This window comes from Achroia grisella, unplaced genomic scaffold (genome assembly GCF_030625045.1).
Source record: "Achroia grisella isolate CSIRO2021 unplaced genomic scaffold, CSIRO_AGI_Agris_v1 utg1062, whole genome shotgun sequence".
In the NCBI taxonomy this organism is placed as follows: domain Eukaryota; kingdom Metazoa; phylum Arthropoda; class Insecta; order Lepidoptera; family Pyralidae; genus Achroia; species Achroia grisella.
This window is the reverse complement of record NW_026712566.1, coordinates 3,648,411-3,720,499: the sequence shown is the minus strand read 5'-3', so window position 1 is coordinate 3,720,499 and position 72,089 is coordinate 3,648,411. Positions and strand designations below refer to the sequence as shown.

The 72,089-nt window shown below is 32.7% G+C and overlaps 2 protein-coding genes across 2 annotated transcripts; both read left to right on the top strand.

The window, feature by feature from the left end:
- Nucleotides 1-38,769: 38,769 nt before the first annotated feature.
- Nucleotides 38,770-40,071, top strand: LOC131854698 (lipase member K-like). Its single transcript, XM_059205837.1, has one exon. The coding sequence runs from the start codon at nt 38,770-38,772 to the stop codon at nt 40,069-40,071; it is 1,302 nt and encodes a 433-aa protein (XP_059061820.1).
- Nucleotides 40,072-41,524: 1,453 nt separating this feature from the next.
- On the top strand, nt 41,525-42,823 carry LOC131854690 (lipase member J-like). Its single transcript, XM_059205826.1, has one exon. It carries the CDS (start codon nt 41,525-41,527, stop codon nt 42,821-42,823), a length of 1,299 nt encoding a protein of 432 aa, XP_059061809.1.
- Nucleotides 42,824-72,089: the final 29,266 nt, after the last annotated feature.

Genomic DNA, 72,089 nt, shown 5'->3' with positions numbered 1-72,089 from the left:
ATACGCATACAGCCAAACAATTACATTGATGTAAGTTGACCTAACCTCCAGGTTCGTAAAACTACCTAGTACATTTATAATCACAGTACATATATGAAAATATTATGTATACAAGGAAAAATTTAGATAGTTTCAAGAAACTTAAAGACTGTACAAGTAGAAACTTACGCAATAAAAATAAGCTAATTTTACCTAAATGCCGTCTATACAAAGTTAGTAATTCATTTTATGGTAATTGCCTAAGATTCTATAATAAACTGCCAGAGTCTAGGCTAAATCTTACAGAGTGGCAATTCAAATTTTATATTAAACAAATGTTATGTAAAAAAGCCTATTATAAGATAGATGAATTTATAGATGATAGCAATATATAGCAAGAATAAGTTTATTTGCGGAAAAAGTTATAATTTATTTTTCATACTGCTTTCTTGATATATTATAGCGTAGCGGCTTTTGTATTGATTGCCGCATGCATCCTCATGTAAAGTGCGAATACTGTAACTACCATATAGTAATTTTTGTAGCTGTGACGTGGTCGAGTGGAATGAGTAGTCATGCTCACTAAAATGTCCAGACATGTGGCGGCGTGGTGAGCCGGGTCATTGGGCTCCCTAAACTATGGTCGAGCGCAGTGATGGCTGGCTCATCCGTCATACTCGTGAACGAGTGCTGCTTGTAGGTACTAGTCAGCTCTTATCACTACGACTGATTTAATCTTATTGTATATTTATATTTGACCCTAATAAATTAGTGCTGGTTGGTAGTTTGTATTCACACGTTTCGACTTGTAAAATGTGAAATTACAAGGATTGTTTAAAAGAGCAGCACACAAGTTTCTTGCTTATTCTTCTTGTGATGAGACAGCTTTCCGAATAAGCGGTAGATATAAAAAAATGTTAACTATTCAAAAGTGCTTAAATTAAGTTTATTTGAATAAATGATTTTCTATTCTATTTTACCTAAAATAAAATACTTCCGTGTCAATCGCAAGTGACAGTTTCTATCCGTATATAAAATATATATTGATAAGTATTGTAAAATTGTCTATCCATATACCTATCTGTCACCGTAATACCAATAAATTTAAGAGAGCCATCCAGTTACTTCTATTCTTCTAAAACATTTTAAAATGGGACACCGATGGATATCTACGACCGTATATCACAATTAGCGCTGACAAATCGACAGTAGCTGCACCGTTTCACGAGTTTATTTATTATCATGAGTAATAGATAAGAATTTTTTATCGCAGCTGGCCTTTACAGCTTCACCGGACGATAGGGGGCGAGTGCAGATGGCACTCCAAACCCGCGAAAGGACTTATGGAGCGGCTGAAGATCAACTCCCGCCTGACGGATACGACTTTGGTCTGAGGCCACCGCTAGGGGTTCGCTGGGCTCAGGCCGTCGTAATTTCGATGCCTGTTCGGATTGGGGATCGATCGAAGGGGGTAAGAACATTGTATTTCAAAACCTTTATAATTACCTACCTAATAAATAGGTTATTATTATCTGTTTTTCACAGCTTAAGCTGGTGATTAGTACCGAGGACGGGACATATCTCTCGTTACTTTATTTTGCTTGATGGTTTATTCTGTGGCATTTAGGAAGCGACGGATATTGCACATGTATCTAAGATTAAGATTGCCTTTTGTAGTGGAATGTAGTTATTATTATTATTCTCTTTTTTGCGCTGCTCTCAACCAATGCCTTCCTGAGATCTTGACTAGATCGTCGGTCCACCTTGCTGGATGCCTTCAATGCTCATTAAAGTGCTAATATTGACTTAGTGTATTTTTATAAATATACTATCTAGTGCTGAATGGACTCATTCTCTATATACACTTAAAGTGTGCAAAATTTCATATTCTTCCGTCCACGCAATTTTCATAAAAATGGGAACAAAGTTTTAGCTTCATAAATGTCGAGTGACGGACTTTGAAGGTTAATTTTTAGAAGAAAAGGGTAATAGAGGAATCACATTGTGATTTGATGTTAGTAATACTGTTTATTTATACATATAAATAAAATTAGAGTGTCTGTTTGTAATATTGAAATAACCGTTATTTACTACATGCATATGAATATAAATACGGTACATACACCAAAATAACATGTTTTACAATTTTTGTCTGTCTGTCTGTTTGTTCCGGCTAATCTCTGAAATGGCTGGACCGATTTTGACGGGACTTTAATGTCACAATATAAAACGTAAAGGTTAAGGGTGGACAACCCTTATCGCTTAGGGGTATGAAAAATAGATAGTAGCCGATTCTCAGACCTACTGAATATGCATATAAAATTTCATAAAAATCGGTCTAGCCGTTTCGGAGGAGTATGATAACTAACATTGTGAGATGAGAATTTTATATATAAAATATAGGACAACGTGAGAAACTTACCATCAGACGAGCCATAAGCTTGTTTATTATACCTGTTACATAAAAAAAGTTCTAAAGGTTTCAAAACTAAATTATTTAACGATTGTATTAACATGTATATTCTCCATTCTTTGTGCAAATTTAGAAACGGGCGAGTCTTATCCAGGGGTGTCGATCGCAGCTGCGAAATCGATTTAGAAGTTTATTCAAAGTGACAACACGTGAAGCTGGGATCCTTTCCACTCGGTACATAAACGGAAAGTGACATCCCTGTGTTGTGGCGCTGACTGAGTTTGGTATTTCAATGCATTTTAAAGTATTTTCAATTCAAATATAAGTATCTTTATATCTCCTTCGACATTTTTTTTATTTTATTTCTAAACTAGCTTTTACCCGCAGCTTCGCTCGCTTTAATTTATCCCCTTAGGGGTGGTATTTATCAAAATCCTTTCTTAGCGGATGCCTACGTCATAACATCTACCTGCATGCCAAATTTCAGCCCGATCCGTCCAGTGGTTTGGGCTGTGCGTTGATAGATCACTACGTCAGTCACCTTTGAGTTATATGTATTTAGATTTGAGTCTCACCTGATGTTAACTGATGATGCGGTCTAAGCTAGTTTTGGCTGGTTTTTAATGAAAAATTTAAAAAATGGTTAAATATTAAAAAAAATTACCATACTATATATAGCGGCTTCATTAGTATCAGTTATCTAGTACCCGTAACACAAGCTTTAGCTAGATTAATTTGGGACTAGATGGCGCTGTGTGAATTGTCCTGAGATTATTATTATTTCCACAGTTTCACGTTATTATTATTAGCGTTTTTTTAATAGATTACTATGGAATGATAGTAACGGAGGATGATGTAAATATATGCAAGAAGTCAGGTCTCTTAACACAACGGATTAACCAGGAACGCGTTTCAAATTTGTTCCATCGAAGATACCTACACTTTATCTTTATGTATCTGTTCTGACAGACAGACAAAAGTACGTCAAGGATCCTTTGTTCGCGGAGTCTTCAAGAAAACACAAGTCACTTGAAATCATTAATTTCCCAAACCAAACATTATTATCTCAGTGCACTTATAACAATTGCCAATCTCATTTAACTTTTAAGGCTACGGAATAAGGTTGTAAATACATTTTGTGGATGACTATCGCAAATAGTGCATGTATGCAGTCGTGACTCTTTACTCCAACTCGGGCTTTGTTGTCCTCATTACATGGTGGGAACATTGTTGTAAACATACGGTTAGATATAATGTGCGTACACGCCGCTGTGGAGCTGAGCCGCTACTGACATATTTTTGAAAGATAATAAAATCTCTCAAAAATATCTTAATAGCGGCTATCAAAAAATATAAATAAATAAAAGTAATAATTTATTTTCACTTATACACTTAATACGAGTAAAAACAAAACCTAATATGATTAAAAATAAAACCTCCATTAAAATTTGGAATTCTAATTTTGAAATTAACATTTTTGTAATAAAGTATCACTTTCGTGTTCAATACACGATTTGGTTATGTTGGGAGTTGAATTTTAAAAAAAATATATGTATTCTTTTCTGATTACACTTATAGTAATTTGTATAATAATTTTATTACCTCATACAATTTTCTCATTGTACATGTTTCATGCTATAAAAACTAAGTACAAACGTATATTATAGACACCAGGGCCTTCCTCTTACAATTTACAATTATTAAGTATATAGTTATTGTAAAAAAACCTGTGATAACAATATTCGTTTTTTTCTATTGCACACACATATAGTCAAATCAACCGTCAATTTCAGTTGCAGTTTCAAATCAAGAAGACAACTGACAAGGAATTTAGTTTTTAACATTTATGTTTTATTTAAATTAAGCAGAATGAAAAATAAAGACAGAAATAAACACATTCATAAATACATTAGAATATCTAATGTATTTGTCAAATAAATATCCAATAAATCGAATCTACAACCATCGGATGTAAGTCAGTGTGTTAAACTACTAGACTACTGAAGACGTCAATTCGTTAATTAATGATTTAAAGGATTTATAAGATTTTTTCATAGTACAGGGGACAAACGCAACGCGACTCACCTAATGCTAAGTGTATAAATTGTAATAAGTATTGGCCGTAATAGTTTACAGTATGACATACTAGATGGCGCTGTGTCAATTCTAAAACGCGCTATAGTTTCGTTTTGATCATTACATGTATTCATTGTAATGCAAAAATTAAATTGTCAATTAACCTTGGTACGTCTTTTATTTGTATACTTCTAGAATGTTAAACACTAAGTGATTACCGCTGCCCTGAGCCCCCTCAGAGGAATTGCAAGTGCGTTGTCGGCCTTTTAAAAAGAAATAAGCTCTTTTCTTGAAGCTTCCAATATCGTATCGGTTCGGAAATAGCTGGAAGGTGATTACACAAAGTGGTTGTGTGTAGCAAAAAAAATTCTAGAAAACCGTATTGTGGAGGAACCACCATTCATCCAGATGATGTTTTAGTTTCTGGCGGGTGGTACGGTGGTGAAACTCAGCAGCTGATATTCTACAGAACAGATGAGACGATCTGTTATATAGTGAAGATCATTATGTAGCGGCTGCGTCCAGTATAGGCGTTCGTGTGTTCACAGTTGAGTACGGGTGGCCCGGACTAAAATGACGACAAAATTATTAGTAATCGCCGCTTTGTATTATATCAGTCGGGGGCTCTCATCCCCTCGGCCAATGAGGTTATTACCAGGCTAACGTTATAGAAACTCTGCAGTTTCAATTTCAATTGATATATATATATATATATTTAATATTTATATAAATCACATAATCTTATTAAATTATAGCCCATGTGTTATTCTTATGTTTGCGTGAAAGAGTAACATCTTTCACGCAAGACCTACTGAATGAATTTTGATGAAACTTTACGGTAACTTATTTTGTACATCAGAATAACACGTAGGCTATAATTTTAAAATATTATGTAAATTGGGTGATAGAATAGAATAGAATAGAATATATCTTTATTGCTAACTGTGTGGGTACGTTTTTTTTGTGGGTGGTATAACAATATATATAGTTGTGTATCAACAGTTTCACCCTATCGGGTATGCAACAATTTACAACATATTTGGTTTTAGATTATAGAATAAATTACATTAATTAATTATGTCATGGTAAGTATATTGTCAAGAATGTCCATGAACGATAAGTGTTATGCAGACGAAGTCACGGGGCTTAGCTAGTATTTATATATAAATATATATATATATATAACATGCATACTTACAAACTTTCCTATATTTTCCTAATATTTGACCCAAACATTAGTGCTTGTTGGTAGTTTGTATTCACACGTTTCGACTTGTAAATGTAAACTTACAAGGATTATTAAAAAGAGCAACACACAAGTTTCTTGCTCGTTCTTCTTGTGATGAGACAGCTTTCCGAACGAGTGGTAGATAAAAAACAAATTGTTATGACTATTCAAAAGTCCTTAAATTAAATTTATTTGAATAAATGATTTTCTATTCTGTTCTATTCTATTCTATTCTATTCTTACCCGTTTATAATATTATTAAGAATAAGATTTATATAGTGAAGATAATTATGTAGCGGCTGCGTCCAGTATAGGCGTCCGTGTGTTCACACCGTTGAGTACGGGTGGCCTGGACTAAAATGACGACAAAATTATTAGTAATCGCCGCTTTGTATTATATCAGTGGGGGGCTGTCATACTGCTGGTAGGTCTTAATTGTAGCGATTTAAGTGTGTGGGTTGTATGAAAACAATTGTATTTATTCATACAAAGTTGTCATTATCATCCTGTGACGATCCCCTCCGCCAATGTGGTTATTACCAGGCTAAAGTTATGGAAACTCTGCTGTTACATTTTAAATATATGTTCACTAGCTGTTCCCGCGACTTCGTCCGCGTGGAATGTAACTTTATTTTTCTAAAATAAAAGTAGCTTATAGAACTAAAAATTATTTTGAAAAATTATTCCGTCTAGTGGTTTGGGCTGTGCGTTGATAGATCACTATGTCAGTCACTTTTGAGTTATATATATTTAGATATAATGTATATATAGTTATAATGCGGAAATGTTTGTTTGTTCGTTGGAATAAGTTTAACTCGTGATCTGACGCAAGACGGGTAGTATACCATGATGTTCTTGTTAAAAATTCATTATATATTTTTTTTTCTGTGAGTGTTTTTAACTAGTAGACTGCATAGTATTTGACAATCATTTATCATGACATAAAAAAGTTGGGAAACACTGGTCTAATGTAGACTGTGTAGTATCTGACAATCATTTAAGTTTCTTAAGCGAACCATTAAATTTTTTAATATTCAAATATTGTGTACATTGGGTTGAGCATAAGAATTTTAGAAGGGCTAATGTGGGGCATGACCTTATAAGGTTGGGAAACACTGATCGAATATAGACTGCGTAGTATCTGACAATCATTTAAGTTTCTTAAGCAAACCATTAAATTTTTTAATATTCAAATATTGTGTACATTGGGTTGAGCATAAGAATTTTAGAAGGGCTAATGTGGGGCATGACCTTATAAGGTTGGGAAACACTGGTCTAATATAGACTGCGTAGTATCTGACAATGTACGAAATATAATAATTAAAATAACAACTGCGAAACATAAGTGTTTCGTAATTAAATATACCATTACTGATAATATTAAAAATTCTGGGGATCATTAAACTGCCAAACAAAAAGGTCTTTTGTTAATTTGACCTTACGTACTACAAACGACGAAAATATTCCATTAATACACAATCTATATTTGAACACTATTGAGTCAATATTTAATTAAAAATATATGTATATATATATATATATATTGAAAAACAAAACATAAAAATATATTGATTTCGAGTCGACAACATATATCCGCAAAATTCGGATTATGGAGTATTTCGTTAAATTCTAATGACACTGACAAACAAACTGCAGTCGCCATCTTTCCATTTCACTAGCATTTTCTTCGGTCGTTGAGATTTCGCGAAAATATTGTTTTTGACACTTTTTTATGATAAAAGAGTATGTGTTTTTTTTAAACCTGAATTTGGCAGGTTGCGAGATAAATTTGGCAATTTTTTTTATTAATTTATTTCACGGCTCTGGATACAAGTTCTTTTTAGCCCAACTTAAAGTTTTACAAAAAAATAAATATTATTTGTATAAAACCTTTTGCACTTTTTATTTACTATACTTATTAAACACAATGAACGATGCTTTACAAATCTATGCCTTGCTTACTTTTAATATTCCATAAGGACCGATGACTGCAGAAATATCTACCCACATTTCACCCGAGCGAAGCCGGGTTTTCATCTAGTATATATATAAACATAAAATTTAAATAAATTTGTAAAGATGTTTTGACATACTAGTAGCCAATTCCGACGTCATAAAATTGACTAGAGTACATATTTGTATTACATATTTCATAAGAATAATACAATTAATCTATATCTATACATCTATACATATAAATAAAATTGGAGTGTCTGTTTGTAATATTAAAATAACCGTTTTTAAGTTCATACTAACTACTCGCTCGGGTTCGCCCGGGTGTACATGTGTTATATATATAAACCTCCCTCTTGAATCACTCTAACTATTAAAACCGCTTCAGACAGACAGACAGACGGACAGATAGCGACAGCGACTTGTTTTATACTATGTAGTGATTAATGCAGTAAATATGCATATGAATATAATACTGTACATACACTAAAATATCATTTTTTACTATTTTTGTCTATCTGTCTCTCTGTCTGCTTGTTCGGGCTAATCTCTGAAATGGCTAGACCAATTTTGATGGAACTTTTATTAGTAGGTAGCTTATGTAATAAGGAGTAACTTAGGGTACTTTTATTTTAGAAAAATAAAGTTAAATTCCACGCGGACGAAGTCGCTGGTACAGCTTATAATTAATATAAACTCAACACAATTCACACAGCGCCAACTAGTACCCAGCTAAGCAGAGCTTCTGTTATAAGAACTAGACAACTGATATAAAAACTTATATTTGTTTTGTAAATACATATATATTGTATATACATGCGGCCGCCCCGATTCTTTCTGGTCTTCGACAGATGAAGTGTTGTTCTATCTGTTGATAGAACGATATACGAACATACGGCTGGTATTAAGCTTTTGAAGTGTCTGGAATATGAGCTCTATATATACTTTGTCCAAGGCGATCACTGCAATTCTATTTTCTTTAACAACTCATTCCATATTGTAATTTAATAAGGAACACGAAAAAATATACGAAATGGCGCAAAATTTAAATAAGTTTTTAAAACAATATACGCGTTCCAAATTCAAAATAAATAAAAAAGAAAAATTTTTAAGTAACAGTATTTATGGCCAGACTAGTTAATAATAATATGCATACAAAATTATCTTATTGTATTGGATTATGCAATACATTGCTGCGTTGTAGTAAGCAATTGTTATAATATCAAATGTCAACACGAGTATTAACATTAATGTATGCACAGCCGATTATCTCATCAGCATATATCTACCGGTATTGTTGTTTCACTACAGTCAATATGCTATATGCACTATTATATAACGTCGCATCGTCGAACCAATGCTTCCATCCTTAACGAACTCAACATCAGGGAGAGATTATCGTCGACTGTTATTGGGAAGTTTCAGAAATGATATGTCGATGCAGCAGTACTTTTATTTTATTCCTTTTTCAAATTACACTCCACATAAATTGCGTCGCTGTACATTCACGTCTGGTCGTCTCAGTCGCCTCGAACGGAGAGAGAGCAGCCCGCTCTCTCCTTGTTCCCGGCCTCTCTATCTCTATTCCTATTGGTGGCGGCATAATCGTGACGTCACCAACATCACGTGACTCACTATGTCAACTGAATGTTCTTTATGCATTGAAGCTAACACTGTGCAGATACGAATTCTCAAGTATTTTGGTCACATTAGCCGGAACGAACACTGTATGGAGCGGCTAATCATCCAAGGTTCGGTTGAGGGCAGACGTCCTCGGGGTCGATCACCAACGAGATGGACTGACATTATAAGAACGGCTACACAGCAGTCCATGGTACGATGTTCTCGTGCAGCCAAAAACCGTACCAGGTGGAGGCAAATTGCAAGGAGCTCTGTCGCCAACCACAACGATACCATACCACAAGATATATCATCATGAAAGCCACGACCACTCTGCTAAGAGTGAACGACTGAAGAAGAAACTAATATATATATGGGGGAAAAGGGGATTGTAGTAATGACTATAACCCCATTGCCAGCAATGCTACATGTTAGGTACCATCGTGATAAATTTCTCATGAATTGGTCACAATGGGCTAACTAGCCATGAGCGATTTCCTTAATTTCTGGACATAAGCCTCTCAGGGCACTCCACTTTGCACGATCTTCAGCCCTTTCCTTTTAAGTTACTACCCGCAACCCCACATATCTCGTCGCTCCAATTAGCTGCGGAGCGTCCTACACTACGTTTGCCAATTCGCGGTCTCCACTCTAGAACACGACTACTTCAGCGAGCATCGGTTCTGCAACGAAGAACTAAATCGATGTCAAGTTTATTATTATTGTATCAAGAACAGAGTTGGTGCGGCATGTGAAGCGGCTGAAAAAGCCAAAATATGTAAATACAGGGGTCTAGGCTCCGAATATGAATTTGTCCCATTCGGTGTCGAAACCCTTGGTCCGTGGGGTCCTAGCGTTATAAGACTTTTCAAAGAAATAACGAAAAGGTTAGTCGACATCACAGAAGACCGAAGAGCTGGCAGCTACCTTGGACAAAGAATTAGTCTAGCTATTCAAAGAGGGAACGCTGCCAGTATCTTCGGAACGTTGCCTAAAGGGACCCCTTTTAATAATATATTTTAGTCATCATCTTATTGTATTATACCCAAAATGCGTAAAAATGTTATAGTCAAATTCCTTGTGTTGTGTACACAAACATAAACTGAACTTCCATATGACATTGCTAACCCGAAACTCAAAACGACATAGGCCTCTCAACCTTCCACTGGATATGAACTTCAGCCCTTCTCTTCCAGTTACTATCCTCAACCCCACGTCGTCGCTCCACCTAGCTGTGGGGCGTTCTACGCTGCGTTTGGCAATTCGCGGTCTCCACTCTATAATACGTCTACTCCAGCGAGCATCGGTTCTGCCACTCCGACTTGCAAATATGAAGAGCTATGTCGGTGTCCAGGTATACACAAAAAAGTGCGTATAAATATTACACAGATCAAACTCCTTGCGTTGTTCACACAAACATACTCGTAAACTGAACTTCCATATGACTTTCCTAACACGAAACTAACCGAAAACGCTCACAAAAGTACAGCGCAAATCCCAACATTGAGAGCAGATGTTATCTAAGAAGGGAATAATATACCCATGAGCGATTTCCTTAATTTCGTGAGTCGAATCAAGGGATCGATCCGCCCCGATCGCTAGTTAGCGATAACGTTTACGGCCGACGCCGGCACACGAGTAAGGGCTAGCTCACAATGGAGCTTCAAAAATAATAGACTTGGATTTTGACGGCCTCGGTGATCTAGCGGTTTCGTCGCCTTATGATGGTCACGGGTTCGATTAAAAACATTTGTATTCAGACGTATGATTGTTTGTTTATGTCGGGGTATTTTATATGTCAATTCCACACAGTACAAACTATTGTATTAATGAATATGATTGTGTGTATTCGTCTGGGTGTTTTCTATGTCTCTGATGGTAAATGGTTACCGTAGCCTATGAACGTCTAAGACACCAGGGGTGCCACGTGCGCGTTGACGACTCTTCAGAAAACTTAACATACCCAATGCTGTAATCTCGCGAGGTTATAAATGGTAATGCTTGCTCAGTGATTCGTATATTCGTATAATATACGAATCACTGTCATTATATATAGTACTAGCTTTTGCCCGCAGCTTCGCTCGCGTTAATTTATCTCCTTAGGGGTGGAATTTATCAAAATCCTTTCTTAGGGGATGCCTACGTCATAGTAACTTTATGCATGCAAAGTCTCAGCCCGATCGGTTTAAAATTGACAAAGTTTCATACAAACTTTCAACCCCTATTTTATCCCTTAGGGGGTAGAATTAATCAAAATCCTTTCTTAGCGGATGCCTACGTCATAACATCTATCTGCATGCCAAATTTCAGCCCGATCCGTCCAGTGCTTTGCGCTGTGCGTTGATAGATCACTATGTCAGTCACCTTTGAGTTATATAATAAATATTATTGCAAGCTTTACTGATACTCATGTATTGCTGAATATTATTAGTGTGACTCGAGCGAGACTGCGAGATCACTATATGATTATTAAAAAACACTGGAATTATTTTACGTGTATATATTTCCCAAGAGACAATTGCTCGCAAGACAATCCGAAATGACATAAAAAAGAGGTACTTATTTTTAGTTTTGCATTTACATTTGCAGTACACATTAGTTACAGGATTTACTAAAAAATAATTATCAAAATAATATAAAAGAAATGGTAGGCAAGTTGTCAGTAATAATTATAATTGATCCCATATATAAAATTCTCGTGTCACAATGTTAGTTACCATACTCTTCCGAAACGGTTTGTGTGCTTTTTATAAAATTTTATACGCATATTCAGTAGGTATGAGTATCAGATACCTTCTATTTATTATACCCCTAAGTGATAAGGGTTTATTTTTTTATTTTATTTTTAATTTTTCCACAATTTTTATTATTTTATAAAGTGGCATTAAAATACAAACAACCCTAAATGTTCGCCCTTCCATTACCAACCCCTATTTTTTAATAGCAATTTTAAAATATATGGCAATTCCACATTTGCCGGGACAACTAGTATTGTAGAAAAAATAATGAGAAATAGGTTTAAAAGAAATGCGCTGTATAACAGCACCCTTACAACGGTCTCTCTTTCGATCACGACTCACAACGATTCCAGTCTGGATGTCAATTGGCAATGAGGTTGCGAACTTTCAGATAACGTAGGTCGCTTTATTGTTCTTCTTTTTATGCGGTAAGGACGTGTTTCTGGCGGGAGATAAACACCTCGCGTCGTAAATATCATGCGATACGATATCCGATATTTTCGGTCGACTAAATGTAATACTAAATTCTTTTTTAAAATCGTCAAAGATACACATTATATATACTATTAATAAAGGTTGCATCATACTCGTACATTATATAGAGCAACATAACTAATTATATATTAGACTTCGAAAATAATATCTTCGTTATTTAATATACATTATTTTAACACGAATATTTTTATGTCAAATAAAGGTATTTACCTCTCTCGACGCTTCGACTAGGTTGCACTAGCCGTGGTCACGAGCTGACTGGAGTAACAGCGATGTCAATGTAGATAGGCAACAGCAGTTTTTTTAATCTACCGTCACTAGATTGTTCAACGAAAGTTGACGGCACTTATTAGATTATATTAGATTATTAGACAGCCTGCCTGCGTTTATAGAAGTATAATCTTTAATAGAACCTTAATAATAATTATAAAGTATTTTGAACTTATAATTTAAATGAATTAAAGTTGATTTTTGACCACTAGGCAACCAATAGTAATGTTAAATCTTAAAGTTTGTAAGTATGGATATTTGTTACTATTTCACGCAAAAGCTAATGAACGAATATTGATGAAACTTTACAGTAATATAGTTTATACATTAAAATAACACATAAGCTATATTATATTGAAATTTAACGCGTGTGAACCGCGGGCACACAATATGAGTGGCTTATACATCAGAATAATATATAGACTATATTTTATATTGAAATTTAAAGCGAGTAAAACCGCGGGTACAGCTAGTAAACAATATTAGTGGAAATAAAATAAGTTCTAACGTAAGCCACAGCTAAGAGTAACCTAGTGACTTCGAGGAATAACAACAATCTCTCGACGCGTTGTCTTTTTGTCGGTGACAAATTGTCGTGGACGCCCATAGACAACTCACCCAATTCTGTTCTGGGTGGTCCGCTAATTGTCTGGTCAAATATAGACGGTAAAATCTATGGAACGGACATAAGGACGGAGTACTGATCTTAATAATATTATAAACGCGAAAGTTTGTGACTATGGAAGTCACAAACTTTGTTACTCTTTCACGCAAAAACTACTGAACGGATTTTGATGAAACTTTCCAGTAGTATAGCTTATATATCAGAATAACATATAGGTTATAAATTTCACTCTCGTGAAACCGCGGGCACAGTTGGTAGTATCCCATCTAGTCAGAAGTTAAGGAGAGCTTGTGTTATGGAATCGAATAAAATAGAGAATTCTATATTCAAATAAACTTAATTTAGACTGATTCGGAAAGTTATTTTATTAGAACAAGCAAGAAACTTGCTTGTTGCTATTTTAAATAATTGTTGTAACTTTAAATTTTTAAGTTGAAATGTGGCAATGCAAACTATCAACTGGCAGTAACTTGTTAACAATACACACATTTAGTGGTCCTTTGAGCCGGATCACTTAATGTGTATATTTGTCGGTTCTTTTTATTATATTATACATTATTATGTATGAAATCAAACACTGTTGTCTGTTGACATATGTGAATATATTTCAATTGTTTTTTATAATGTTTTTAAATATTTATGTACAAAAAAGGTTTTAAACAAATTGTTAAGGTCAAAATATTAAATACACAATAAGATTAAATAAGTTTGGTTACTAGATAACTGATAGAAATATATAGGTATATATTTTTTGTAAATACATACATGATATACGTACATAGAAAACACCCAGATCGGTCTGTTTCAGCCACTCTACGAAATAGAAATAGAAATAATCTTTATTCAAATAAACTCATTACAAGCACTTTTGAATAGTCATATTTTGATTTTACCACTCATTCGCAATGCAGATTCATCACAAGAAGAATGAGCACGAAAATTTGAATTGCTTTTGAATTGATGTTTTTATATAAATAATTACAGTATAACAAGTAAGAGGCATGCGATAATGAACATAGAAATCGTTACGCACTCATTATTAGTGTAATCAGATAATATTGTCAGTGCTATATGATTTCTTTCACCTACCACTTTACCTTATGGGTTTCCGTTTTGTTTTACATATAAGAGGACTAAATTATGCTTCCGACCCTGTAATTGTACTATGATATCTCTTTGTAACCGAAACAGAACTAAGGAAGCTGCTTAGAAATAGACATAGGTACCTACATAGATGACTTTCTATAAAATATACATCGAAAAAAATTATAAACTTTCCTCTCTCTATTTAATCGAATTAGGTGTTATTTTACAGAAGTCTATTTCACTACTTCATAGATTTATATTATTTTGTTTAATTCCCCTACAATTAGCAAATGTGAGACCACAAATATTCGGTGTGGAAACTTGACTATCGTTACGACCTTCTCTAATGGCAATCAAATCCCGACCGTTATTGAGTCTATACCCATATCGCGACACGTGTTTCACCTCTGAACAAGGCATGATCAGGCGTTGAATAGAGTTCGGATGCAGATTGGAATCCTAGTGGAATCCTAGTGACTCTTTGACGACCAAACCGTGACTCGCTGTTTGGTCACCGGTCACATGCTAGTTCAAATTCAAATTCAAAATATCTTTATTCATGTAGGTCTATTACAGACTCTTATGATATGTCAAATCTACCGTCAGTTCGGAATGATATCGAGATGAGAAGAACTGACAAGAAACTCAGCTCGTATTTTTTTCAAATAATAGTGGAACATGTTTATAATAATATACAGTCATTAAAATTCAAATTTGGGAGAATAGAGTGACCACCAGCATATGCTATTGCAAAAGAACAAAAAATTTAATCAGTGTTCACAACCTGAACAGACCAGTCCCCACAAGCAGCACCCGTTCACGAGTATGACGTATGAGCCAGCCATCATTGTACTCAACCGTATTAGAGGGAGCACATCGACCCGGCCCACCACGCCGCCACAAGTTTGAACTTTATAGCGAGCATGACTGTTTCAGGTTACTCCACTACGTCAATTATATTATTGTGTCGCAGAATTAAACAAAATAATATAAATCCATTAAGTAGAGTCCCCTCTCTTACTCCAGTTGACATATTCTGATCTCCACTTAAGGATGAGAAGGAGAGTTAATATTCTATTATTATTATTGTTTTTTTTTATTATTTTTTCTTCTCGGCTTTTGCCAATAGTTTTGGTATGTACTGGCCTGTTATTATTATTTGTATGTTTCGCTTTCTCAGCCTTTTTGCTCGTTTATTGTTATTATCATTATTTTTCCTCTCGACTTTTGCCAGTAATCTTGGTATGTACGGGCCTAAACCAAGTACACAACAATGTTCTATTTCTAGATGAATATACTATATATGTAACATTATATTATCTGTGCTATAATATAAATGTTGGCCTAATCTGTTTCTAGAAATTTTCTAACAATGCGGCATGCGTTTAGATCTACAGCCTTCTGTAGTTGGCGGTATATATTAGGGGGCAAGTTCAGGGTATTTATTGACTGGTGCGTCTGTTTCGGTATGACACCTGTAGTTGAGAGGACGATTGGTACTATTGTTACTTTTTGTAAGTGCCAGAGTCGGGACATTTCAGTTTGTTTTATTATTATTATTATTTAAAAATTCCATCTCCCCTCTTAAGGAGAGGAGATGGCAACATACCCCCGGCAGAAGCACAGTCGGCCGGGGTTCAGGGCCCCAGGGAGAGAAACCGGCGTACAATGCGGGCAGAATCTAACAGCACCGCTTTCTGCATCTTTCCCGGGAGTGAGCCGCCCCAGAATCCCAACCGTCTGAGATGTTGTTCCAGAGTGGTTGGGATAAGACCGTTCACCGACATAACGATTGGAATGATTTCGGTGGACATCACCCCCGACATTTCGGTCACCTCGTGAGCCAGTTCCAGATATTTTCTCTTTTTCTCAGTTTCGGCTTTCACGAGGTTCTCGTCATGCGGTATGGTGATGTCCACCAAAAACACCCTCGAAAGTGCCCGATCCATCACTACGATATCAGGTTTGTTCGCAAGAACGGTCCTGTCCGTGATGATGGATCGGTCCCAGTAGAGCTTGACGCTGAGCTTTCGAGTACCGGCTGGAGTAAGTTACTAGAGAGAGAGAGGCAACTCTCATTCGCGAGTATTATTATTTTGATGGAGTATTTTGGCTACCTGGTTATGTCTGTGCAAGTACTCAGTGTTGGCAAGAGCTGAACAACCCGAAAGCACATGTCTGAGTGACTCTCCGGGATGGCGATATACTATATATGTCCTCATATTATCCTTCAGAATGTAAATGTTCGGTAATTGTTCGTCTTAACCATTGATCCTGTATTGCACAGACAAAACCCTCGGTCTCTCCGAAGAGATCACCGAACTGTAGAGTGCACGGAGGTCTTCGTAATTGGCGTATATATAAGGGGGCAAGTTGAAGAACCTTCCGTGCACTGGTGCATCTTTCCACACGAGCCGATCCTATTGTTGACTTTTTGAGGTACCCAGAATCGGGTATCGGGTTCGACTTTATTATTATTATTATTAATAATAATAATAATATTGTTACTCCGGCATTATAAGCAGCTAATAAATCAGCTTCAACTACCACTTCTAGTATCAATAAGTCTGTCACACGACTTCAGTCAACAAACATTAGTGACAAATACGTTAAGGATATTATAGTTATTTAATCAAAAACTAGATCACACATGGAATTTTAATTGTCATTTGAGAGCCGTTTAATCTAACTGACAGGATATGAGTGTAATTAATTAAGATGATTTATAATAATTTTTTGTGGATTCTAAAAATGTTTATAATTTTGGTTACTCTAAAATAGATGTAGAATGTTAACAAATTTGAACATTAGGTATAGGTATTAATGACTATTATAGAGTGCTCATTAATTTGCAATTAAATACATACATTTTGTACTTATATAAAATTAGTAAATTAAAATTCTGTAGGTGTCATATTTATTAATAGTCATTAATTAAGTAATTTTAATACAATAATAATAATATAATTTAATCTAATAAAATTATTATACTGATTTAATCTTATTGTATATTTATATTTGGCCCAAATAAATTAGTGCTGGTTGGTAGTTTGTATTCACACGTTTCGACTTGTAAAATGTGAAATTACAAGAATTATTTAAAAGAGCAACACACAAGTTTCTTGCTTATTCTTCTTGTGATGAGACAGCTTTCCGAATAAGCGGTAGATTTAAAAAAAATTGTTGACTATTCAAAAGTGCTTAAATTAAGTTTAGTTGAATAAATGATTTTCTATTCTATTCTATTCTTAATTATATGTCATATAAATGTTTATACTAGCTGGCTAGTTGGCTAGTTTGCGATATATTTTTATATATAAAATTTTATAATTATACAAAAATTAATTCGTTCTCCTCTCTTCTCTTCTGCTTGCTGTGCCCAGGGTCCATAATTGAATACTTTGAATTATAACTACCAACTGCTTATGTAAAATTATGGAATGCAAAGCTAATAAATAGATATATATATATATAACTAGCTGTCCCGGCAAACGTTGTTTTGCCTTAAAATAAAAAAAAAATTAGGGGTGGACTACCCCTAACATTTAGGGGGATGAAAAATAGATGTTGGACGATTCTCAGACCTACTCAATACGCTCACAAAATTTCATGAGAATCGATCAAGCCGTTTCGGAGGAGTATGGGAACGAAAACTGTAACACGAGAATTTTATATATAAGAATTCTTCTATAGCAATTTTCTGTATTAAGTTATTCTATCGAGGAATATAAAAGTAGCTTACAAACTGTTCTCAGACCTATATATAGACCATAAATTTCATAAAAATCGTTCAAGCCGTTTTGGACAACTTCGATAATACATATAAAATATTTATCCAAATAATATAATAATATTTCTGGAAAGTTCCAAAGTAAGCAGAACTTATGTTAGGGTACTAGTAAGTAACTGAATAAAATTAAGTATAATAAATATACTGTAATATATGTATAATGAAATATATATAAATATAAATACATTTTTCTTTGAAAAATACACAAACTGGATTCTTCGCACAACAAATAAAACACCCAATACAATACTAACAATTATACTCATGAATACATATGTATGTACCATGCGAAGAATCGAACCCGACCATCGGAAGTAGGCAGTGTGCTATACTACTAGATCACCGTCAAATTATCAATTGTTCAATCAATTGTCAGTAGTCAAAAATATATCTTTACATAATATAAAATAAAGTCGCTTCCGTTGTCTGTTCGCTTAGATCTTTTAAACTACAACGGATTTTAATGCAGTTTTTAGCAATAGATAGAGTGATTCAAAAGGAATATTTATATATATAATACATATATAGTCGTGCGAAGCCGGGAAGAGTATCTAGTTTATAATAAAATTATATTTTATACCTCTGGAATGAAATGTGCTCATTCCTACTAATATTATAAACTCAAAAGTTTGTGAGTATGGATGGATATGTGTTACTCTTTTACGCAAAAACTAACTGAACAGATTTTGATGAAATTTTACAGTAATATAGCTTATATATAAGAATAACGTATAGGCTATAAATTAAAAAGATATCATGTAAATTGGGCACAATATAATGATAAGTGTGATGCAGACGAAGTTGCGCGGGTCACCTAGTATTTATATAATGCTTAGATTAAAGGAATGCAAATATAGAGATATATTTACATATAAATAATGCATTTTAAGTAGATATTATAACGCAGTACACTTGCAATAGGGGCGACAGTAATGCATATTAATCGAGTTGGGTTTGTCGATCTGTTTTGATTATATTTCTATATATATTTAAATATTATATTCTATATGACAAGTTGAAGTTTAATGCGAGTAGCTTAGTTCAATAAGGCTCTGGGTTCGATTATTGGTTGTGACAACTTATATTACCTATACTATAGTATAGGCTTCAGCCTATAGTTTCTATGTATATATATATATAATATGTATTCTAATTTGGTTGAGTAATGATAGCTGGCTCATCCGTCATACTCGTGAATGGATGCTGCTTGTGGGGACTGGTCTTTTCGTGTTACGGGTACTGATTAACTTCTTTTTGACAAAATTGCAATAGCATATACTGGTGGACACTCTATTCTCCCTAATATAATTTTAAAAATGAATCTGTATTTTTCTAAACATGTAAAATCTCATTTGAAAAGAATAAGAGTCGAGTATCTTGTCAGTTCTTCTCAGCTCGAAATCATTCCGAACTGACAGTAGATTTGACATATCATAAGAGTCTGTAATAGACCTACATGAATAAACATATTTTGATTTTATTTTATTTGGAGAATAAGTCAAATAAATAAAGAAATCAATTTGCCTTCTGTCGTGACGTAATCAAGCAGTATCTATATATAATAATTTGTCAATTTCATCCCATTGGGAGAAACTAAACGACATTTGTGTGCAATAAACTTGTCATCACCGGCAGATGTTCTACATGTTGTTGTGTTCTGAGAAATAAAACATCTGCGGGAGACACTGCTCGAGACAGAAGCATAAATTTTGTACTATAAAATATACTTATATTCTTGAATAGAAAATCCTTTATTGAAATAAATTTAGTTAAAGAAAAAAGGATGTACAATTTAGAGAGGTAGAATAGAGTAGAACAGAAAATCCTTTATTGAAATAAATTTAATTAAAGAAAAAAGGATGGACAATTTAGAGAGGTAGAATAGAGTAGAATAGAAAATCCATTATTGAAATAAATTTAATTAAAGAAAAAAGGATGGGCAATTTAGAGAGGTAGAATAGAGTAGAACAGAAAATCCTTTATTGAAATAAATTTAATTAAAGAAAAAAGGATGGACAATTTAGAGAGGTAGAATAGAGTAGAATAGAAAATCCTTTATTGAAATAAATTTAATTAAAGAAAAAAGGATGGGCAATTTAGAGAGGTAGAATAGCGTGTTGAAAATCCTTTATTACATAATTTCAATTAAAGAAAAGACATGGGCGATTTAGAGAGGTAGAATGTAGAATACAAACTCCTTTATAGAAAAAATTTTATTAAAATAAATACGAATCAATTTAGAATCAGTCAGAAAATCCTTTATTGAAATAAATTTAACTTTAGGACTTTTGAAATGTTCTATAGATAATTCTGGAAGCTGTCTTCATCACAAAAAGAACGTAAAAGAAACTCGCGTGTTGCTCTTTTACATAATTGTTGTAACTACATTTCTAAGTTGAAATGTGTGAACACAAACTACCGGTTAGTACTAATTTAGTAAAATATTAAATACGCAATCAAATTAATTCAGTCATAGTGATTAGAGCAGACCAGTTCCTATACAGTCGTTCACGAGTATGACGAGACTTTGTATAAAGCAAAAGGTATCTCAGTTATTTCACCTGCATCAGTCACTATGTTTTGTAATATGTGCCGCCGACGGCCTCGGTGGTCTTTCGGTTTACTGCACACTGCTTTACTTCCCTTTGTCGCGAGTTCAATTCCTCGCACGGCACAATAATTTATATTAATAAGTATGATTGTTTGTATCGGTCTGGGTGTATTCTGTGTATAATATATGTATACATTTACGAAAAAAAATCAATGTATTTGTATCAGTTATCTAGTACCCATAACACAAGCTTTAGCTAGCTTGACTTGGGACTAGATGGCGCTGTGTTAATTGTCCTGAGAATATTATTATTGTTAAAGTCTGAGTTCAAGTTGAGAATAAATTATATTGTTTGTCCTTAATAATATATGTGTATAGTATTATTAATGTTAAATTCATTATGTTCGAATTTCGACCGACCACTAGTTATTATAAAAACTAATAATTAAACTTTGTAAATTTGATCATTAGACTATAAACTAGTTTATTTTAGACAGTTATTTTTATAATTCACTGCTTCGTTAAAACTTCCGCAAATATGCTATCATGTTGTTCATAAATAAAAATAACTTCATTCCATTTGAAGAGAACAAAATGAATATCTGTCAAATGGCCTTTATTTCATGGAAATACAGATTAAACTGGCAAGTTTCGTAATTGTAGGAGACGGTGACTTTGTTTTGGGAGCATATTAAACACCAGTCGTAAACAATATTAATGCGGTTGCTTTGAACTGAGTCAAATTTTATTTATCTCTAAGGACAGTTTCCTTTAGTGATGGGAGGGCCACCCGCCCTCTCGCTTTGTATAGTCCGAGAGCCGGTAACGATTATAATCCATCTTTATTTTTATTAATATAAATAGTGATACACTAATACTTATGTATACTAACTCATATTTTGCGCATTATCTTCGTAGGAAATAAAAGAGGTAATAAACTTTATATTATGATGTTCATGTTTTACTAATTTAGAAGTATCGATTTTTAATTTATGTTGAAAAGACAGATTACATTATAGAATTTACAGTTTGTTCGCAGAATAGTCAACACTAGGTTTCCAAGTTCCGAACCATATTCAAAGCCTGATGATTCCTCGTAAAGAGGCTGTTTCGCCTTGCTCGCTTGACGCAATATGGATATAAACATAATACCTGTCTCACACATGCTGATATTAGTGGAATTAAATAAAAATATATAAATATTACAAATCCATTAAGTAATATATTATTACCTATATATATTACCTGCCTTGTAACTATACACGTTGTCCTTTAATATATTGTTTATGTGTTTTTCTTTACTGTGTGTTACAAATAAAGTATATTCTATTTATCTTCTATCTATATTTTCTAGTATCAAAGTGTCTTTCAAATATATTTTAAGATAAAAAGGTAAATCACAATTGAATTTTTTTAAAGATAAGACAATACATAAAATACAAATAAATAGAAAAGTAATTCATAAGTATATAATACAAACTAGAGTATGACCTACAAAATACCGTGCGTTTAGTAAAATATATTTTTTTGTATAATAATTATTATTATTTTATATATATTTATTTTATTCCCCTTATTTTGTTGGTATTATTAAAATATTATTATTATTCGTTATATATATTTTTTAAACGTTAATATTAATAAATTAAAAAACATAATTTTTATATCTCACTAAACGATAACCTGAATGACGAGCGTGCGTGGCAATAGTTAATGCATTTTTTTTGACACCTATATAAATATATAGTACATTCTAAATAAACTGACTTTAAAAAAAAAGTTTTGAATTTCTTACCAGTTCTTCTCAATTGGATCTATATACCGAACTGGACGGTAGGCAAAAAATTAAAATTATAATGTAAACATTTTAACGTTCATAAGCGGCTAAAATGTCCTACGTGAATAAATGATTTTTTAATTTAATTTAGCTGAGCTCTCGGTCTACAATGGCGGCGACGCAGCCGGGCCGAAATTAGACATCGCTGACAGGTATATATGGCGACAAAACTAAATAAAACATATTATCAGACGACTGTTATTTTTATTATCACAAAATATTATGAGTGTTTGTTTTTAATAATCATTATTCATTTTTATGTGTTTGTATACGACGTCAGTGAAAATTATTTTTAATTGTTTATTTTCTGAATATGTAAATACAAAGATTATTAATACAGTATATAAAGTGTGTATTTTCACATATCATCTCCTAAGGACGGTGTTACATATGAATGTGGTGGTTATAAGGGTAGAGGGAGACCGAAAAAGAGATGTATGTGTGAAAGATGATATGGTGAGAAAGGGAGTAAATAACGGGATGACTGCGAACAGAGATGAATGGAAGAGAAAAACATATTACGACGACCACAAATAAATGGGATAAGGAAGAAGTAGATGATGATAAAGTGTGTATTTTTTTTATATTAAAAAGTTTTTGTGCTCTCTGGCTTCAATATGAAAGTTTGAAATATTATTTGTCTTTATCCGTTACTGAAAGATAACGAATAAGTAAATGAGCCTTAAATCTATACATATAAATAAAATTGGAGTGTCTGTTTGTAATATCGAAATAACCGTTTTTTACTACATGCATATGAATATAAATACGGTACATACACCAAAATAACATTTTTGATACTTTATGTCTGTCTGTATGTCCGTCTGTTTGTTCCGGATAAACTCTGAAATGGCTGGACCGATTATGACGAAACTTTTTTTGGTAGTTGATGTAATAAGCAGTAACTTAGACCACTTTCATTTTAGAAAAGTAAAGTTAAATTCCACTCGGACAAAGTCGCGGGTACAGCTAGTTAATTATAAAATTTTAAGAAATATGGCTTATATACCCATATATATTACATATACATATATATTACATAGTACATATTTGTTCAATTCCGTTAATAAAAACAAATAGGCATGCATTTAAGTCTCTTTAATTATTTAAAACTCTCTCTCTCACCTCACACAATTGTTAAAATACATAAAAAACAATTCCACTTCTTTTTTATTGTAGCCATTACATTAAAAAAATATATAAAAAGCCAGTATTACCTGGATCAAGATATATATAATTAATAATATACTCATATATACATCATTCATTATATGCACTACAAAACAACAACATCAATGAATTAAAGAAACAATACATACATATCTCACCATTTCACAATAATTTAAAACCATTTCTCTACTTTCATCCAATTAACTGGATATAAATTGTTTTAAAACGATTCAAATTCAATATAGTTAGACCCACCCTTTAATTTCTTCCTCTATCAAATGGTCCGTGACGGTAAACAGTAAAGTGGTTGGTGCGCACTTTGTGAACATTCAGAACTATTTATCTTCATTAAATAGCACTAAATCAGACTACGGATGCTTTTAGAAAGGTAATAGGCTTAATTAAATAATATTTGAATTGTTCTATTCATTTTCGGACTTCCAAATTTGAATTGTATAGAAATAGAAATAATCTTTATTCAAATAAACTCATTAGAAGCACTTTTGAATAGTCATATTTTGATTCTACCACTCATTCGGAATGCAGATTCATCACAAGAGGAATGAGCAAGAAACTTGTGTGTTGCTTTTTTGAATAGATGTTTTTTTTATATAATAATTACAGTATAACAAGTAAGAGGCATGCGATAATCGCTACACACTCATTATTAGTGTAATCAGATAATATTGTCAGTGCTATGGATTTTAAGTTTTTCTATAAAAACATTATTGTCGTTAACGAATTCTTCAATTTTATAGTAAGCTTTTTGCAAAGGAAGTATTTTATATGACATTTAAATCTTTTCTAATTATATGTTTTATATAACAAATCAAATCAAATCAAAGTATCTTTATTCATGTAGGCCTATTACACACGTTTGATATTCTTGTTAAGTTATTCTTAGCTTAGTAGATTGTCAAATCTACTAAACTAAGAAGAACTAACAAGAAGAAGAACTAAGAAAAAACTCAGCTCTTATTTTTTTCTAATGATGCCAAATATAGATACATAAAAGAAATTAGGGAAAATGTAGTAATCGCGAGCATATGCTATTTCAGTACGATATGACTTATCTTCTTTTTCTGTTTACCATCAGATGGGCCGTATGCTTGTATGCCACCTACGTGGTATATAAAAGTAGGTTGATAAGATGTCATAAAACCATATAAACTAACTATAACTTTATAGTCTCCTGGAACTCACAGGATAGTAAGCCAATAGGTCACGATGAATAGAATAGAATATTAGTTTTTATTTTATAATTTTAAGTACATTTGAATGACTGAATGATTATTATTTTTTCGATAATAGATAGAATAGGGGGCGAGTGCAGATGGCACTCCAAACCCGCGGAAGGACTTATGGAGCGGCTGAAGGCCAACTCCTGCCTGACGGATACGACTTTAGTCTAAGGGCACCGCTAGGGGTTCGAACCTCGGCTCGGGCCGTCGTAATTTCGGTCCCCATTTGAATTGGACGGGGGATCGATCGGAAGGTGAAATTATTAATTAATTAATATAAAATTATTTATTAACAAGACAGCATGTAAACCGAGCGTTATAACAGTTGCAGAACTCGCAGATTAAACGTCACGATGACATCACGTACAATTAACCACACGATCGGTATCTGTTCGTCGAACTTTACCACTAACTTGTGTGATGCTGACGGAAATAATCGTTGTCGACTGTACCACACTGAGTACACTAAACTAGTACGACGGGACAAGTAAAATTGTGTTATGATGTATTAAGAGTACATTATACCATTAAATAGTGAGTAATCATAAATATTTATTTTTATTTATTTATTTGTTAATGATAAAATATAAATGTTACATTATATCCTCAAAATATAAGGTGAAACTCTGCTCCCTAAATAGATAAATCCTGTACTTAAGAATAAACAGTGCTCATTGGCTACAATATTACAGTGATACAGAAAATATAATATTTATTGTCGATCAGTATTAATATTATAAAGTTTAGTATTAGTAACATTTATTGGAGATTTAATTTGTATAAAAACTAAGGGATAAATTGACCAATATATTAATTTCCCAATATTTTTTTCCCAACGTTTTGATTTTAGTATATATTTATTTTATTTGTTTAGTACTTTTTATTGCACCTTAAAAATACAATAGAAACAGATACGGGTGTGTGTCTGAGTATGTTTGTATTAGTCAGACTAGTATATTTTATGTCATAATGGCTTTGGTGGTTTAGTTGATTAGTATACCGTTTTACTTCCGATGGTCGCGGGTTCGATTCTTCGCACAGTGCAAACATTTGTATTCATGAGAATGATTATATAAGTATTTATAAATTAAAATATCCTAGTGTTTATATCAGTTGTTTAGTACCCATAACACAAGCTTTATTTAGCTTGGGACTAGATGGCGTTGTATGAAATCTATAAAAATATTTTATTTATTTTTAATGTGCTATAAAAATGTACAAAAGACGAACTTAACGCCGTATGAAATTGTCTACAAACTAATTTAAAAAATATATTTTTTTGTGTATAAATAGTTGCCGGTCTGAAATTACGTGTACGCACCTAATCGCGTAATATATAGATATATATATATATATATATATATAATGTATGTAATTAAAAATTTAAAAAATATATATATTTGTTGTCTAGTACCCATAATGTCATTGAATGGCGGACGGTAGACGCAGGGAAGGCCCCTAGCAAGGTGGACCGACGATCTGGTCAAGATCGCTGGAAGGCGATGAATGCGAGCAGCGCAGGACCGAACATCGTGGAGATCATTAGGGGAGGCCTATGTCCAGCAGTGGACGTCTTCCGGGCTGAGATGACGATGATGATGAGTATCCATAACACAAGCTCTTATTACATTGGGATACGATGGCACGATGTGAATTGTCCTGCAAAAAAAATCAAATTCTAATTGATTATACCTGATCGAGTATTTGAGGGATGGTTGATAGATATTTAATTATATATATAAAATAAAAATGCAATATTGCGTTAATGTCTCTGTTAATTTTTAATTTTATTCTTTTTTTAACTTTCTTTTTTATTATGTTTTACGAACATGGCAACGCACATGTTTGTAAGCTGCCAGTTACATTCATATAGAAATTATATACTAATTCAAAAATCATATATTCATGTAGGACATATAAACTGCTCATGAACGTCGATTTTTTTATGTTATAATATCTTCCCTACCATCCAGTTCAGTATATAGATCCAATTTAAAAAAAAGGCAAGCTCTTCGATTGTGGAACTCTTTACCTCATGAAATACGTGCCAGTTTTTTTTTAAGGATGTTAATGGAATGGTGCACCCGCCTGCGCTAACGGTTTACGCTGGCGGGGCACCAGTGGAGGATGATAAGATGAACATGAGGTCAGGTCAGTTAGCCCATCGTGACAAATTCACCAAGAATTTATCACGATGATTTCCAGGGGGAACCGCGTGGAGGTCAACCTGACATGGTACATTGCTAGTAAAGGGTTATTAGGTCCACATTACTAACAATCCCCTTTCCCCCCAATACGTGCCAGTTCTAGTATTGAAATATTCAAATGCCGATTAAAAGCGTATTATCATTCACAATGCTAACGTATTTTTATATTTATATATTTAGGTATATATTATAATTACATTTTAACTTATGACTATATATTTATATATTTATGATACTTATAGTTAATATCATTAAAACAATATTTTAATATCTCCTCTTTTCGTACACGTATGTATGACTATTCTATTTAATACACGATCCTATAACATTTTCTAGGTTTGCTGGAAGAAATCTCTTTTTAGAGATAAGCTCGCCCTTGTACATTACATTTATTCTGTATAATTTTTTTTATTATGTGTATGTGTGTGTACAATAAAGAATAAAGAAACTCTATTGAATTACCTAACAAAATAAAACAGTACGTAATCCGTACTAATACCGTTTTTACAATATTAAATTTCCAACTAATTACACCAGAATTTTAACAATCTCCACAACGCGATAACCGAATACTAAGTAATCTTAAAACGTCTTAGATTTGAGGCTTCAAAAACGTAATTAACACAATTTAACGAGCTCACCACCCCATTCTGTCCGTACCGACGACTGACCTTCCCTGCTAATTGGTTCTCACGCATTAATAAATTTTTACACCAAATTGCTAACCAGACGTTCGATATAATTTTCTGGGACAGTCTACGATAGTACTTCTCAAAGTGTTGGTTTTTATTTTCGGACTATTCTAATGCTGTTGGCCGCAGCTGGCCTTTACAGCTTCACCGGACGATAGGGGGCGAGTGCAGATGGCACTCCAAACCAAGGAAGGACTTATGGAGCGGCTGAAGGCCAACTCCTACCCGACGGATACGACTTTAGTCTGAGGGCACCTAGGGTTCGAACCTCGGCTCAGGCCGTCGTAACATCGGTCCCCGTTTGAATTGGACGGGGGATCGATCGGAGAGTCAAAGTGTTGGTGTAGCATATTTAATATTATAGGTAATTTTAGTTCATTAATTATTAGTATATTAAGGGTCGGCAATACGCACGTGACACTCCTGGTGTTTCAGGCGTCCATAGGCTACGGTAACCGTTTACCAACAGATGCTTGTTTGCCACCAAAGTAGTATAAAAAAAACAACTTTGTACAAAAGTTTATATCGAAGTTTGTTAGCTGTATCAAGTTTGAGAACCACTGATCTACAAGTTAAAGAAATATGGTAATTTCGGCTTTGTTTAGGCCCATCGACGTGGAAGACTATAATAACGTCATTGTTAAAGCGACTATAGTTTGCAGCCCCAAGATCGTTAGATAGGAGTTTTTAAAAATCGATTTACTGAGAATAATTACACTTACCGTGAGAAGTAATTACAATATTATTTCCATACTTTACTCTCATTTTATATTATAACTAGTTACTCGCCCCGGCTTCGCACTGCACATGTATTATATATATAAACCTTCCTCTTGAATCACTCTATCTATTAAAAAAACTGCTTCAAAATCCGTTGCGTACTTTTAAAGATTTAAGCTCACATAGAGACGGACAGACAGCGACAGCGACTTTGTTTTTTACTATGTAATGATAACAATATAAAAAGATGTATAAAAGAAAATAATAACAGTAATAGCCCTGGACAATTCACAGAGCGCCATCTAGTTCCCAAATATGCATAGCTTGTGTTATGGGTACTAGAAAAGTGATATAGTAGTTAAGCACATATTTTTTAGTATATATATGTACATAGAGAGCAACCAATTCTAACAATCATACTCATGAACACCAGTATTAGCCCCGTGCGAGGAATCGAACCCATGACCTTCAGAAGTAAAGAGGCACCACCACGGATGGACCGATTTAGATGGTTTTTGTTTTAATCTAACGTGATTAAGAAAGCCTTTACTATAGTTTATGAATATTGTAAGTTTGAAACCTATATTGGAAGTTTTAGTTTTTAATTTTAATGTACTTGTATAATATGTGGCAAATATATATACGGCCAGCCTGATGGCCATGACCGGTTCTTACTATGATTCGAGTGTTAGCGACCCTTGTGTACCAAACCTCGAGCAATGTAGGTACACAACCTTATTTGTCACTAACAGCTGTTTATATATATACTATTATCTATACATATAAATAAAACTGAAATGTCTGTTTGTAATATGGAAATAATCGTTTTTTACTACAAGCATATCAATATGAATACGGTACATACACCAAAATATTTTTTTTACAATTTTTATCTATCTGTCTGAATGTCTGTTTGTTCGAGCTAATCTCTGAAATGGCTGGACCGATTTTGATGGAACTTTTTTTGGCAGGTAGCTGATGTAATAAGGAGTAACTTAGGCTACTTTTATTTTATTCCACGCGGACGAAGTCGCGGTTACAGCTAGTATGCAATATATACATTACAATATAGGTAGATATACCTAATTGTATATTAAATATTAATTGTAATGTTTACCTAGCTGTTTCTCATTAATATGAAATGAATGAAACTGACACCATTTCGTCTCTTAGTTTTAAATTCCTCGGTGGTCTAGCTGTTTAACATTACTTCCGAGTCGCGGGTTCGATTCGACGCACAGTACAGACGGACTCATGAGTATGATTGTATCGGTGAAGAGAATTTATATGTATGATATCTTAGCTTTCATGAATGGTAAAGGTAAAGCGTGAGAGGCTCTACGTGACTGACTTGATGTCTGTAGTACTATACAAAGATCATGTAAAGGGGAGTAGACATTTTTAGAGGCCCATTCATCTATAGTATGTTCCAGGGAGTCTTTGCGAGGAATATACAATAATAATAATAGTATCCCTGAACAATTCACACAGCGCCATCTAGTTCCAAGGTATGGAGAGTTTGTGTTATGGGTACTAGACAACTGATATAAATCCCTAAATACATACATAATAGGCGTAGGAAATACCCAGACTAATAGAAATAATCATATTCAGGAATATAAAAGTTTGTACCGTGAGAATTCGATTATTTAATAATAATAATAATATTTCAGAACAATTCACACAGCGCCATCTAGTCCCCAGCTAAGCAGAGCTTGTGTTATGGGTACTAGACAACAGATACAAACATTTGTACCGTGCGACGTATCGAACCCACGACCATCGGATAGTAAAGCGGTGTACTAAACCACTAGACCACCGAGGCTGTCAATGTATTTATTTACATAAGGTTTAATCATAGGTTTATGGTTTAATACAAATATTTGTGTCGTGCGAGGAATAGAACCCACGACCATCGGATAGTAAAGCGCTGTGCAAAACCACTAGACTACCGAGGCTGTCAATCTATTTATTTATATATTTAATTATCGGATAGCAAAGCGGTATGCTGGAAGTGGGAGGAATTGAACCCGCGACCATCGGATAGTAAAGCGGTGTGCTAAACCACTAGACCACCGAGGCTGTCGAAAACAAAATAATAGTAATATTCTAATAAGGTAAATACACAGATATCCAATGTTGTACTTATTCCAACTAAACTTAGTGCTAACTTAATAAGTCTGTACGCAAAGTGTCTGCTCCCGCCCAAAAGCGATAAATTAAGTTATTACTACTGAAGTTTTCAGCACTTTCTTGTTAATGACAGACGCTGAGTTTGTACAGGGTTTCTGTAAGAATAACAGAACACTTTATCGTTCCAACTGTTCTGAAGCTTGTACTTAGTTTAAAGTAAAAAAAATATTTTTTATTTTAAAATGCTTAAATTTATTATTATATTTTAACTACTACAGTTTTTGCCCGCGGCTTCGCTCGCGTAGTAGTAATTAGGTGTAGTTTTTGCGGCTTTACTTTTGTTTAGCGTGTTATTAGTGTAGTGTGTAAAAATATTTCTTAGGGCCTACAAAATTCTCAGCCCCATCGGTTTAAAATTGACAAAGTTTATACAATATACATCCCCTATTTTATTCCCTTGGGGTAGAATTAATTAAAATTCTTTCTTAGGGGATGCCTAAGTCATAACATCTACCTGCATATTTGATGCAGGTAGAAATTATAGCGTAGTACAATGTTAATGACAGACGCTGTGTTTGTACAGGGTTTCTGTAAGAATAACAGAACACTTTATCGTTACAACTGTTCTGAAGCTTGTACTTAGTGTAAAGTAATAGTATTAGTAGGAAAAATTTATTTTTTTCTTTAAAATGCTTAAATTTATTATTATATTTTAACTACTACAGTTTTTGCCCGCGGCTTCGCTCGCGTAGTAGTAATTAGGTGTAGTTTTTGCGGCTTTACTTTTGTTTAGCGTGTGTAAAATATTAGGGCCTACAAAATCTAAGGAGATTCATACAAATCTTCATCCCCTATTTTATCCCCTTAAGTGTGAAATTTATCAAAATATTTCTTAGGGGATGCTTGTTATAGTAGCTTTGTGCATGCAAAGCCTCAGCAAGTCAAGTCAAATACAATTTGACAAAGTTTCATACACATTTTCATCCCCTATTTTATCTCCTTGGGGGTAGTATTAATCAAATTTTTTTCTTAGCGGATGCCTACGTTAGAACATCTACCTGCATGTTTGGCATGCATGTAGATGTTATGACGTAGGATGTTTGTTACGCTTTCACGCAAAAACTACTGAACCGATCATCATGAAATTTTTTACACATATACTTTATACATAGGTTAGGTTCATTAGAATGAACATAGGATACTTTGTATTAAAAAAAAAGACAAAATGTTTGATTCAATGCGAGCGATACTAATATTATAAATGCGTAAGTTTGTAATGCTAGCGAAGCCGCGGATAAAAGCTAGTAATATAAATGCGAAAGTTTGTAATTATGGATATTCGTTACTCTTTTACGACCTTTAACTTTACAGCAATATGATTTATAGATCAGAATGACACATAGGCTATATTTTTTGTTGAAATTTAACGCGAGTGAAGCCGCGGTCACAGCTTGTAATCTAATAAAACTGTACCATTAGAAAACTCATCAACAAATACAGAGTGATTATAAAACATAGATAATCCAAATTCAATCACGGGGCGGCATAAAATTTTCAATTAACGCGATAAAAACAATCCACGCTTAGGCTTTATCCATGGCATTACTTCACTTTGATCGGGGTGAAATAAAACTGGGCTGAATTGAATGGGACTTCAATGAGTGCGATCGGAGCCGAGTAATGTCTAATAATGAGGGACACATAATCCTTGGAGATCGCCTCTCAGCTTATTGAGTTGGAATTTTCGATTAGTCTGTGATTGATTGGACCGCTTCGTACGGAGAGTTGCATTTTATGATCCGTTCTACTTATACCTTCGTTTCATATAGTATATGGTTAACGGTAAGATGCAGCACTTTTTGATATCGATAATAATTATTATTTATTTTAGATAATCATAATCCGTTTTGGTAGAATACTAACAATTACTGAACCTATTCTAGTAAAGAAATGTGGGACAACCCCTCATCGCATATTCCGATGCATTATACATATAAGAACGAGACAGTCCATTACACAATTTATCAATGCAACATTTGTATCCTAATGTACTATTATCATATTTGTTATTTTAAAAGCGTTTAGTACATATTCGTAGAGACGTAATTTTTTTTATAAATATATAGTAAACTTAAAATTAAGTAATTATAAAAGTAAAAAAATTATATAATCCCAAATAAAAACGCCTAACAATATGTAGCCAGGAATCACCTGGACCACCTCAGCTTTCATACAACAACTAGGAGGTACGATATCACAATAAGATATACAAGTACACAGATATACAGATACGCCAAATTTATAACATAACGGTTTTTAAATCAGTGTTTAAAAGAGAGAAAAGTCTATAAAATTTAATATTCTTTATTAAAATAAACTTAAATTTAAGCACTATATAAACTTATTATTAATCTACTGCTAATTCGGAAAGCTTGTAAGGGTTGAATGGGGTGATGCAAGGTTGCATGGAAGTATCGTCATTTTTTAAGCTAGAAGCTTGAAACTTATATTTTTAAGCCTTTGATTACATATAAATAAATATTACATTCAAAGTTTGTAAAATTCTTACCCTTAAGAGGGTAACATAGGGGGTGAAAATTTGTATGGAACATTTTATTTGTAATTTGTATGTTAGTACAATATATACTTAAATTCGTCATTTTTGTAGCTTTTTGGTGTTAGATTATTAATTTTTATTCTTTATTTAGTCAAGGTTACCTTTCCACGCGGACAAAGTCGCGGGAACAGCCAATAATAAAATAAAAAAAATATAGAATATACTTTATTAAAAAAAAGTATAAATATTATATTAGAGGACATATAACTTTACAATAAACCATGTTATAGTTTTGCATATACTGTGTATCCTCATAACCCTTAATGCAATTTGCGGTAATGTACCGTCTTTCGTGCGGCCACCGAGCGACGGCAACGGTAACAAATATAGTTTTAAAATTACGATCACTTATTTATCCATTCGTTTGTTTTTTGATTAAACAATGTATTTCAACAATGACTTTTTAAGGTAATTTATTTATTCGCCATCATCTGCTTCTTCCTTATCCCATTTATATGCGGTCGGTGTGGTATAAATCATAGTTAAAAATTTGTCGAGATAAATGAAACGCCATGATGGAATTTTTACATCTCTAATAATATTTTTTATTCTCAAAACAAATGAAAGCGTAGCGCGTTCGGAATTTAAAATAATTACAAAAGAGTTTTTATGTCTCGTACAGTCGGCGTAATATGTTTTTCTCTTCCATTCATTCCTCTTCGCAGTCATCGCGTTATTTACCTCCTTTCTTACCATATCATACACACAGTCCATCCATCTCTTTTTCGGACTTCCTCTTCCCTTATAACCATCCACATTCATATGTAACACCTTACTTAAAATATTATCCTCATTCCTACGCATTACATGCCCATACCATGATAGACGATTACTCTTCAACCTCTCTGACACCGGCGCCACTTTCGTATTATTATACATACAAATTGTGTAATATATTAAATTCAACATTTGTTTTATTTATGAAACAATGAAGTTTTTTAGACAACTTTTATAATTATTTTGCACCCGCTTTGCCCGTGGTCCGTGGTCCGCGTAGAATTTGATTTTTCAAACGCGGTTTAACAACAACAACAACAATCAAATTCTAGTGACAGCGCCAGTTTTTCTTTCACACTTAATAGAAAATATTTTATTCAAATAAACTTAAATTTAAGCACATTTGAATAGTCATCACATTTATACCTCATTCGGACAGCTGTCTCATCACAAGAAGAACGAGCAAGAACCTTGCGAATAATTGTTGTAACTTTACATTTTTAAGTTAAATATGTGAATAAAAACCACTAACTGGCACTAATTTATTGGAGTCAAAATATTTAATACACATTTCAATAATCCCAGTTATCCTTACTACTTATCATATTGCATTTTCGGAGATAGTTTATTATCTTTATATATGAGAGAATGTATGACCCACTTAGAGAAATTTAATTCCATTTAGATAACGTCATTGTGGATGAAAACATACCACTATTTTATCGAAAGTACATAAACTTCAAATTTTACGTACCCTGCATCCGGTTTCATGGAAACATTTTAATATAAATAGCAGTTTCTGTTATTGATTTTCGTATTATTATTGCAATATATGTATTGCTAGTTTATTTGTAATACTTAATTGTACGATAAATGTTTTATCAAGACGAAGATATAGGACCAATGTCTATGGTGCGTGATCGAATCAGAAATGAGATTCGCAGAAGAACCAGAGTGAACGACATACCCCGAAGAATAGCGAAACTGAAGTGCCAATGGGCAGGGCACAGCTCGTAGGACAGATGGCCGTTGGGGCAGTAAAGTCCTCGAGTGGCGACCACGGACCGGAAGTCGCAGCATGGGAAGGCCTCCAGCAAAAGTGGATTGATAATCCGGTCAAAATACTGGAAGGCATTCGATGCGACCGATCGTCGTGGAGATCTTTGGGATCGACATTTGTTTTGCCGTGCACGTCTTTCGTGCTGAAATGACAATGAAATGAAATGTTTTATAAAAAAACCAAACAAACAATTGACTTTAAAATAAATAAATAAAATCTTTATTCAAATAAACTTTTAGAGGCTATGTTGGGACCGCTATTATTTATTTATTTTTTTTATTTATATAACTTCAATGCACAAAATATAAAAGTACATATGTTAACGCAGCATTTTTTACTATATATTTATGTAAGTTGAGTGTTCCTTATATTGTAAAAATGATGGAGTCCAGTGATGGCTCTTTACATTATGTATATTGATAATAATAATAATAATAAATTTATTTGCAATAGATTTTGGGTACATACATATATGATGTTATACAAAAACATGGCCCTTGCAAAATCTGCTTATATCAAGCGTACAAATCTTAAGTTAATTAAATTATCGATTAAATATTTAGAATAGATATATATACAAGTAAGCGATTCTGTCTCGAATGACAGGATTCTTCTTGTCCTATCGTAACTAGGCAACGTTGTTGCCGCACAATGATGATGATGTCGCCACAAACTTAATACAAGCACTTTCGAATAGTAATATTTTTTTAATATACCACTCATTCGGAATACAGAGTCATCGGAAGAAGAACGAGCTAGAAACTTGCGTGTTTCCATTAAAATAATAATTTTGTCTCATACATATAGCAAAATAGTTATTGACCTAAATAAATAAATAGTTATTTGAGTAACTTTAAAAAAAATAGTTGATATTTCATTCCCCTTAGAGATAAGAGAATCAAACAAATAACAATGTACATAAAACCACTTGTAATTAAACAGCTGTCTTTTGTTATGTTAATTTATGTGTACATGTAACTAAATTATGTACCTACAGTGTATTGTTAATACAATAGGAATACGAGATGTTTTTGCAATAATATAGAATACTAGATTTCCCCTCGACTTCTCCGCGTGGAATAAAAGAAATTTTCTAAACTAAAATAAAAGTAGTAAGGTCCTACACTTAGGGCTTTTAAATTTAAAAAAGATTGAATATGGACTTTTTAAAATCACTAGTAACCAGACGACTTAGGCGTAATGCCGGTTGGTCAGGGAGAGAAACATCTCAATGCCTACAATATTCATAATTACCTATCTCTTATTTGTTTTTATAATAATATAAACACTTTCGCTCCAAAACTCCCGCTGCCTACGTTCAATTATCCGTCATCCACTTGTCAATGTCACATAGATTACTTTGGCTCTGGCCTCTGACGTTCCATTTCAGGTTACATGATTATTGACTTTACCATTTTTAATTAATGGTGCGTCACACGATAGTTAACAGACTGTAGCTTGATATAGTAATTGAAAATCAGTAATACAGGAATTTAATGGAATATTGAGCGTGTCGTATTCGGTGGCGAGATCAGAAGTGAGGGCCGGTCGATCCGTTGGTATTCGCACCCCCTTCGATCCGCGCCCCGCAGCATTCCTCGCGGACTCCATTCCGGCGAGCCAACGATATCCGAACAGTAGCCTAAGTTATTCCTTATTACATCACGTACCTGCCAAAAAAAGTCCCATCAGAATCGGTCCAGCCATTTCAGAAATTAGCCGGAAAACAGGTAGACAGACAAAGATTGTAAAAAATATTATTTTGGTGTATGTACGGTATTTATATTCATATGAATGTAGTAAAAAACGGTTACTTCAATATTACAAAAAGACACTACAATTTTATTTATATGTATAGATATATTGCGTTTGCAAATATTGCTTCCAATGACATTGAACAGTAAAACGCCATAAATTAAGGATTGTTATTATATAGGAAATTATATATCAATCATGATCTTTTTAATTGGTACATATTGAAGATATTCATTTACTAGCTGCGCCCTCGACTTTATCCGGGTGGAATAGTCATGACTTACAACCCCTTTTTAGCATTAAAAAGTAGCCTATGTCCTCAGGGTTGTCAGTTCTCAGGGTCTAAACTAGATGTGTACCAAATTTCATTTTTCAAAATCGGTTACACGTTATCTTCAAATTTTAATTCATTTTATATTTAAATCGTATTTTGATATCATTAAGGTCGTATTTTCAGTAAACATGTCTTCTAAATTATTTTGGTAATCTATATACTAATTAGTTCTTTGATCCATTGTAAGATGTCTCCATTTTGTAGAGAATTTCAGGATCTTGTGCACGTCATAGTTTTTATTGTCCCAACTGTCTTGTTCGGCTAGTTACTCCAGTTTAGAAGAACTGGCAAGAAACTCAAGTGGTACATTTTTTTATATATAGTTACAACACCTACAGTTGGACCGTGAGCTATTCTTGTTACAGTAATTGTTGAATTCTTTTGAATTTTATATTCGCACTAAGAACATTAACATCACAATAAATATAATGTAATTGAAATTAGTATTGTATAACTTTTAGGGTTCCGAGATAATATAAGGAGTCCATATGATCCGAGTTTGTCCTTTCGACCTTCAAGCATAGAGATATATTTCAGATTCTGCGTTTTCCAGCATTATGATATTTAGAATACATTTTATAAATGTAGATTTAATTGATCATAATGATAATGTAAAAATATTAAAAAAAAATATATTTTAAATTTATTTAATTGTTTATTTCAGATAAACTTGTTATGTCAATGTCAATTTTATCGTAATTCTTAACTATAATCTGTATGTATTAAATATAATCTATATGTATCTTAACTATAGTGTATCTATAATCCAGTAATACTGGATACTCGGAAGCTAAAGTTGATCTTGATGTTTTCTAAACCTAAAAACAAATCTAATATTTTATGCGTGTTTTTACATGATTTCTAAAAGTATTAATTTATAAAGATTATTATATATAGGTATATATATGTCCAAAAATATATGTTTACATTTTTTTTTTCAATATTACAATACCATAACCATACAATACATAAAAATATATGTTGTTATATATAAATATATATATAAATAATATATAATATATTAATGCGTTTTTATTAATTGATGTAAATGCATTTGTTTTCGTCAAATTTAAAATAACAAACTGTTATATGGGTGAAATTAATAGGAAAGAATATAATCCAAATAACTATCCGTCTAATTTAAACTATATTTGATTCATTTTAACACTTAATATATTCTTCTATTAACGTCTATGCATTGTGGATGAACTACACTTCTAAGTCAAACTTCTTCAAATCCATCTTAAAATTTAATATATTCTTCTATTAACGTCACACGTGTGTATACATTGAATTACATTTTTGTACGTTCATGTACTACTTCCTTAGGCATGCTGTAAATTTCTTATATGTTTACCTTACCACACTATATTTGCGAATTGGCCATCGTACATCTTACCAGACTATATAAATACTGGCTGTAGTGTCTTTCAAATAGTGTACATTTTATTATACGGAAATCATGACGTTTAACATAATAATATTTTCAGCAATTTTTGGAATATTCTTTCCATTTTTTAGTGTTAAAGCAGCAAATCAGACTGCAATTGACATATTTATTGATACGCTCAGTAAGTCACCTGAATATGCTGACAGAATTGCACAGTTGAATTTAACAAAACTAGTGAAGGAATTTTCCATACTGGACAGCAACTTATCAGAGGATGGGAAACGCAATTTCACGGAGTTAGCAAATGCATATGGCCACCAAAGTGAAGAGTACAACGTTACCACAGAAGACGGGTATATCCTTACTTTATTTCATATTCCAGGAACAGGCAGACCTTACTTACTGATGCATGGTCTCGCTGCCAATGCTGATTGTTTTGCTCTTAGAAAAAATAACTCATTAGCTTTTACTTTAGCTGACAAAGGATATGATGTTTGGATTGGCAATACTAGGGGAAACGACTATTCGTTTGGTCATGTCAAATATGATGCAAAAGTTGATGAAGAATATTGGGACTTCAGTCTACATGAAAATGGTTACTATGATTATCCTGCAATAATAGATTTTATCTTAAATAAAACATCCCAAGAGAAATTAACACTAATTGGACATTCACAAGGTACGATCAATGGATTTGTTTTAGGATCACTCAGACCTGAATATAATGATAAAATCAATATCTTTATAGCATTAGCTCCTGTCGCAGTTTTTAAGCCGAGAGGTATACTTAAGCCTTTTTTAAAAGTTGTACCTGCAGACACACTTTATTCTCTGTCAAAGGCATCGGGTTTCGATGTAATACAAATAAACACAAATAATGTGAATAGAAATTTCATAGAGGTGCTGTGCACACAAAAAGTTTTAAGTTATGAAATATGCTGGCAAATTATAATATTTTCTATGATCGGCAATGATGCTGAATCATTTGAACCAGAGTTCTCTAGTGTTCTTTTTGGTCATGTTCCACAAAAATCTTCGAACAAGAATCTCTGTCATATAGCACAGCTCAGTAAGAGAAATAAATTTGCTCAGTTCGACTACGGCACAGTCAAGAATCTAGTAAAATATGGAGCTCTAAATCCACCAAAATATGATCTCAGTAAAGTTACTATGAAAGTAGCTTTATTTGTTGGTTTTAATGATTATGTAGCTTCAATAGAAGGCGCTGATATACTAAACGCTGAACTTCCAAACGTTGTTGAATACACAATTTTACCCAGACCGGAATTCAATCATTTTGATTTTATTTTAGGAAATCAAGTTCAAGATAATTTTTATCCCTTTTTATTTGATACCTTAGAAGAATATCCATAATCAAGAAGATACAGAATGTGTAAACAATTTCTTTTCTTTAAATGAATATGTAACATATTGGTTTAAAATTAATTACTTTATGGCATATAAACAAGCTTTCTACACAGTTATGCTATTGTTAAAAGAAATAGAAATTTTATAGTTACATGTATTTTAGGTAAATTCTATTATAGTAAAACCAACTGTGCCCGCGGTTTTACCCGCGTCAAATTTATAGTCTATGTATGTGTTATCTTGATGTATAAGCCATATTACTGTAGAGTTTCATCAAAATCCATTCAGTAGTTTTTTTAGTGTGAAAGAGTAACAAACATCCATCTATCTATCTATCTATCCATTGATACTCACAAACATCAGTAGGATTGTTGATTATTTTTAAATCATTCGAATACTATGTAACTGCTATTGTAAAAACTATATGTACTTCTTTAATTCCATGTTTTTTGATGACTAGAATAATAATTTCTATAGACTATGTATTATGCTATATCATATGCGGTTTGCTGACCCAAACAATAAATTGAAGTAAATGTGTTGCTTATTATTTTTCCGAAAGTTTTTACTGAAAAATCGCCGTTTATTGTTTTCTACTACACGGCAAACAGACTATAATAGTGTTAAAAATATATCTGAAACAGTAAATTTTAAAAGGTCTATACTATTCTTTGAATTGGTAACTGCAAATTCTGCATTATTGTTAATAATATTATGCAAGTATATCAAGGAATTAAATCTAGTATGTAATGAGTTTGTATTGCGATATCTTTACAGTAGTTTTTTTTTATTTTATACTTTGTTGTATCTAATTAATATTGTTGTGTGCTTGGTCTTATGTTTGCGTGCAGTTAAATTGTTATAAAATTTGTTATACATTTTGTTGGAAACTCATCTATTATTTCCTCCTCATATACATTTTTAAACCTGAACTGTTTCCCTGGGTCTACATAAATATCATCAACCGGCTAGACTTACAGCTTCACCGAATCATAGGAGGTTAGTGCAGATAGCACTCCAAATCTGAGGAAGGATTTATGGAGCGGCTGACTGACAGATATGACTTCAGTCTGAGGGCACTGCTAGAGGTTCGAATCCTGGCTCTGGCTATAATATTTTTTTATACATTGGTAATTTAAATGGTATACCTACATTTTTTATTTTTAAATGCACTGCCCACATAGATCTCTGTTTGCCCAATGGTTGACTGGGAGAAAATACCTCATGGTGTTAAGTCCGCCATATGCATCTATATTTGTGTATTTGTGCATAAAAGATTTAATAAATAAATAACACAATGACATGCAAAATACTTGTATTAATAAATAACACGAGTGAATGTACTATTTTCTTACAATTTCTTTTGCTTCGCAAGAAATTTAATGATTTACCAGACAATATAAATAATAGCTGTTGTGCATTTTATTATAAGTAGTAATAATTTTATTATCTTTCAAGTATGACGTTAACGAAGATAAAACATCTGGTGTCTTGTGCAGTATTATTTTCATTAGTGAGTGAAATTGCTACAAGTCAGTCTTCCATACTAGATTCTTTATTAAATACATTGATTAACTCTTCTGAAGACGCTGCAAGAATAGGAAAGTTGAATTTAACTGAATTGGTGACGAAATTTTCTTTACTAAACGAGAACTTATCAGAAGATGGGAAACGTAACTTCACGGAGTTAGCACATGTATATGGTCACCATTGTGAAGAATACGATGTTACGACAGAAGATGGGTATATCCTTAAATTGTTTCACATTCCCGGGAAAGGCAGACCTTATTTACTGATACATGGTGTCGTTACCAATGCTGACTGTTTTGCACTTAGAAAAAATAACTCACTAGCTTTTACTTTAGCTGACAAAGGACACGACGTTTGGATTGGTAATACTAGAGGAAACGATTATTCTTTAGGTCATGTCAAATATGATGCATTTGCAGATGAAGAATATTGGGACTTTAGCCTACATGAAAATGGTTACTATGATTATCCTGCAATCATAGATTTTGTATTAAAAGAAAGATGCCAAGAGAAAATAACACTTATAGGACACTCACAAGGCACAATAAACGGATTTGTTTTAGGATCAATGAAACCTGAATACAATGAAAAAATTAATATTTTTATAGCATTAGCACCTATAGCAGTGTTCAAACCAAAAGATATACTGAAGCCTTTTTTAAAAGTAGTACCAGCTGATATTCTATATTCTCTGTTGAGAGAGTTAGATGTGATACAAATGATTACACACAAACTAAATAGAAAATTTATAGAGATACTGTGCACTCAAGATGTTGGAAGTTATGAAATATGCTGGGAAATTGTAATATTTGCAATGATCGGCAACGATGCTGAGTCATTTGAACCAGAATTTTCACATGTTCTTTTTGGGCATGTTCCTCAAAAATCGTCTAATAAAAACTGGTGTCATATAGCACAACTCAATAAGAGGAATAAATTTGCTCAGTTCGATTATGGCACTGTGAAGAATCTAAAAATGTATGGGTGTACCACACCACCAGAATATGATCTCAGTAAAGTTACAATGAAAGTGGCTTTATTTGTCGGTCTTAATGATTATGTAGCTTCAATAGAAGGTGCAGATATACTAAATGATCAGCTACCAAATGTAGTTGAATACAAAATACTGCCCAGGAAGGAGTTCAATCATTTCGATTATATTTTAGGAAACCGGGTGCAGGAAAATTTTTATCCTTATTTATTTGATGTATTAGATAAACATCCGTAAATAACTAAGAAACAGTCAGTAGTTCTTATAATATATATGTAGATATACAACTGCATATAGTAGTAAAACTGTTAGCCAACATATTTTCAGTTAATTAGTACATTATTTCAGATTTCTTTTTAAGTTTCTTGTCTATACATAGATTCATTAGAACTCAGTATTACAAAATACCTATTTCTCCACTTACTAAACCTGTAACAACCTTGCATAGTACAATATATTATTTCTGGTCATTTGTTATTATTATTTTATTAGCATTTACTTTAGCTAAATTGTAAGAGTTATTGATTAAATTAATAAATACATAAATTCACAATATCTACACCAATTTACATATGACCTTCTACAAGGTTACTTCATAAATGATGTTCCAGGCCAAAAGTCAGGTAGACTAATCGCGAAACTAAATAACATCAATAAACTTCCATACAAAAATGTCCATTTTTGTATAATAATTATACTTTTAAAACTAAAGTTTATTCTAAGAGCATGTTTAAATATTGAAACAGCATTTATTAATAAAATTATAAATTATTTTATAATTTCAATTGAATTGCTTTAAAGAATCTTTTGTAGGCTTTAAGTATCTGTTGTGTATTATGGGGGTAAAGTCAACACTCACTTTCAACGCCCTATTGTTTCCTTCCCTGCCTAGCCAAATCTAGTAGCCACTAAAACTAATGATGAAATGCCAACAAATGAAATATACTCAGCAAAATGTGTACATGTGTAGTGTGCACCATATCGACAATCATTAACAATACATCAGACTATCTCATCCTGGACAACTGTCTTCAAGAAGTGTTATAACTTAACATAGAGCTCTTGAAATTTCAGCCAGAGCGTACTATTTCCATCAAAAATCTTCTAAAACGGGATTTAACATCCCAAATAAAAGCTAAAGTCCCAAGATCGATCGTTAAATGGAATGGGTTGATATGTTTATTATCATTAGTGTAGAAAACACAAGGAAATCGGTCTATTCCCGAACACAACTTTTATGTGTGTCTATTTATTCACTTTGATCGTGTGTGGTCCGGTTTGAACTAGAATTAACCGGAGTAATGTTTAATGAACATAATTGTTTATTTGGGAACAAAAAAATTAACGGTACTTCTTAAATATACCATTAGGGAGTTTGCTTAGAAATATATAGATAAATGCATAAGTAGTGTAGTAAGTATGAAGTTACTGAGTTGGTTACGAATTTGCGACAATAATAATAATAATCTCAGGACAATTCACAGAGCGCCATCTAGACCCAAGTTAAGCTAGCTAAAGCTTGTGTTATGGATACTAGATAACTGATACAAATAGGTACATTTTATTTCGTAAATACATAAATATTATACATAGAAAACACCCAGACCGATACAAAACAATCATACTCATGAATACAAATGTTTGTGCCGTGCGAGGAATCGAACCCGTAAAGCGGTGTGCTGCACCGATCGACCACAGAGGCCCTCAAGATGTTGTTTGTGATATTTGGTAATTTTTCAAAAATTTATTAACCAAGTATTCGGTGGTCTAGCCATCAAACTGAATCTCATAGTAGATTCAACAAATACAATAATATTTCTACATTTACTGGAATGGGAATAGAATACGTGACTCTTCGTTTAAACAACAGCTGCAACGGTGTCGTCGATAGTTCGTAATTGCAATAATACAAGTAACGGTCACTCTATTCTTCCAAATTTGAATTTAAATGAATCTAAGTTATTGTAAACATGTGCACACATTTATTTTAAAATAATACGAGCAGTTTCTTTTCAGTTCTATATCTTGAAATTTTTACGAAAAAACGGTAGATTTCACATATCATAAGAGTCTGTAATAGACACATGAATAAGATATTTTAAATTTGAAACGGAAGATGTAAAAAAAAAATGGACAATTCACACAGTATATATTTAGCTTAACAGAACTTGTGTGTGTTATGAATACTAAAAATAATATATATTTTTAATTGATGATAATGATTATCTTCTAAATTGATTATCAGATTATTATGTATAATATTTATCTTTATATTCATATATATTTGACATTTCTCATTTATATTAGTCCCCCCATTAACCTTTCTCTGCACCACTCACGGTTGACTGGTAAATAACGCGGTAAAGCATTAAGTCCGCCATATGTTCACATTGTTTTTGTGCATTAAAGTTAAATAAATAAATAAATAATGGAATAGTGCACTCGCCAAATTTCTCGCTGGCAGGTCACCAGTGGAGATGAACATGAAGTCATGTACAGAACAGTACACGCACCAAAATATCCGGAATTTAACTTTTTTTTCTTAATTATTGGTACTTGGCTTTAACATCTTGTAAGTTTTTTTTTTTTTTTTATCTCATGACAATTCACACAGCGCCATCTGGACCCACGTTAAGCTATCTAAAGCTTGTGTTATGGGTATAGATAATGATACAAGTATAGATATTTTTTTTTTCGTAAATATATATTATTATACATGGAAAACACCCAGACTTCGTTACAAACAATCATACTCATGAATATAAATGTTTGTGCCGTGCGAGGAATCGAACCCGCGACCATTATTTCAAGCGGTTCCTAGATCGTAAAAGGTCGTCAAATTTAAAAATTCTTATAAAAATAGAAATATAAAATTTTTATTATTAAATAGCGGTTTTATTACTATACCTATACCCGCGAACTCGTAAGTTTGATTCCTCGCACGGCACAAATTTGTATTCACAATTATGATTGTTTGTATTGGTCTGAGAGTTTTCAATATGTATATATTTTAAAAAATTCTAAATATGTATACCTGTTGTCTAGTACCGCTCACACAGCTCTGCTTAGCACTAGATTGTACTCTGTAAGATGCCCTTAGATATTCTTATTAATAAACAAAATAAGTACATTTTAGTTTTTTGTTTGCTTTATTTTTTATATTGTAACATTATTACAAAAAGCACTGAATAAATATTTTTTCTTTCTTTCTTTTTATGATATTGTAACAGTCACCTTACTGATGTAGGTACATTTATTTTTAAAGTACATTCAATAAAACAGGATGGCCGTTATGTTAACATAATGAAATCTCATTAGCGGCTTGTTCCTGTTCAATTATAATTGAACAAAGGAACAATGCATTTCATTATGTTAAGTTGAGCTTAAGTGGCCTCTACAGGTTTACCGTGCTAAGTAAGGTTAATTTTATTATGTAAGGATAATAGTTCTGTTGTAACGATGCATCTTTAACTCCTATTCTAAAGAATGACTGTTACAATATTATAAAAAGAAAGAAAGAAAAAATATTTATGTCTGTCTGTCTTTTCACTACAATTTAAATAAAAAAAACAGTCTGGACCCTGAGAAAACTAAAATGTACTTTTTTGTTTAAAAAGGGTTGTATAAGAAGATGAAACGTTCTATGGAAGTATCATCAATTTTAAAGATAGAAACTTGAACCTTATTTTTTAGCTTATGATATTCAAAGTTTGTACTAATTTTACAACTGGAGTGAAATAAAATATTTGAAATGGAAATTTTTTAAATATATACATATTGAACGTAGTCGCAGACCAATACAAACAATATATATTTACGTAAAAACATAACATTGTTATGTACTTGTCTTAGGCCTGTACATAGCAAAAACACCGATGAAAGCAGAGTAATAATAATCCTAGATATAAAATACGCTATTTACATAAGTGAATTTATTAAAATAGAAAATTCATACATTCATACAGACATAAAAAATAGATATATTTCATATTATAAATATTCAAACTAACGACTGGTGGCCAGTATATGACACTGGACAATTAACACAGCGTTATCTAGTCCCAAGCTTAGAGCTTGTGTTATCTCCAACTGATATAAATAGTTAAATATTTTTTTCTAAATATATCCATAATCTATACATATAAATAAAATTATGTCTGTTTGTAATATTGAAATAACCGTTCTCTACTATATAAATATAAATACGGCACATACACCAAAATGGCATATTTTACAATTTTTGTCTGTCTATCTGTTTGTTCCCAATCTCTGAAATGGATGGAGATTTTGACGGGCCTTTTTTTAGCAGGTAGCTGATATAATAAAGTAACTTCTACTTTATATATATAGAAAAATAAAGTTAAATTCCATGCGGATGAAGTCGCGGGAACTGCTAATACATAGATATATTTTTCTATGTACTATATATACAAAATTTATAAGATTATCATTATCAGTAGTAAAGCAATGTAAAAATATATATTATTTTTAGCAGTCGAAAACACACACAAAACGTTACATAATATTTAATTTTTTAGCGATAATGACCGCCCATGTGTGAATCTTTGTCTCGTTTTTGTATTTTTTTCCGTTTCATTTTATAAATTGTATATGTAATTGTATTTTGTGTGAGAGGAACAATAAAGAGTTTCATTCATTCATTCATTCATTCATTCATTCATTCATTCAGTCAGTCAATATTCATTCATTCATTCATTCATTCATTCATTCAATCAATATTGATTTATAAAGATACTAAACTGTAGACTACCATGTTTAGACAAGTACCCATCACACAAACTCTGTTAACTTGGGACTGGATGACGCTGTGTGAGAATCCAGAGTTTCTTTTTACTTTACTTGTATTTATTGCAATTACCAACCGTCGCCGACACCGTTGCAGCTGTTGTTTAAACGAAGGATCACGTGTTCTATTCCCATTCCAGTAAATGTAGAAATTATTGTAGTCATTGGTAACTCTATTTTTTTAATTTACTACGAGATTCAGTTTGACCGCTGGACCATCAGTTGTCCAGTTCATTATTATTGTTATTTATAAAAATACTAAGGTAGTGTCAAGAAGAAGGTTTACGATCAATATATATTGCTAGTGATGATTTACGGCTCAGAGACGTGGTCACTATAAGCTCAGTGTCACTCAGAGGGTAATGGAGGGCTATGCTCGGAGTTACTCTGCGTGATCGAATCAGAAATGAGGAGATCTGCAGAAGGACCAGAGTGATCGACATAGCCCGAAGAATTGTAATACTGAAGTGGCAATGGGCAGGGCACATAGCTCGTAGGACAGATAGCCGTTGGGGCAATAAGTCCTCGGCGGCGACCACGGACCGGAAGACGCAGCGTGGGAGGCCTCCAGCAAGGTGGACCGACGATCTGGTCAAAATTTGATTGGCATTGGATGAGAGCAGCGCAGGTGCCAATCGTAGTGGAGATCTTTGGGGGAGACCAATGTCCAGCAGTGGACGTCTTCCGGGCTGAGATGATGATGATGATGAATATAGTATTATGTACTAGTAGAGCAAATAGATTCTATAAAAAACAATCGTTGTTTCCCAAAATTATAGCCCCATTTTACTTAATCACTATCCAAATAAAAAATTACCCAGTTTCAAACTTTCACCAACCCCACATTTTTATTGGCTCTACAGCGATTTAATATGATAAGTTCTTTAACTACCCCAGTTATTGCTAATATATATTCTCTTTACAACCCCATTCCGAACACTAGGTTATGGTTGCGGTTTTATTTCCGTGTTGCAGCTTGATTTATTTTTTAACACATTTACGATTGCAATCATATATAGTGTTACAAACGGGTCTTCACGACTATAATCCGAAATGGGGCTAGTAGAGGTATAGTTATTTGCCGACTTTGTTATGACCACGACTTTCAAAATAATTGTCTAGTAACCAGGCTCTGCTTAGACTAGATGGCGTTATGTGAATTGTCCTAGGGAAATATACAGTTAGACTTACGGACAATGTTTTGAATTTATAATATACTGGCGACTCGCCACAGCTTCGCATGGGTGTACATGTGTTATATATAAACCTTCCTCTTGAATCACTCTATCTATTAAAAAACCGCTTCAAAATCCATTGCGTAGTTTCAAAGATTTAAGCATGCATAGGGACGCACAGACAGCGACAGCGACTTTGTTTTATACTATGTAATGATGGATGGATATATAGACCTTCTTTGTTTTATTGGAATTGCGTAAGATTTTTTTTGTGCAAACTATAATAATAATAATCTCAGAACAATTCACACAGCGCCATCTTGACCCATGTTAAGGTAGCTAAAGCTTGTGTTATGGATACTAGATACCTGATACAAATACATAGTTTTTTTTTCGTAAATACATACATATTATATATATATTACATATATAACACAAACAATCATACTCATGAGTACAAATGTTTGTGCCTTACGAGGAATGTAACCTGCGGCCATCGGAAGTAAGACGATGTGCTACAACGCTAGACCCCCGAGGTCGTTTTACAATGTCGCATACTCTAATATAAATGTTGTACTTTCTTTGTAGAAAGTTTCTTATAAAATTGTAGAGTTTATAAATGATAATAATGTTTTAGTAGAAAAATCTATATTAAAATTCATAGCGCTGACAATATTATCTAATTGCACAAAGATTGAGTGCGTCGCGATAACTGTGTTGATTTTCACATGTCTAATTCTTTTTAATGCGTATTTATTTAGAAGAGTGATTCCCAAAGTGGTCTATACTGACCTCAAGGGGTCTATGACAAACTGCAATGGGTCTACGACAGCGGTCATTTTGTTTTTATGTTTTTAACACTAAACTTTACTACAGTTAGAAATTTACAAAAAATCAATACCAGATAAGTATAGAGGGTCCAAAACCGAAAAATATGGCAAGGGGTCTACGACATAAAAACGTTTGGGAACCTCTGATTTAAAACAACATTTATTTAAAAGAGCAACATTCAAGTTTCTTGTCATTCTTCTTGTAATGATTGTTGCAAAAGAGTGGTAGATTAAAAACCATACGTCTATGCAAAAATGCTTATTTTGAGTTTATTTGAATAAATAATATTTCTATTTCTATTTAAAGTAGATTGATATTTAAACTATGGCTATTATTTTTATATGTCTATTCAAAAGTTTATATTTAAGTTTAATTGTATAAAGATTATTTCTATTTCTATTTCAAACTTAATAATAATAATAATCTCAAGACAACAATTCACACAGCGCCATCTAGACCCAAGTTAAGCTAGCTAAAGCTTGTGTTATGGGTACTAGACAACTGATACAAATACATAGATATATATTTTTTTGTAAATACATAATTATTAGACATAGAAAACACCCAGACTACACAAACATCATACTCATGAATACAAATGTTTGTGCCGTGCGAGGAATCGAACCCGTGACCATCGGACGTAAATCGGTGTAATAAACCACTAGACCACCGAGGTGGTCGAATATTTGAGTAACATATAATATTTTGAGTTTATTTGAATAAAGAATATTTCTATTTCTATTTCAAGTGGGTTGATATTTAAACTAATGCTATTATTTTTGTATGTCTATTCAAAAGTTCTTACTTTGAGTTTATTTTAACAAGATTTTTTCAATTCCATGGTAGCCACTTCTCTCTCAATTAGTTATTCAGCTTGTTTACCATTGCAATTATAAAAAATCCACGCCAAGTTAATAAGTGCCGAATAATTTAATAACATCTCATGCGTGGAGTGGTGCCAATAAACGAAATTTTATGGCATTTTTATTATGATGCATAAACGTGAATCACCAATAATGGCGCCGTACGACCCAGAAATATAGCTCGTGAAATTTAAAATATATACCGAATATAACTCCGGTTTTACAGTACAATTTGATATCAGTAGCGTGGATGCTGTTGTAAATTTATGACACCATAAGACTAAATCACTTGAAGTGTTGCCTTTGATACATTAACGCATCAAATATGCGGTAAACGAGTTTTGTGCCGAGAAAATTTGGTCTACTGAACATCGTGCTGCTTGTAGGGACTGATCTGTTCGGGTTACGAACACTAAAACAAACAGTCTATTGTTTTGCATATGCTGGTGGTCACACTATTCTCTCAGATTAGAATTTAAAAATGAATCTGTATTTTTGTACACATGTATAATATTTACCTCGGTGGTCTAGCGGTCTAGCACACCGCTTTACGTCCGATGGTCGAGGGTTCGATTCCTCGCACGGCACAAACATTTGTATTCATTTAATTGTTTGTATCGGTCTGGGTGTTTTCTATGTATAATGTGTATGTATTTACGAAAAAAAATCTATGTACTTGTATCAGTTATCTGGTACCCGTAACACAAGCTTTAGCTAACTTAACTTGGGACTAGATGGCGCTGTGTGAATTGTCCTGAGATTATTATTATTATTGAAAAGAATATGACTTGAGTTTCTTGTCAGTTCTTCTCATCTCGAAATCATTCCACACTAATGGTGGATTGAACATATCATAAGAGTCTGTAATGGACCTACATGAATGAATATATATTGAATTTGAAATTCGTAGAAAGTGTCATTAAAAGAAATAATTCTATACAAAATACGCAATATTTCAGTTTTGGAAATAAGTACATATTAATTACTTAATGGATTTATATCCGCTACCTTTAGCATATGTGAGACCACAAATATTTAGTGCGAAAACTTGACTATCACTAAGGGTTACGAGCTAACCTATTAGTGATCAATTTCCGACAGTTATTGGCAGTTCCGACAATTTTTGTCTATCTGTTTGTTCCAGCTAATCTCTGAAATGGCTAAACCGATTTTGACGGAACTTTTATTGGTAGATAGCTGGTATACTAAAAAGTAAGTTAGGCTACTTTTATTTTAGAAAATTTATTTTATTTTAGAAAAATGAAGATGTAGTCGCGGCTAATAAATAAATATGACAGTTAAAGTTCATAAATACTTACCCTTATGGGGTTGAAATGAAAAAAGGTAATTAAAGTTTATATGAAAATTCGTCTTATTTCGTTTCGTATTCCCTATGTAATTATATATTATCTGTGGTTCTAAGTTTAAAAAAATACATCTGTATACATCGATTTCATTTATATATATGTATGTATATATTGGGGACAATTCACCAACACGCCAGGTCAGCTCCGGAGGGTGGAAATTCTTGGCTTAATCCGCCGACTTTTATTTATTCAGTGAATTAATCTCGACTGCGAGGGGTGGGGACACTGCCCTTTATTTCCTGCCTGTACCACAGTCTTTTCTGGAGTTGGAGATAAGGGATACTTTTGTTAATTTACTAGACGAAAGTAGGCAAAATCTTACAGTAAATTATATTTTGTAAATTATTTATTTGTTAATTTGGGTCTAATTGGCTTTTTTAAAACCAATTGAAATATTAGCTTAGCAAACGAATGTGAAAACTGAGCGTTTTTTTTTAAACTGATTTGATTAAAATAAACAAAATTAAATTAATTGTAGCATTACAGTACTATAATTATGAAAACAGTACTCAAATCGGTTTAGCCGTTTCTGATATTAGCACACACAAATACAGATAAACAGACAGGAATGAAACAATCATATTTTGGATTCTTCCATATTGCGAAAGTCTTTCAACAACAATTTATGTCATATATTTCTTATATTACATATATATTATATGTAGAGATAACCTCGATGGTGTAGCGGTTCAGCACCCTTTACTATCGTTAGTCGTTGGTTCGATTCCTTGTACTTTTATTGTTTCGTATTTATGATGATAACTTTGTATGATTTTTTTGTATCCGGGTATATCCTATGTATATTATATATGTATATACAAAAAAAATATCTATGTATTTATAACAGTTGTCTAGTACCCATAACACAAGCTCTGCTTAACTTGGAACTAGATGGCTCTGTGTTAATTATATTGTATTATTATTATACTTATTTTTAGTACTATTTAAAGGAATGATTATTCATTGATGAGTTCAGAATTCAAATACACACATAGTATTCTAAAGTATACAGGTAATAATGTTGTGAATTATGTTAGTACTACCCGCGTTTCATCGCTATAATGTCATTATACATATAAATTTCAATATAAAATATAGTCTATGTGAAATTTTGAAATATAAGCTATATTATTGCAAAGTTTAATCAAAATCCGTTCAGTAGTTTTTGCATGAAAGAGTAAATATCCATACTTACAAATTCAAATACTTTAGTATTAGTTATTTTAGTATATCTATATATAGATACTTTTAAGTTTATTTATTATAAACAAAAAAACAAACGTTTCCTCGTTCACATATTAGTTAAGCTATGTAAGAAAATAAGTCGAGAATTACGATGTAACATTGTCCTTTCCGAATTTTATTGGACCACAGAACGAACGAAGCAAAAGAAATAATATTACTCAGCAAAAATAGAAAATATATTTCGTGTCCCAAAGACATCGAGCAAGAAAGTCACGTAATCCTTCACTTTTCTTATTGCGATTGAATTTTCAATCTGGATTGATTGATTGAGTCCCGGGACAGATTGATTTTTAAGTAGTCTGCAGAAAGTGAGGATCTAATAAATTGAATATGATACAAAAGAAGTATTCCTATTTATAAAGGATTCGTTCAAATGAATTTGCAATGAATTACACAGTATCTCCATTTTATTTGGCAATCTTGTATTTACAGTTGCTTTCAAGTTATATGAAAATTATTGTATAATTCATTTTTATCGAATTAGGTTTTATTTTTTAAATCCATTTCATTTCTTAATAAATTTTATGACGGCCTTACGGACGGTTTGCAGCACCGCCTTTCTTGCGATGGTCGCGGGTTCGATTCCTCGTAAGGCACAAATATATGTATTGATGAATACGATTGTCTGTATCTGTATGTTTTCTATGTATAATATGTATGTATTTACAAAAAAAAATCTATGTATGTATTTGTATCAGTTATCTAATATTGCTTGTATCTGTATGTTTTCTATGTATAATATGTATGTATTTACAAAAAAAAATCTATGTATGTATTTGTATCAGTTATCTAGTACCCATAACACAAGCTTTAGCTAGCTTAACTTGGGTCAAGATGGACATGGTTTCACCACGTTAAATTTCAATATAAAATGTGCTATTCTAATGCATAAGCAATATTACTGTTAAGTTTCATTAAAATCTGTTCAGTATTTTTGCGTGAAAGAGTTACAAACATCCATATACACAAACTTTTATGTTTATCGTTACATAATATAAAACAAAGTCGCTGTCTCTGTCTGTCCGTCTATGTATGCTTTAATCTTTAAAACTACGCAACGGATTTTAAAGCGGTTTTTTTACAGATAGTGATTCGAGAGGAAGTTTTATATATATATAATACATCTAGCTAGAGCTAGAGTAACTAGTAATATTAATAAAATTAACATTTTCTTTCATTCCGCTACCAATGTTGATCCCTAAGATGTTTCAGATCTGTAATTCAGAGATAGCATTAATTTTTAATTCGTCAGAGCTACGCGTGTGCTTAGACATTGGGATCCAAATACAATATTTATAACAGAGGACCCTTTTAACAACCACATCTACATTCGGGCTAAACTCGAATTACCACCAATGGACCAGTTCATTTGGTACTAGCCGAGCCGGATGGTGATAATGATTATCTAGATGTGTTACAGCTAATTTAAACTTCCATACTAGTATTAGAGAAGTGTTTCTCTGTCTGTTTGTTTTATTTTTACGATTAAATACATTGACAGATTTTAATGTTAATTAACATGGTCGGGTGGCTGATCCGTCATACTCGTGAACAAGTGCTGCTTGTGAACACTGGTCTACTATACTTCTACTGTATTAATCTTATTTTGTATTTAATATATTATTTTAACTCGCACCTTTCAACTTAAAAATGTTAAAAAAAAAGTTACAACTGAATTATTTTGAAAAAGCGATACGCAAGTTTCTTGATCGTTCTTCTTATAATGAGACTGCTTTCCGAATGAGCAGGAGAAAATTAAATAAATTGCTTAAATTAAGTCTATTTGAATAAAAGATTTTCTATTCTATTCTAACACACATTCTTTTCTTATTAGGAATTGCCTGGAAGTCAAGGTAGGAATCCACTAGTCCACGATGAAACATAAGGCACATATGTAATTCTTGTGTTAAAATAATGCATCAGTCATATTTTGATTATTTCATTTAATAAGGTTTGCTTGACTTTTTCTTAAATCTACCATCATCATCTGCTTCTTACTTATCTCTTTCATTTGGGGTCGGCATAATATGTTTTTCTCCTCCATTCATCCCTCGCAGTCATCTCGTGATTTACACCCTTTGATGGACCGATTTTGCTGGGACTTTTATTCACAGGTAGATGATATAATAGGCAGTAACTTAGGCTATTTTTAATTTAGAAAAATCTTTTATTTTAGAAAAATTAAATTAAATTCCACGCGGACGAAGTCGCGGGTGCATCTAGTCTATCAATAAAATAGAAAATTATTTTATTCAATTACACTTAAATTAATTAATTATATTAAAAAAGGATTTAAATCAATAAAAAGTATAAGCACATTGGAAATTGAGTTACCAAAAAAAACCAATTTCAAGTCATCACATTCAAAAATTATTTCATACTAACTGTGCCCACGGTTTCAACTGCATGAAATTTATAGCCTATATATTATTCTGATATATAAGCTATATTACTGTAAACTTTCATTTAAAACCGTTCAGTAGTTTTTGCGTGAAAGAATAACAAACATCCAACCATACTCACAAACTTTCGCTTTTATAATATTAATAAGATTGTCTCTTCCAGATATTTAGATATTTCTAAATACATACATCCGTGTTGTGGTCTCTTCGCCTCGGGATTTGTCCCGATGCCGTAATTACGGGTACACACCCTACTAGTGCAAATAGAAACAAAACCGCACGCATCCGCATATGTAAATAGCGGATGTGGAATCTACAGTATTAGAGTAACCAACCAGGCATAAAGGGAGTTCTACGCGATAACGTTTTCCTGTTTTTTCTTTTTCTAGATAAAGAATTTTCATGTTTTTTCTTTTTCTAGACAAAGAATTTTCATGTTTTTTCTTTTTCTAGATAAAGAATTTTCATGTTTTTTCTTTTTCTAGACAAAGAATTTTCATGTTTTTTCTTTTTCTAGAAGATGAATAAAGAAAAACGTTTAAATAAACTTAATATAAGCACTTATTGAGAGTAATATTTTTTTATATCGCAGATTAAAAAAATAAGTTAGACTGTGTAAAAAATCGTCTACTTGTGTTTACAGTTACGCCTATTTCAGTCAACAAGCTTGCTCAGACGGCTTCGTAAAAAGTCTAGTTCTACCAGACTTTTATACCACCGGAAACATTCGAAACACTAAATCAGCCAAAAAAAGTTAGACTCTAAAAAAAATCGTCTTCTTGTGTTTACTGTTACGCGTATTTCAGCCAACAAGCTTGCTCAGATGACTTCTTAAAAAGTTTACTTCTATCCAGAATCTTGACATGTACACATTTCGCTCGATTCGAATTTGGGACTTCTTGACTTGGGCTCAAAAACTCAAGTCAAGATAGTAACCACTGGGCACAACGCACGCTCGCAGAAATATATTACTTTCTTTTTTATACTACGATGGTGGCAAAAAAGCATACGGCCTGCCTGATGGTAAATGGTTACCGTAGCCTATGGACGCCTGAGACACCAGGGGGGTCAGGAGCACGTTGCCTTTTACTAAAGTTAATTTATAAAGGTACAGAACATTGTCGATTATATACATTCCAAGAATAACCTGACATTGAGGGTGACGCAGCTGAAGGCGAGTCACAACGCGAATTTCAAGGCGTTTGGGATCCCGGGACCAACATGCTGCTCACCTTCATGAGAGGAGTGTGATGTATCAGCGCTACGGTGGTAGATTGCCGTCATCAGTACAGCGACCTTTTTTTTTTTGCTTCGGACTACTCTAATGTTGTTGGCCGCAGCTGGCCTTTACAGCTTTCGTGACCACACGGACAATTTCAATATATCAAAATATTAGTTTTATAATAATTATTTCTAAATTTCTAAAGCTAATCACTTCCCTTCATCCTAATTTTGCCTGGAAGAGATCTTTATTGATTATTTTTGTATATAACTGTATGTATATTCTGTGAGAGGAATAATAAAGAATTTCATTCATTCATTCATTCATATACATGTTAGTCTATAAGGTATTTATAATAAGGGCTTAGTAGCCTGAAATAAATAAATAAAAATGAAGTAATAATAAATGGAATATAAGTTTGTGGTATAATGAGTTTATATCAAGACAGCGAGGGACTATTCTTGGAATTTATTAAACAGTAGCCAGACCAGTGAAATGGCGGAGGAATCCGTAATCACAGCACAAATGTATAGAATGTACGGGATTAGGTGCGTACACGGAGTTTCAGACCGGCAACTATTTATACATTAAATAACATATTTGACGGCCTCGGTGGTCCAGCGGTTTAGCATATCGCTTTACTTTTGATGGTCGCGGGTTCGATTCTTCGCATGATGCAAACATTTGTATTCATGAGTCTGATTGTTTGTATCGGTCTGGATGTTGTATATATTATACTTCATTTTAGATATTTAAATTCATCACGAATGCTATTTCTTTTTTTCTTTTTTTCAAGTGGCACCTCTGAAAATCAGCGCTGTAGTGACACGCTGCGGCACCAGCTGAGTGGAAGCCTTTTCAGCATAGACGATGATTAGTATTTAAGTTTTCTTTTTTACTCTGTACTCTTTGTTATGCTGAATAAATGATTATTATTATTATTATTATATTATATTTTTTAAAGTTTTTAGTTTTAGGTTAATAATGTTAGTTAGTATTAATTATTAATATGTATATTATAAATATATGTATTTGCAAAAAATCCATATGGCATTAAGCTCACACTTTGTAGTGCACTTTTTTTTTAAAGTGCAATAAAAATATATATTCTCGCAATATCATCTAGTCCCAAGATAAGCAGAGATTGTGTTATGCGTACAAAACAACTGATTGACTGATTAACTGACTGCTTAGCTTAGGACTAGATGGCGTTGTGTATTGTCCACTAATATTATTATTACCTACGAGTCGCACGTCTGCAACATTTTACATTTCAATATTTAACAAGGGGCCAGCAATTATTTATTCAACATAGCCACGGGTCTGTACTTGTAAACTAACCGACGCAAACTAAACGAACAAATAACCGATAACCCAAAATAATTCCCGTTTTATAACTACATTAATAAATAATACCAGCGCGGTCACTTTGCTTTGTTAATATCTTGATTTTCTGTAACAGTATTGTTGCAGAAATATGTAATAAAACTATTAATGACTGAAAAATGTATTTCAATGTTAAGATGGATAGTGAAGTGACATGATATAATTTTGTTTTTATATTTTTGATTATAGAATAGAAAAAAATCTTTAAATATATTAATATCAAAAGAGTTTTCTCAACAAGTATCCTATTATTTTATTTTTCTATTTAGTATATACTGTATGAAAGAGGAACCAGCACTGCTCTATTGTGTTTATATATTGTAGGGTAATAAATGAAATGAGTACGTGTTTGTTAAGTATTAGAGTTACTAATTCATCTGACTAGTGAATTTTGATAAATCCTTCTTAGGATGGAACAGAATAGAATAGAAAATTCTTTATTCAAATAATCTTAAATTGAAGCACTTTTGAATAGTCATCATCATTATATAGTATAAATTAAAGTCGCTGTCGCTGTCTGCCCGTCCCTATGTATGCTTAAATCTTTAAAACTACGCAATGCATTTTGAAGCGGTTTTTTTAATAGATAGAGTGATTCAAGAGGAAGGTTTATATGTATAATACATGTACACCCGGGCGAAGCCGAGGCAAGTAGCTAGTTTTGTATAATTCCATTACTGTGTGTGATGTTTGCTTTTAGCAATTCTAGAATAATATATAGGTGTATCTTCAATTAATTGTATGTCCTAAAGATTACTAATAAATAATAATCTAAATAAACAGAACGAATAAATTATAGCATTGAAATTTATAAAATCGTCTATACATATAAATAAAATTGGAGTGTCTGTTTGTAATATTGAAATAACCGTTTTTAACTACATTCATATGAATACAAATATGGTACACCAAAATAACATTACTCTCAATTTTTGTCTGTCTGTCTGTTTGTTCCCGCTAATTTGAGAAATGGCTGGACCGATTTTGATGGGACTTTTTTGGCAGGTAGCTGATGTAATAAGGAGTAACTTAGGCTACCTATATTTTAGAAAAATAATGATAAATTCCACGCGAACGAAGTTGCGTGTACAGCTAGTATATTAATATATGTATATATTTATTTGCATTCAATATAATAATAATAATAATTATAATCTCAGAACAATTCACACAACGCGATCTAGACCCAAGTTAAGCTTGCTGAAGCTTGTGTTATGGGTACTAGATAACTGATACATACACATAGATTTTTTTTTGTAAATACATACATATTGTACATATAAAACACCCAGACCGATACAAACAATCATACTCATGAATACAAATGTTTGTGCCGTGCGAGGAATCGAACCCGCGACCATTGGATGTAAAGCGGTGTGCTAGACCGCTAGACCACCGAGTCCTGCATCTACGTCACTACCTACTACATCAGATACCTGCCAGAAAAAGTTCCGTCAAAATCGCTTCTGCCATTTCAGAGATTAGCCGGAACAAAAAGACAGACAGACAGACAGACAAAAATCGTGAAAAATGTTATTCCGGTGTATGTACAGTATTTATATTCATATGCATGTAGTAAAAAATGGTTATTTCAATATTACAAACAGACACTCCAATTTTATTTATAAATTAAAGAATAAATCAAAATAAATGAAATATTAGACTATGGGATGTTGAATCTGTTTATGGAAAGCAGTAATTCAACGGTCACCCATCCACCCATGCGTCCCTGCTTCTCGACATGCGATTGTCCGATTAATCGAAGTTGGAAATCGACGCGTGGTCAACCATTAGCCATGTGTGGGACCACAAATATTCAGTGCGGAAACCTGACGAGGATGTCAGGTTCTCGCACTGAATATTTGTGGTTTGAAAGCGAATAGAACATACTGGAAGCGCCACAACCTTCTCTATTGGTGATCAAATTCCGACCGTTATTAAATCTACACCGATATTGAGACACTTGTTTCCTTCTGCGAGACATTATCAGACAAGAAATAGAGCTTGGATATATCTTGGAAGCCCAGTGTTTACTATTCGGCGACCAAACTGAACCGAATGAAATGAACTTCAGCAAAAGCAGAATATATCTAAATATGTTATAATATATATAACTCAAAGGTGACTGACGTAGTGATCTATCAACGCACAGCCCAAACCACTAGACGGATCGGGCTGAAATTTGGCATGCAGGTAGATGTTATGTCGTAGGCATCCTCTAAGAAAGAATTTTGATTAATTCTACCCACAAGGGGATAAAATAGGGGATGAAAGTTTATATGAAATTTGTTCATATTTAAACCGATCGGACTGAGACTTTGCTTGCATAACGTATCCATCCCCTAAGAAAGGATTTTAATAAATTCCACCCCTAAAGAGATAAATTGACGCGAGCGAAGCCGCGAGCAACAGCTAGTATTATATACAGTTTTATGTGAAAAAATACATATTGATATTGTAATATTTATTTATTTCTAAGGAAAAAAGCTTATAACCTTTGATAATATACATGAAGATCACGTCAGTATGTGATAGGAGATCTTTGGGGGAGGCCTCTGTTCAGGAGTGGACCTCTTCCGGGCTGAGATGATAATAATGACGTGTCAGGTGATGAAAAAAATAATAAGAAATTTCATTGAGTTTCTTGCCAGTTCTCAATTGGATCTATATACTGAACTGGACGGTAGGGAAAAAATCATAATAAAAAAAATTAGACGTTCATAAACTGCTAATATGTCCTATGTGAATAAATGATTTTTGAATTTGAATTTGAATATAAAATCCTCAGTAACTCTCACTCATCAGGTACATCAGACAACCCCACTTCAGCCTGTTTATTTCCAATATTCACTTACATAGATGTCTATGTCTAACATTTACATAATATACATCAAGTATTTCATAAAGAAATAATATTTCTACTAAAGGAACATTTAATCAACTGCATATACTAGTCGCTTCCCCCCATTGCGATTGTCAAAACATTATCACCAGTTGTAAACATAAAAAGTACCACAATAGCCAATAAATAATAGTCGACAACCCTATCGCAGTCACGTGCAAGTTAAATGATCCGAAACAGGAAGCTATAACCCTATTGTTTAACATTTGTATCACATTTATCAATATTTGTAATATTCAACATCGATAGTATCATAAGGGTGATACCCTTAGTTGATCTTAATAATATAATAAACGCGAAAGTTTGTTAGTCTTTGACGAAAAAACTACAGAACGCATTTTTAAACTTTACAGTAATATAGCTTATGCATCAGAATGACACATAGGCTATATTTTTTATTGAAATTTAACGTCGAAACCGCGGGCACAGCCAGTATTATATATGCGAAAGTAACTCTGTTTGTTGCACATTCACGCCAAAACTACTGAACCGATTTTCATTTAAATCGGTTTAGTTGTTAATTCATATACGAATTTGGTACAGAGGTAGTGTAGACCCTGAGAAAGGACATTATTACACTTACTTTATAATGCGAAAAAAGGGTTGTAATGGGTTGAAACGAGAGATGAAAGGTTGTATGTAAGTATCGTAATTTTTAAACCTGGAATCTTGAAACTAGGCTGTTGATTAAATATAAATAAATATGACATTCAAAGTTTGTAAAAAAATACCCTTAAGTGGGTATAAAATAGGGGATGAAAGTTTGTGTATAAATTCGTCATTTTTGAAGCTAGAACGATAAAACCTTTTTTCTTTGTCTTTTTTTTAGTTTAATTATTAAATATTTCTTCTTTATATGGTTAAGATCACTATTATACTCGGACGAAGTCGCGAGCCCAGCTAATGTTACATAACTCGCAGATCACAATTCATTAAATTTTAATGAATTTGTTTAGTTCATATGTTTAGGCGTAGGAAGGTAGACCCCTAAGTAAATATAGCCCAGGCCCCACAAATTCACGATCCGCCCCAGCCTATAACACAAACTCACTTAGCTTTAGACTAGATGGCGCTGTGTGAATTGTCCAGAGATATCATTATTATAATTTCCCGTGTATTTAGTACACATGCTATAAGTATTGTTTTATATGTACCTTGGTATGTCACAAATGAACAGCTGCATCATGATCTGGAGATAGACACTGTCAAACAAGAGATTTTAAAACAAATCATACGATGAAAGAATGACAAATCATCCCAACCGCCTGGCAAAGACGTAGGCGCAGACTAAAACGCAAAATGCCTCAGGACCTTGTCAAATAAACAGTGCATATATAAAGTAAAGTAGGATGTATGTAACACATACCGAGCCTGTCACGACGAGATAACCCAACAAACATACTACTTAATGTTCAGTTGTGACAGATTGTAGTACACAAAAATAAATATAAAAAAAAATAAATATGTATCTTGTGTTTTACATCGTCGAGTATACATGCTATAAATATTGCTTTACGTCTGTACTTCATCGTCGGCCATCTTTGTTAGCTGATACTTGAGCTCTATGACTGAAATCTGATATTTACTGGGGTTGATGGCTATTCAATTCCAACCAATCAGAGACAACTATAGATTTACATATTATGTAAAACAAATGAACTTATAGCCCCATGTGGTCTCTTGTTTTTATAGCATAGAATAGTGGGACTTCTTTATCCAACATGGCTGCCAGTACTATTATACTGAGTATAATTTTAGCAATGTTTAAAAGCTAAACTTAGATTACAGCTCATTATATGAGTACTAAACAAGTTATAGAAATATCGTATATATATATTTAATACGTATTCACGATATGTTTGTCATTAATTTTGATCGATCCCCCGTTCAATTCAAACGGCGATTGAAATTACGGTTCGATTGAGGTTCAAACCCCTAGAGGTGCCCTCAGACTAAAGTCGTATCTGTCAGGTGGGAGTTGGCCTGCAGCCGCTCCATAAGTCCTTCCTTTAGTTTGGAGTGCCGTTTGCACTCGCCCCCTATCGTCCGGTGAAGCTGTAAAGGCCAGCTGCAGCCAACAGCATTAGTGTAGTCCGAAAAAAAACATTGAAATAGTCTATCTATATTATAATAGATAGATAGACAATTTTTATGATAAAGATAATTATTAGTCATATTGTGTACATTTGTACTTGTTTTTAATTATTATTACTTAAGGTACTGTGCTATACCGCAATATCACTGGGGCCGTCGGAATCTCACTAATATAATATTAGTGAGATTCCGACGGCCCGGGAAAGCAAAAGTTTGTGAGTATGGATAGATGTTTGTTACTCTTTCATACAAAAACTACTCAACAGATTTTGATGAAACTTTACAGTGATATAGCATATACATCAGAATAATATATAGGCTATTAATTTCACGAGAGTGAAACCGCGGGCACAGCTAGTAATATTATAAACGCGAAAGTTTGTGAATATAGATGTTTGTTACTCTTTCACGCAAAAACTACTGAACAGATTTTGATGAAACTTAAAACTGTAATCACTAAACACAATATCTTTAATTTGTAGCCTTAAATATATTTGTACATTACATCACTTTGAAAACTGTTATAACGTATTTATGTAATAAATATGACAATATATATATTTTCTCTACAGTTCACTTCTGATCTCTATAATATTATGTTTTTTACATTTTGGCGCCAAAGTTATTTCACCTTTTTAAAAGCAACGGAACAAACCCAAACAGCTATAATAATGAGACAATATTCAAAGTGGGATATTTAACAGTGATATAGTTTATACATCAAATTAATATATAGGTTATATATTTCACGCGAATGAAACCGCGGGCACAGCTAGTAATATTATAAACGCGAAAGTTTGTGAGTATGGATGTTTGTTACTCTTTCACGCAAAAACTACTGAACAGATTTTGATGAAACTTTACAGTAATATAGCTTACACATCAAATTAGCTATAATTAAAAAATATATTATGTAAATTGGACATATAATGTCAAGTAAGTGTAATGCAGACGAAGTTGCGCGTAAAATATATTATTGTCAGCCATCGAATCACATAAACGAAAACACACTTTTTTTTCATGGTACTTTAAAATAAAGAGCTGCCGTACTTTCATGTTTCAACAATTCCCTCCACTACAATTCGTATTTAAAACAACCCCTAGCAATATGGCGGTCGGAAACAATGAGAGCTACGTAAACAATAGTAGGGGATGTACTTAAAACTAATCCAGCCTAGTCCTATGTACTGCACACAGTTGATTGGTCGACGAGACATCTCCGTTCTAAGAGCTCTTCCCCTAGCAATCTGACATGTGTTGGGGAAGGGAGAGAATTGTTAGTACCTAATGGATACCATCATTTCTAGCAACGTTCACTCTCGGTGGTCTAGCGGTTTAGCACTCCGTGTTACTTCCGATGGTCGCGGGTTCGCACGACACAAATATTTGTATTCGTGAGTATGATTGTTTGTATCAATTTGGGTGTTTTCAAAAAAAATATCTGTGTGTTTGTATCAGTTATATAGTACTCATAACACAAGCTTTAGCTAGTTTAACTTGGGTCTAGATGGCGTTGCGTGAATTGTCCTGAGATTAATAATCTCAGGAGAATTTATTCTTATCTTGTGCAAAAATCTCCGGATTAAAACTCACGATTTTTATTGTACAGTGTTATACGAAATACAGATTCATAAAAATAACAAAACAACACATCCGCTCAGAAACACGCGCTCACAATTAACAAGGCTGTAATATATCTGCGGATGAGTGTTTATCCACTTTTTTGTCATACATTTTTTTGCAATTTCACATAATCTCGGATTATGCAGTATGTTAGAGAGAAACTGGCAAGTTACAAAGCCTTGCTGAACGCATGGATTTCGGGGATTTAGCGAGCAAAACGCCCGTCCCGTCCGATGTAACTTTAATTTTATATGAGTTCCGCCCGTAACAAAACGCAAAACTTATACAACGTATAACGTTGTATAAGTTTTGCGTTTTGTTACATTTATATATTTCATCGGATTACGTGCAGATGTTATTTGGTCTTTCTAAAATAGTTTTATTTTCTATTGCATTTTTTGTAGATGTCTTAATATTATTTTATACGCGAAAGTTTGTAAGTATGGATGTTTGTTACTCTTTCACGCAAAAACTACTGAACGTGTTTTGATGAAACTTTGCAGTAATATGGCTTACAGATCAGAATAACATATAAGCTTTAAATTACATACAGGTTATATATATATATATTATTAAAGAACAAATATTAGGGATGATGTCACCAACAAAAGAATGTATTAATTTATTACATACTAGCTGAGCCAGCGGATTCACCCGCATTAAATTTCAATATAAAATATAGCCTATGTGTTATTCTGATGCATAAGCTATATTACTGTAAACTTACAAATGAAAGAGCAACAGATATCCTATGAATCACCTATCAGAATAAATTTATACGAAAGATACGATATTGAAACCTTTAAGAATATAAAATATATTTAGTTATATATAATTAATGTTTGCTGACTGTCAGTAACAATAATGACATCTGTCACTAAGGTCAAAATAACTGCTATCGGCGGCGGTAATTACTTACCATCAGGTGAGCCGCATGCACATTTGTCTGCAGTGTTATAAAAAAAATCATGCTTACAAACATTCACTTTTATAATATTATTAAGATATAGGTATTATCAGTTTGTTCTTCAGAATGAAAAATGGTATACGAAAGAAATGAATGGAAAGAAATGGTATAATAAAGAAAGTACCTATAGGTACTTTATATAAAATATATTTAGTTATATATAATTAATGTTAACTGAAAGGTGACTGTCACGTAACAATAATCACAGAATACCAGCGCCGTGACAGTTAGCTGTCACGGCATATGCTGAGTGTCATGCCATGTTACCAACCATATATATAAATAATATAAGATGTTTTTTTGTAATTGTTCTAAGTGTGTATGTATGTATGTGTATATGCTTATTTCCAAAAAACAGCAATATTCATAATGTTAATACTAGATTTAAAGACAAACTTGCTGTCCCCAAGTATCGTTTAGTCAAAAAATAGTCAAAAATAAGTCTTTTATGATTTTTGAATTTGAATTTATGTATATGAGTGTGTGTGTGCATATGTATATGTATATATACCGTATATATATATATGTGTGTGTGTGTGTGTGTGCAAATATATGTGTATATATATAAATGTAATAATGGTTGTCAATAAATGTTTTTCTTTCTTTCTTTCTTTCTAAATATAATTTTCTAAACAGTTGCCTTTTCAGTTATGTTATTGTGGTTATTATTTCCTAAACAGACAGACGGTCATAACATGTTGAGAATGGTAACCGAGCCTCGTATTAATATGCTTTGCGGTGAAACTGTTTCGCCTCAAGCCCCCGCATATTATTTTGTTGGCTAATTTTACAAAATTAGAACGAATTATGGAATTATCTGCATTATGTTACTCTTCTGTATGTATGTTACCTGTTTTTGTACTGTTATAATATACCATTGTTATTTTAAAGTAATTATGATTACGTAGAGTAATAGTTTTTTTTTTTATCTTTGACTGACTGGACAGTGTAATTTCAGCCAGTTTGAAGATTAGTTGGTACTGTTGTAGATACTAGCTGTTAACCGCGAGTTCATTTATAATTTTAGATAAAATGGACCATTTTTGTCACTGTGGTATAATAATAATAATAATAATAATCTCAGGACAATTCACACAGCGCCATCTAGTCCCAAGTTAAGCTAGCTAAAGCTTGTGTTATGGGTACTAGATAATTGATACAAGTACATAGAATTTTTTTTCGTAAATACATACATATTATACATAGAAAACACCCAGACCGATACAAACAATCATACTCATGAATACAAATACTTGTGCCATGCGAGTAATCGAACCCGCGACCATCGGACGTAAAGCGGTGTGCTAGACCACTAGACTACCTAGGTCGAATCGTCGTAATCTACCTATACGTTAAATTTTATTTAAATCCGTTCAGCTGTTTAGTTGCGAAAAGTTATAAATAAATAAATCGACAGACAGACACATTTTCACATACATAACTCAACCTATTACCCACGACTGTGTTTGCTTTCTCTTCAACAAATTTAAATAAAAGGTGGACTATATCCACAGCTATAATACGATCTATATATATGTTAAATTTAATAAAAATCTGCCCAGCTATTAATCGTGAGAAAGTAAAAAACAATATGAAAGACACACATTTTCACATTTATAACTCAAGCTATTACGCAACTTTTGCTGTCTTTTAGATGAATGCTAGTCCCTCGATAGGCCCGTGATATATCTATATTTGTGTTAAATTTTATTATTTTCATTCATTCTTTAGTTGTAAGAAAATATATATGACAGACAGACTTTCATATTTATCATATTATTGTAATATTATAGTTTTAGTCACGAAAAGTTTGTTTTGAATGACGGATTATATTCCAGCAGAGATATATATATACAGTTTTATATTGACACTGTATTTGAGTTAAATTTCAACGAGATTCATTCATGTGGTTTATTCATAATATTAGATAACAAACAGACAGACTTTCATATTTATCATATTATTGTGGATTTAGTCTTTTACGAATAAGTTTGTTTCTAAATGACCAAAGATATGTAATTCCAGCAGATAAATTCAAAACATCTAAATCATATTTGTGTTAAATTTCATTGAGATTCATTCAGCCGTTTAGTTGTAAGATAACAAACAGACAGACTTTCATATTTATCATATTGTGGATTTAGTCACGAACTAAGTTTGTTTCTGAATGACGGATAACGTATATTCCAGCAGAGATACCTAAAATGAATACAGTTTTATTATTATTGAAACAAAAATAGAGAGTTGACAGTTTCAACGTGGCCATATGTGGTTTATATAAAATTTGCCTAAAGACGTAAATATTCGTTAAAAATTCAACACCTTCTCCCAAATAAGATAGCACATTGTCCCAGTGGGACATCCAACTGGACTAGTTTGGTACGCGGCGATTGTCGGAGATTTATCCAAGCAAACAAATGATTGGCTTTAGGCCAAAACGTACAATTTATATGTAACACTTGACTTGGCCACAGTTTGTCGAGCATATTCCAATTCACCGTGGCCAACCCGTCGGCGTCTCTCAAGTTAATGACGCGTGTTAACGATGTTTACTATTATCGGAGAGTTAGGTTTTAGATTTTTAGACATCTTCTTTACCAAATGTAAAACAAGTAACGACAACTGTTAGTTTGAATCATCATTTTGAATTGATGAAACTATTTTTCTTGATATTTTAATAGATAATAAATTGCAGTAGAGCCCACATATATTCGCATTGGTTAAAAGACTTAGCTCGGCTGTTTTTGCTAACAGAAAAATTATACATTTAACTGATACTGCAACAGCAATGAATCTGCATTATTGTAAACATTACAACTGTATTTGAATACGAGCTGAGTTTCTTGTCAGTTATCATTCCGAACTGACGGTAGATTTGACATATCATAAGAGTCTGTAATACCTACATGAATAAAGATATTTAGATTTGATTGAGATTTTAACTTGAAATATAATAACTAACAGTTACCTGATAGATAGTTTTGGATAGACATTACATATTGTTATGAACATAATCAATGCAAAACAAAATGTGAAATATATTATTACGCTAAGTCGTCTTTTAATCATTAAATGAAATAAGACATAATAAAGTTAAAGTAAAAATAAGCCATAGAGTGTAAAGACTAAGACGATTATGCGGTTAAGAAAGTGCTCAGGTTACGAAACTCCACCAGAAGTAAAGGCATCCGACACTTGGTGGACCAATATTAAGAAGAAGAAGCGGTTAAGAACAGAGTTCTCTGGTACAGATGTACAAATAGGCCCGTCTCTAGATAAACTGGGAATGTGGGTTGGACAGAAAGAATGTATAATATAAAATATATGTATATTGCTGGTACTAGAGAGCAAGTGTTATGGATATTTTTATTTTAATACTACGATACCGTTACTAGAATACATAAAATGCACCGTACACATCACTGTGGGTATTTTTTTTTTAATTTTATTTCTTTATAATTGTTTATTTTTTCTTTTATCCATTACGTATATAATGTTTTAGGATTATTATTTAAGATTATTAATATATAATTTTACTTTTTATTATTTATATACTTTTCTCTTGATATTATTATTTTTATTTTAATTGCATAATATCTGATTTATTAAGTTAATGTATACGTATTTTTTAATTGTAATATTTGCGCGTCCGTACTGAGGGCCCAACTGAAAATCAGCGCTGGAAACTATTTCCAGCATTATGCTGAGTTGTGGTCCACATTGACTCCGTTTTTTAATGTGTAAATTATTCTTGTATTTCTTATGTTATTACTGTAAAAACGAGTTAATAAAAATTCTATTCTATTCTTATTTTTATAAATGGAGATAGGATATGATTTTTAATAAGTTATTTTATATACATATTGTTTTATTAAGGAAATAATATTCCGGTTGTTGCCACTATGGATTGTTTAGCACCAATAACACAAGCTCTGTTTAGCTTGGGACTAGATGGCGCTGTGTGAAATGTACAGATATAATATAATTATTGGGTAAAATTTTATCACTCAATTGTACAATAGTAAATAACGAAATAATTATCACAAAATAGAAATAAAACTGTATGGTATTCTATAGTAGCTATATTAATGACATCATAAACCGTAGAAGTTGAACAAAAAAAATGTGAAAAATTCTCTTTCAACTCGTGACAGATTTGTTCTGCAAGTTCCTGGAAATCGCTGTGTATATGCGAGTTTAAATGACACAGACCAATGAAAGTGCAGTATCACAACTCGAAACTCTAAAGCGATATTACATAAGCATAAGGTAACATTTATATTTTTTACTAGCTGTACTCGCGACTTCGTCCGCGTGGAATGTAACTTTATTTTTATAAAATAAAGGTAGCTAATGTAATAAGGAGTAACATAGGCTAAGTTACTCCTTATTATATCAGCTACCTGCCAAAAAAAGTCCCATCAAAATCGGTCCAGCCATTTCAGAGATTAGCCGGAACAAACAGACAGACAGACAGACAAAAATTGTAAAAAATGTTATTTTGGTGTATGTACCGTATTTATATTAATATGAATGTAGTAAAAAAGATTTGAATATTACAAACAGACACTCCACTTTTATTTATATATGTAGATTAAAAAAAACAAATAGTCTGATCAGTGTCCGTAACCTGAACAGACCAGTCCCCATAAACAACTGTTCACGTGTATGACGGATGAGCCAGCCATTGTACTCAACCAAAGCCCATTGATCCGGCCAGTCACGCCGCGGCGCCGCTACAAGTTTGATATAAAATTAAATATATTGCTGTACTGGTAGCAGTAACATATACTGTGGTGCCGGCAAATCTTTAGTTCAAATAACAAACTGGTCAAGAGGGAGTTGGCTGTGGAAGATTAGATTCTGTATAAGTAATGTAATGATATTTTATGTTTGAAGGGAGCGATCGCTTTCCCTCTCAAGACATTTGCCCTTAATTTTGTTAAGTTTACGTAGAAATATCTAGAAGGTTATTGAGCAGTTTCATTTCTTGTCTATATCGATGACTTGGATACAAATTCAGACTCAGTGGTCTAGTGGTTTTGCACATTGTCGTATTTCCGACGGTCGCGGCTTCGACGCGACTTTGTTTTATGTAAAGCCTAGCTTCTGCCCGCGGTTTCTCTCGCGTTAATTTATCCCCTTAGGGGTGGAATTTATCAAAATCATTTCTTAGGGGATGCCTACGTCATAGTAGCTTTATGCATGCAAAGTCTCAGCCCGATCGGTTTAAAATTGACAAAGTTTCATACAAACTTAACGTAACTTTCATCCACCATTTTATCCCTTTGGGAGTAGAATTATTCAGAATCCTTTCTTAACGGATGCCTACGTCAAAACATCTACCTGCAAATTTTAGCCTGATCCGTCTAGTGGTTTAGGCTGTGCGTTGATAGATCACTATGCCAGTCACCTTTGAGTTATATATATTTAGAAACATATTGAATTATTTAATATATCCGTATGCACATATATATATGTGGTATTGTTATATTTAAATACTATCAACGTGTATTCAAATAATGAAATTGTGATCTTGTATCAATATTAATGAATTAATTCCTTCACTCGTTCGTTCCATTGTTATTCATTCATTTACATATTCATTAATTTTGTAATTCATTCATTCTACAAATAGAGCAAATGAAAATCTACTTTATGAGTTTATTTTATAGCATAAGGGACAAACGTTTGGAGGTCATCTTATTTTTTTTAATTAAAACTTTGTTTTTTCAGAGCATAGAGAACAAACTTGCGGCTCACAGGATGGTAAATGATTACCGCATCTAAGAGGAATTGCAAGTGCATTGCCGGCCTTTTAAGAAGACCTCTTTTCTTTAATATTCAAAATTGTATAGATTCGAAAATACAATTGCACGAAGGTGGTTGCGCAATATGGTTGCGCGAGGAAAAAGTTTCTGGAAAAAACGCGTGGTGGAGGATCGCCATTCATCTAGATGATCTGGATGGTGTTTTACTTTCTGTTGGATAGTGCGATATTAAAATTCAGCAGCTTGTATTAATCTAAACAATTCCATAGATGACTAACTTATGAATTACAAAATATAAATTAGGACGTGAAATATTCAATATTTAGACTCTAATGAATTATTGCTAATTTGTAGTTTGTATTGACAGATTTCAACAAAAAACTGTAAAGTTACAACATTATATAATATAAATATATAAACACGTGTTTCTTGCTTGTTCTTCTTGTGATAATACTCCTTTCTGAATACTGTAGATTAAAAAAAAAAGTATGTCTAATCAAAAGTGTCTAAATTTAAGTTTATTTCAATTAAGAATTTTCTGTTCCACTCTATTCAGGTAATGATGACCGTTATAAAACTGTCTCTACTAGATTAGTAGTATAAATTTTGTTCTTCTTGTGATAAGACTTTTTTCTGAAGACAAAAAATATAATAAAAGTGTTTAAATTTAATTTTATTTGAATAAAGAATTATCTATTCCACTCTATTCAGGTAATGATGACCGTTATAAAACTGTCTCTACTAGATTACGAGTATAAATTAGACTTCAGTATATGCAGTGAATATAGAAAATGTAATAATACATCACAGGTTTCCAGAGATTTCCCAAAGGAACGCTACAAAGACGGC

Excerpts from the sequence above, each read along its gene's own strand:
- LOC131854698 (XM_059205837.1), top strand. The coding sequence starts at position 38,770 with ATGACGTTTAACATAATAATATTTTCAGCAATTTTTGGAATATTCTTT.
- LOC131854690 (XM_059205826.1), top strand. The coding sequence starts at position 41,525 with ATGACGTTAACGAAGATAAAACATCTGGTGTCTTGTGCAGTATTATTT.